Here is a 72,089-nt window from a genome sequence, read left to right on the forward strand (position 1 = left end):
TTATTTCATATTTTAAAATGTTATCTATTGTGAAAAATATAAACAAAAAAAAAATTTATCTTCAATAATTTTAGAATTCATTAAAAAAATTGATGGAAATTATTTTAAAAAAAGTTTTTTGCATATAGGTTATATTAAATTATTAAGTAAAAAGATTTTATTACATTTTTAAAACTATTTTTTTATAAAGATGAATAATATAAAGTTCTTTAAAAATAATGTGATACAATATATGTTTATTACCTATTTAAAAAAATTTTGCACTTAGAAATTATTTTCAAATTTAATCTCTTAAAGAAATTTTAATTTTTTTTTATAATATTAAATTTAAAAAGATTTTAAGATTTATAATAAATATATAAACACTTTTTGTTTTAACTTTTTTTTTAAGCAGAAATAAAATTTTCTTGACATTTTTAAATCCCTTAACTAAAAAAAATTATACTATCAAAACAATTGATGTTTTACATATATCTGAATTTTTTTTAACATCTCCTTTAATTTTTAATAGAGTAAAAACATTTTTTATTATATATTTTTATACACTGTCAATTTATATATCAAATATATTCTTCAATTTTTTAAAAAATGCTTTACAATGTATTGTAAAATAATTTTAACAAACATAAAGAAATAATATTCAAAAAATTTTTTATGCAAATTACGTTTTAAATAATAAATAAAACAAGAAAAATTAATAAATTTACTTAAAAATGTTGTTACCTATATATATTTTTTTAAATTTAATAATTTTTTTATAAATGTAAAATATTTATAAAAAAAAATACTTAATTAATAATAATATATTTTTACATTTATTTGTGATATATTGTATTTCTTAAGTAAAAAAATTTTTAGAATGACAGCTTTTTAAGAATTTTTGCTGAGAAAGTAATAGTGATAATGTTTTATAAATAATTATTATAATTATATAATATTAAAATTATATATGATGAATATATATTTAATAAAAAAAAAATTTTTTTAATTAATTATAATAATTAATTTTAAATATATTTTATAAAAACTATTTAACATATGATATTAAATATTCAACTATTTTTGAATATGGAATTGTCTTAAATGATTAAATTTAAACTTTTAACACTTGTAAATATATGTAAAATAATAAAATTAAATAGTACGATTAAATAAATAAAATGATAAATAATACTTTTATTCTTGTTCCCTTTTTAATATAATAAAAAAAAGAAGATAAATACACTCATCATACAGTGCTATTTGGTTATTAATAAAATACAAATCATATACAAATTAATTATAAGTCATCTCTCTCTTTTTATAAGCATCATCAAAATTGATCACACACCTTCTTCAATATGTAAACACCAATATTTCTCAATATTTTCTTGATAATTAAAAACATATTTAAACAGTTTCATAAAAAAAAATGTTAAATTTGTGTCATTTAAAAGCAAACATACTACCATATCCAATTAAATTGCACCATGTAGCATTTTTAAAATATTCAAAGAGTGGATATGTTTGGGAACAAAACACACACATGCTTACACGTACATCAATGTTACGTCATATATCTCAATCTTTTTTTTTTTCATTTTCAGGAGACAAAAAGCTGTTAAAACAAATATTATTAAGCAATATCATCGATTAAAATGTTTTTTTTCGTCTTTTTTTTTAAAATATTAATAGTTGGAATTGTTATCCATAAGATTATTTTCTATCATTTCTCTTGCTAAACTTGGGTTAGAATCACTTTCAATAGGAATCTCATCATTTTGAAGTAGTTCAACTGGTACCATATCTCCCATATATTGAGATAAAAAATTTTCTTCAGACAATGGTACCATTTCAAAATCAACAACCATTGCAGAATCTTTAACATCATTTGTTACATTAACTTGAATATTTTTTGTTTCATATCCTTCAGCAATACAAATAATTTCATATGTTCCTGGTGTTAATAAACGATAATAATCTCCTGTATTCCATGATGTTACTGGATGTTTAATTAAACCATTATTATCGGATGAAATAGTACTAAGATTTCTAACTAAAATTGTTGCTTCAGGTATTGGTAGTTGAGTTTCTTTATCCATAACAATTCCTTTAATTCCTGTATGAACAGCCCACAAAAACTCAATTAAAGCTTTTTTGTTATCATCCCAATATTTTGGAAGATCTTTAGAATCAGGAAATTTGTCACAACTCATTTCAATTGTTATTTCCATATCATTTGTTGCAAGATAGTTAAAATCTTGCATTCCACCACTAACAGAATACCATTTTGCTCCATTTGTAATACCACCTTGTTCAGAAAATTTATTTTCAGTTGTTCCATCACATGATGGTCTTCCAGGTTGAGCCATTGTTTTATGGTTTGATGCATAAACACGAGCCAAATATTTAAATGTTTCATCATCAGGTGTCTTACTTGTATGTGAAATACCATCTACAGTACTTTCATCAAATGGATAATTTGCAACAAGGTCACCTTCATGAAAATTGGCTGATAAAACAAAAGGAATGCCTAATGTCCAATCTCCAACTGCTTTTACTTCTGGTTCAACATCATTACTACCAGAAAATAATTCTAAAAGATGATCAAATTTTGGATAAGCAACTTCTGATTCTATTTTTTTCATATTAAAGAAAATTTTATCTAAATCAGGGAAATTTCTATTTAAATCTTTTCCATTTGCATTTCCTCTTCCTGTTAACCAAGCGCGTTCTTTAGGTGATGTATGTAAAGCCATTTCAAATCCATCTGGATTCATTGATGGTAATATATGAAGATTAGCTGATTCAACAAATTTTCTAATGTCATCTTTATTATTAATAATGGCATCACAAAGATAATCAGCAAGACGAATTAACAATTCACGACCAATAACTTCATTACCATGCATATTTCCAATTAATTTCACCTCAGGCTTATCTAAAAATAAAAATGACGTCATTTAAATGTTTTTATATATGTAGACATATAATAAAATATCAACATTTTAAATATATAAAAGAATATAAGTAGGAATAAAAAAACTTACAAGCAACATGTTTTCCTGGTGTTGTTGAAAATTCAATAACACTTAAATCACGTCCTTGGACAGATTTACCAATAACATAGACAACTGTATGATTGGGACATTTGTCATGAATTTCAATAAGTTTTTCCTCTAATTCTTTTGTTGAATGGTATTTTGTCCATTGTTTTTCTTTTGGATTCGGATTACAATCTCCTACTCCAATAAGAAGAAAAAAGATAATGGTAGCTAAAAGATACATTGGATATCTTTGTAGCATATCTTTTTGCTATTTTTTTTTTATTAGAAAAAGTTTATGCAACTACAACAACCAAAAATTTCTTACTTTATAAATAAGAGATATATGGAATGTTGTTCGTTGTTGTTGTAAAATTTTTAATACTGAAATAAAATATATAAAGAAGAAATTAGTTATACTGTTTTAAAAATAGATAAAAAATTGATAAAGGGGTGGTTTAAAGAATATACTTTTAGAGATATTTATTTTAACTATCCAATATAATCTATGTCTATATATATATATATATATATATTTGAAATAAGATATACATACTTTTTTTTTTACAATCTTTGTCTCATGTTTTTTTTCTTTTATATATATATATATTTTAAGAGAAAAAGAGAAAAAGAGAAAATATATATATTCTATAACTTTATAAAATAATATTGCCATTCTTGGAAGACGTAGGAGGTAAAAAGGGCATAAAATATAGTGATGAAAAAAGAGACAACAACAACTATGTTATAAAGAGAAACATATAAAATATGTATGTAAAAATTTATTTTTCTTTAAAAGATTAGGAATTTTTACAAAAATTATTCTTTGATAACATTTATTTTCTAATTTATATATTTAATTATAATAAAAATTTTAAAAAAGATATTTTTATATATCCATTTATACATATATATAATAATAATTGAAAGCAAAATATAGCAACAAAAAAAAAAATGGAGATTTATTTGTTAGAATATAAAATGTTATAGAAACATACATCTTTTATATCTTTAAATAAATAATGACATTTTAACATTCTAAAATGACATCATTACACTTTTTAATTTTAATAAAATATATAAGCTGCAAACTATCAAAAATGACGTATAAATATTGTTAACAAAATTTGGAAAGAAAAACAATCAAAAATTAAATTATTTTTTATATTTTGGTTAGATAAAAATATACTTATAAATAAGTAAATCAGACATTATATTTTTAAAGATATTTATTAACATATAGTTTTTTTTTATTGTGAAAATTAAATATTCTCAAGCTGATGATTTATCAAAAAAGAAGAGGAAAAATTTATTACTACAGTATTGATAATTTTTTGATTAGATAAAAATAATAAAACTATAATTTTTAAAAGTGTTTATTATTTAAAATAATTTTTATTTCTCTACATATATATGTTGACACTTTAATATTTCATTAATGGTCTTATCAAAATATTTTCAATATAAGATTTTGGGCATGAAAATTACTATATTATAATTTTAGTTTTATCATTGCAATATGAATACTTTTTCTTTTCAAAAGATTTTAAATAGTCTCATTATTAAAATTTCATTTTATTTATAAGATGCTTTAATGATAATGAGAATTTTTTTTTAATGAAAAATTCTTTTTTGAAAATGATTAAATATAATTAATGAATACTGTAAGAATATTTATATAATAAAAAAAAAATTTTTTTTTTACTGTTTTTAATCATTTAATAAATAAAAAGAATAAATAATTTTAAACAAAAATTTTATTAATTATTTAATTTAATTTTTAAATAATATTTTTAAAACAAAAAAAAAGTTTATTTTTTTTATAAAACAAATAAATAAATATTATAAATAATAAAAAATGTACTATTTTGATGTTTATTTTAATAAAATACAACAGTTTAAATTTCTTTTTATTTTTAAATGATAAGTAAATCAACTCTGTTTTTAATAAATAATATAAATTGACTAAACAATATATATATATATATTCCTCCAAGTAACTTACGAGAATAAACATATTAAAAAGTAATAGACTTTTATTCTGTTCAGGTTATTTATTATAATATATTAACATAAAGCAATACAATGGCAGATCAACTCTTTTCCCTCTAGTAATTTTACTGTGTATAAGACACCCCCTTTCCTCTTTTTCATTGAGAATAGTATAACACTAATTTTACTTTTAAAAATTTTCAATCATTAAAGTTAGTTGATTTGTTTTAATTAATTGATTCCATTTATGAAAACAATATTTTCCTATTAATATTTCTTTTTTTAATCTAAATATTTAAATTATTTATCTTTTTTTGTCTATATTTTTAATCTTAAATATATTATGAATATAAGTAACGTTTGGGATTTAGTTGGTGAAGATAAAAAACCAGGTGGATCATTAACACCATCATCAACAAGATGTGCTTCAGTTGTTCCAGAAGGTACTCCATCTAATAATGATCAAGTTGTTGAAATAAATGGTAATCAAATAGATGAAAATGAATTAAACAATTTAATTGTTGAAGCTAATACTATTAAACCAAAAGAATGGAAAAAATTAAAAATTTTAAGAAAATATTCAACTGATTTATTAAATAAATTTGGTGTTATTAAAAAAAAATTTAATCCAAGTGCTTTTTTGATACGATCTCGTGATTTAGATTTTGAAGAATTATCTTTATATTGTATTCGACCATCACCTAGTGTATATATGAATTACGATGATAGTAGAGGTACATCAATCCCTAAAGTTGTTAGTTCAACATTACTTAAAGATGTTCTAAAAATAGAAGAATCATCACCAATTGTTACTGAACGTTTTGGTAAAAGACAATTTTCTTTAGCTGATGATGAAAATTTTTATGCATTTTTATCATATACTGATCATCATATTTTTGAACGTCGAAAAGAATATGATCCATTTTGTCCATTACATGGATCTAAAAGAAATTTAAGAAGACATAAAAATACCGTAGATATGAGAACATTTGTTGATAGTGTTGATTCAACAGATAATGAAGCTTTAAATCCTATTTTACATAGTCAAGCATTTTTAGCTAAAATAATAAGAAAAAAAAAACGAGAAAATTTACCAAGAGAATTAAGAATTCTTGTTGATAAAGCTAGAGCAAAAATAAAAATAAATTTATGGATTATATCTGTTGCTTTGTTATTTCTTTATATTGCTGTTCATGGTTTACAAAATCTTCAATCATCAATTAATGGTAATCTTGGTACTGATTCATTAGCAATACATTATTTATGTATGGCATTATCATCATTATATTTTCCACCTGTTATTATTCATCAAATAGGTTGTAAGCAAACATTAATTTTAGGTATTCTTCTTTATATTTGTTATATGGGCGCAAATTTTTATCCTAGGTAAGTTGTAATAAATATATTTTAAATTTATAATATATATATATATATATTATAATTTCTTTTTTTTTTTTAAAATAAAATAAAACAAAAATATTAAAAATATTTTATTATATATATTTAAGTTATTATTCATTGATACCTGCATCAATTTTAGCAGGTTTTGGTGGTGGATGTTTACGTGCTGCACAATGTTCATATATAATTGAATGTGGAATAAAATATGCAAAAATTAATGTTGAAGCGGGAATGACAGTAATTGTTAGATTTTTTGGTTTTTTCTTTATGATTGTTCATCTTGGACAAGTTATTGGTAATATAATGTCATCATTAATAATAACAGCTGCTGTACCATATACTGTACCTCTTCATATGATTGATAGAACTTGTGGTAATGGATTTATTGATAATGTTACATATTTAAGTGAACGTGCCAATGAAAATTTACAATCACCACCAAGAAAAGCAATATCATCTGTTTTTGGTGTTTATATTTGTTGTTCAATTATTTCAGTTATGATAATTGCTTTATTTTTAAATGCTCTTAAAAAAGATGCTATAATAAAAAAGACACCTATTAGTTTTAAACCAGAAGTACTTAAATCAGCTATTCTTAATTTAAAATGTATAAAAGTTATCCTTCTAATTCCTTTAACAATATTTAATGGATTTGAGCAAGCTTTTATTGTTGGTTTATATACAAAAGCATATGTTGGTTGTGGTTTAGGAATTAGTCAAATAGGTTTTGTTATGACGTCATTTGGTGTTGCTGATGCAATATGTAGTTTGGTGTTTGGTCCTTTAATAAAACTTTTTGGTCGAATGCCACTATTTGTTTTTGGTGCTGTTATTAATATGCTTATGATATTAACATTATTAGTATGGCCAATAAATCCTGGTGATATACAAATATTTTATGTTATTGCTGGAGTTTGGGGTATGGCTGATGGTGTTTGGAATACACAAATAAATGGTTTTTGGATAGCATTAGTTGGAAATGAAGGATTAGATCATGCTTTTGCACAATATCGTTTTTGGGAAAGTAGTGGTTTAGCAATAGCTTTATATTTAATGAAATATACAAATATTCAAATTTTTTTAATCATATCGTTTTTAATACTCGTTTTTGGAATGATTTGTTATTTTATTATTGAACTTTTTGAACCAACAAAAGTATGTTTATTTATAAATTATATTATAAAAAAAAAATTATTTTTAGGGATATGTACAACAACTTCTTAGTGTATTTAAAACAAAAGAAAAAACACCAATTGATGAAAAAGTATAGTATCTTTTCAACTATAATATTATATGATTATATAATCATATAAATTTTTTGGTCACAAAATTATACTTATCTTTATATGTATAAAAAATATCATAAAAGAAGTAAGGAATAATTTTTTTTTTTAAATATCCTAACTTTTTTTTGACATATCTTTAATATTTATTATAGCTTTACAATTATTGATCAGATTTTTTTTTTACAAAATATTGTTTTTAAAAAAAAACGCATACATATATAACTAATAAGTTTAAAATTGAATTATTATTTCATTTTAAGATAGTAATAAAATATTGAATCTTTTTTTTTTGATTCTTTATAATCATGTAAATTTTTTGATTTAAAAAAATATACATAAATATTGTACATTTTGCAAAAGATAGATTATTTAATATCATTCAAAATTAGATGTTATCTTTCATGTTGATAAGATTCAAATCCACGACAGAAAAAAATACATATATTTAATTTTGAAATATATATAACTACTATGAGAAAAAAGAGAGAGTTTAATTTTTCTTTAATTGTTTGTAATAAATTGTTTAATTTGACTTATTTTTTTGTTGAAACATCTTGTTAATAGGCGTATATGATAAATTATATATATGTGTAGGTGCCTTCTCTATTTATATCATCTTATTTGTTTGGTGATTTATTGGAGTGTTGAATAAGCCACTGAAGTGTAATGTCTGTAAAAAGAATAATAAAAAAATATTTATTAAATAAATTGGCTAAATATTTGATATGATTACCTATATTTGTTTTATCCTTGCAAGAAATTGAGTAACAACAAATTTCTCTATTTTGAATTGTTGATAAATTCATTTTATCAATAAGTTGTTGTTCATCTAAAGCACCGGGAAGATCACGCTTATTTCCCAATACAAGAACGGGAATACCATCTAATTGTGGGCGTTCCAATAACTGCATTAATTCATTTTTTGCAGCTTCCATTTTTTCTTCGTCAGCAGCATCAACAAGGAAAACGATAGCATTAACACCCCTACAATAACGTTCCCACATTGATCGAAATCTTGGTTGTCCACCGATATCCCACAACTATAATAAAAATTAAATAAAAAAAATAATATTAAATTATATACCTTTATTGTGACATTTCCTTTAGTAATTTTGCGCATATTGAAACCAACAGTTGGTATCATATCTTCAGAAAATTGATCTCTCTAAAAAATTTTAAAAAAATATATTAAAATTATTTTATATAAAAAGAAATAAAAAACTTACAGCAATAACATTGACAAATGTTGTTTTTCCTGAATATTGTAATCCAACTAATGTCAATTCCATTTCCTCTTTCCAAAATAAAGAACGGATCCAATCCAAAATTCTATTTACCATTGCCAACATGATTAAAAATTTTTAGAATACTTTAAAAAAAAATTTAGCAAAGTGAAGGTAAAAGTGCAGGTAAACCTTAAAATAAAGAGAATAATTATAAAAAAAAATAAATGTTAGATAGAGCTAAAATTGGTATGTATATGTTAAAAGAGAAACAACATCCTAGTTATCGATAACAAAATATAGTTTCGCTTTAAGAGTTTCTTTGGACAAAAGCTTCACTATTTATAATATTTTAAATTTCTTAGCATAAGATTAATGTTATATAAAAAAAAAATTAATTTTTTTTAGTTACTTTAAAAAAAGATATGTAAGTAAAATATTTTTGTCATTATAACAAAGAGATTAACTATTTTCACGTAAATATAATAACTATTTGATTAATATATGAAAAATATGACCTTTATATAATATTATTAGTTGTTAAATGTTATTTATTATCTAATAATATATATATAAATATGATAATAATAGAAAGTAAGAAAGGATTTTAAATTCAATAACTTTTTTTTTTAAATATCTATTTCATTTCTTTTATTTTATACTCTTCTAATTGTAAACAGTTACATTTTTCACATGACCATCATGCGTATTGTGAAATATAACGATTTAATAATAAATCATCACAAATTCATTGAAAACAAAATATACAGTTATTTCTAATGCTTTTTCATATTAATTTTCTTTTTTGATAATAATATATATACATATATAAAGATAAATTTAAAATTAGGCTTACTAAACAAAATATTTATAAAAATAAAATAAGCAAAATAAGAATAAAAGTATGCTTTTATTCAATATAATTAAAAATGTTTAATAAAATAAAAAGTAATATGTTAATATAAATAAATAAATAAAAAAAAAATTTGTGTAAAAGAATTTGTTTTAATTAATAAAACATCTTTAAGCTATATGTTTTCAATTAAATTATATAAAATGTTTTATAAGAATGAATATTGACCTAGTTATAATAACTCAATTTGTTAAAATATAGCCTGATTTTATAAATGACATATTTTAATATCAAATATTGTATATGTATGACAAATCATACTTAAATAAATACTCCTTAAGTGTTTTTTTTTTAACTTAACAATAAATTAAAGAGGCTAACATTAAAATATATTTTAAAGATATACTATTAAAAAATAAAAATTTTATTTTAAACTTTTTTTGTATATATTTTGTCATATATCATTGTCATATTGTAAAATGATCACAAAAATTTTATAATATTCAAAATAAATTAAAATTGTTATCACCATAGCAACAAAAAATTTAGTAATAAAAATTTAATCTATATGTAAAGATAGACCAAATATTTTAAAGATCTATTCTTCTTTTTTTTTTATTAAAAAATATATATTAAAATTTTATTTACTATATAATTTAAACGTTATAATTTTTGTTATCTATTTTTAATAATGTTAAAGGAATGGTATTCATTTGATTATTTATTTATGAACTATGCATCTATACCAAAAGACAAAAGACTTGGATATGGAAGAATATTAGCAGCTTACTACATTAATTTAGAATTGGCTTTGCCATTAGAAAATTTACCATCATTATTATCTTGGAATGATAAAATATTGGAGGGAACAAAAAATGGGATATTAAAAATAATAGATAGAAAAATGTTTGTTAATGTTTTATCATTAGGGTATGAACCAGGAATCGTCGTAATTATACTATTAAAAGAAGGCAGTCATTTAGAAGCAATGTATTTTTTATCACATTTTATGGATATAAGAAGTGATTTAATAGTTAGATTATTATTAGATAGTTATAATATTAGTAAAAAAACGTTACCAGGAAATTTTTTTTCAACACGTTTATATAATTTAGTAGATATATGTATAGAAAATTATAAAATTATTCAAAATAATTATAATAATAATGATATAGAAATTAAAATAAAGCATGATGCAATTAAATTTTCAAAAGCAATATTAGAAATTGAAAAAGTATTTAATAATGGTATTCTTTTATCAACACTTAAATGTTGTTGTAAAAGTTTTGAAAAGTTTATAAAATCATACAATTCAACAAATAGTTTATGGAATTTTTGTGAAACATTACAATCAGAAGATGTGGAACAATTAAATTCAAAATTGTACTTTATTTTTAATATAATTATAAATCTTTCTTTTGAATGTCACAAATTGCATGAATTTTTAGATATTTTAGAAGTTTATTTTAAAATAAATTCTTCTATAATTGAGGAACCATTAGTAGAAGACATTAAGGAAGAAAATAATTTAAAAATTGACTATGATGTGTTGGAAAAAGCATTCTTTTCCAATAAAATAATATCAATGTTTTTGGATATATTTCTATTACTCGTAAAAATAGAGTATACTCAAAATTTTAAAAAAGAGTATGAAAATGGTAATGAAAATGAGAGTAAAGCGTTATTGAAAGAGATATATAAGTTGTTTGGAGAAAAAGATAGTAATATTAACTGCCTTAAATTTGCTATCCAAAATAGTAAAAAATTTGGTGAAAAAGCATTTATTGTACTAAAAGCATGTAAAAAGATTGGTAAAGAAAAAGTTTTAAATAATGTTAATAATTATGGATATAAATGTTATGAAGAAAATTTATCAATAAATGAAGAAACAAAAATTATATTTAGTAATGAAAATATATTGAATAATGTTAATGAAAAAATAAAAAATAAACATAATTTAGAAAATGATAATTGTAGTGTCAAATTATTACAATTTTCTAAAAGTTTAGGTATTTACAAATTTTATGAAAATATTGTAAATGATGATAAAATTGGCAATCGTATGTTTTTTATATCAAAAATATGGACAGGTTTTCCACTTATTTCTAGTGGATTAATACCTTTGAAAATTAATTTAGAACCTAAATTATTTATAAATTTATCATTACCAGAAAATGTTTTAAATAAAACAGATATTATAAATGCATTAAATATTTCAACAGATTTTAACCATCATGATATATTAATTAATAAAATTATGAAAACATTAAATTTGGTTAAAAAGACAGTTGAAGAAGTTGAAAGTAGAAGTGAAATGAAGAAGAATATACAAATGGTACGTTATAATAACAATCACATAGATAAAAAAATAGTATCGAAAATTAATAATTATGTCATAGAAGATGTTGAGATGATGATAAAAAAGGCCAAGAGTATGGCTAAAAAGAGTGTAGAAAAAGAAAGGATTGCTAGAAGGAATATTAAGAAAGAAGCAGATTTAAAAAAGTCATTTAAAAGTGAAATTTTAGAGATAAGAGTTTCAAAAGATGATATCTTTCCAGAAAATAGTGATGAAATAACAAAGAATAAAGATAAAGAAGAAGTAATTTTAAAAGAAAATCCAAATTTTGTCAAAAATGATATATCAAATTCTCAAAAAAATAAAATTAATAATGATGAAATTATAAAAGAAAAAACATTGAATGATAATATAAATTCAATATACTTAAATAAAGAAATATGCACATTATCATCAAGTAATAGTTCAAATGTATCAATTAATGAAAATAAATTATCTACTTGTAGAATAAAAAGACGTGTAAAAAAAATACAAAAAAACAATTCAAACAAAAAAAGCAATATTTTACATATATCATCAAACAAAATTCATCAACAAAAGAGCCAAGAAAAATCTTCTTCTATTATATCATCATTATCATCATCATTTTCTTCATCATCATCATCATCATTAATAGAAAGAAAAAATGAGGATGAATTAATATATCCAGATAATCAATCTTTAAATATAGGACCAAAAGATGTAATTAATGAAAAATTTAATAAACCGATTACTGTAACACGTCTTGACTTAAGAAGTTTAATTTCACCTGTACCAGATAAAATTATTACAGAAAAAGAGATTTTGAATAAAAATACAAAAGATTCATATTGTCAAACTATGAATATTTCATCATTAGTTTCATTAGAAAATGATAAAACACATGATTGTCTTAATACATATAAAGAAATTACTTCAATGTCTACTAGAAGTGTAAATGATAAAAAAAATTTGCCTTCATCAATTATTACAACAAATATTCCAGACTGGTTATGTATGCTACCTCTAGATTCATCTAGGAATATTTATAGTTCAAGAGTATTAACAATTAAAGATCGTAACTTATTGAAAGGTAAGAAAAAATTATATATAAATTTTTTTTTATGTTTATAATAAAAGTATAAATTTATATAGTAAATAATACTATCAAAATATCTTAACTTTATATAAAAAAAAAATTATTTATATATAAGTAGTCTGTAATTTAATTAATTTAACTTTTCAGAGATTAAAAGTAAAAGTTTAAAACATGGTTTAAAAAAAAGAAAAGATTTTGATTCTGGTTTCAATGATGATATTCATGACAATTTTTTAAATTAATTTTAAAAATGAAAATAAACAAATATGGTTTATTTTTAAACAATTATTATAAAATATGTAATATTATTTTAATTTTTATGTTTTTAATTTGTTTAGTAATTATTTTATTTTATGTAATTAAAACATTATATCCCTCAAATTTTAATCTTTTTGATATTATTTCTTTCTATATATATTTCTTTCAAAATTTTTTAAATAAAGGATAAGTTGTTGATAAAAGCGGTTAACGTCAAGGTAGCATCTAGTTAATTGTTAGTAAATTACGGAAAAAAAAGTAACATAAGTAACTTTTATGTTGATTTATAGTGATACAAAAAAATATGTACATATCAACTTTGATTAAAATTATATTTACGTTATTTCCTACTTCGGTTTCCATGATAAAGATATTTATGAAGTATCAAATATCCATCATTTTGAACTTTTTTTTTAAAGTATAATAGGCAAAAATTTTGAAACAAAAATATGAACTAATATATTTTTATGTTACTTAAAACCCAAAGACTAGTTAGGTACTATATTACTAACAAAATTTATACGAAATTAAGAACAAATATTACATTTTTACGAGAAAAATTTTTATCAATATTACAAATACAACTATCAAAGATTAAATAGTTTTTAAAATATACATTATTTGCAGTTGTCTATTAAAAATAAAAAAAAATAAACTTAAAATAAATTTCCCTATTTAATATTTGTTTAACTGTAGAAATAAAATATCCTTTTACAAAAATCATCTTTCTTTTTTTTATTGTTGTTTTTTTTATCTATTTTATTTCTTACATATGAATGTTTATTTTAAATTAAAATATTATTTATATTATGTTTACCTTATACCTTTTTATATTTTAATATTATTTATAAATGTTTAAAAAAAATAGTTAAAAAAAAATTTCAAAGACAATAATAAAAACGTTTTAAGAAAAATGAAAAATGTGTATTTTTTTTAAGCATTTTATTAATATTATCTTCTATAAATATTAAATCACCATGATATTTTATTTGTTTACAATTTATAAACATAAAATCTCACTTTAATTTTATGTCAATATTTAAAAAAAAATATATATTTAAAAAGATTTTTATATTAATAAAACAAATGAATTTAAATATTTGATTAGTTAAATGATTTTATTTTATGCAAAAAAAAAATGAAAATATACAATTCATTTTTACTTTAAAAAAAGACGGATAATACAGATAGATACAAAATTATTTGTAAATAACATTTCCGAAGCAGTTTTGTTTTAATAAAAAAATACTAATTGATATACAGGTATTGATGTAAACGTTTTAAAACTAAATTGATACCAGATGATTTACATAGTGTATGTTATTGGGATTAATTTTTCAGATGCGATATATAATCAATATTAACTAGAAAAATGAATGAAAATTTTTTTTAGACTATTTATCTGGTAAAAATGATTGAAAAAAAAATCTCAGAAAGAAAATAGAAATTTTTATTTATATTTCTTTTTGAGTTTAGTATTTATCAATATTATCGTTATATTGAATACATTTACAAAAAGTAGTATAAAAAAATACTATATTGCGCTATTTATATATATTGATAGCATCTAAAAAATTTGAACATATATATTACCTTAAAATGGTTTAATAATCAAATTAAAAAAAGCATATTAAGGAGGCATTTATATATTTTATCAAATAGATACTATTACTTATAAAAAAAAAATCAAATACAATGTATATATATTTCAAGACCTATAGACAAACAAGGATGAATACAATATTATATTAAAAGGGATATAATAATAATATAACTAAAATTTTCACTATCTTCTTTTAGATTCTTTCCATCTTTCAATATAATATATAATTTTTTTAAGCCTTAAAAAAATTTTTTTTTTAATTTATTATTTCTTCTTTTTTTTTTAAGGTACACGTAAACATCCAAAAAATTAACGAAATATATATATATATATTACATATTTATATATATATAGTTATATTGGAGAATAAAAAAAAAAATAGTAGATTTACGAAATATACATATAGTAAGGAGAAATGAAATTAGATGTTTTTAAAAGGATAAAATTCCTTCCAACTGCGGCAATAGTAAATAGAATAATAATATTTTTTTAGAGACAGTAATATATAGTATAAAATAAAAACAACAAAAAAAAATATATTGTAAATATAGCAAAAAAAAAACTAATATAAATTTTCAATTTCAAAAATTGAAAATATTGTATTAATAAATTTTTTTGTTATAATGCGTTATATATTTTTTTTAATTACTCTCTAATTTTAATGTTCGAAAATCTAATGAAGCAGAAAATATATATATTATACTTTGATTTGGAGGACAAAAAAAAGATGGAGTTAATCAAATTCCTCTATACAATATTATTGTAAAGATGGAAATCATGATAAATATGATTGTTCTTTTCATTTTTTTCTATCATATTTTCCTTTTTATTTTTTAATGTGATACATGAGTTGGTCTTCCACTTCCAATTGGAGCTATTTTTCCTTGTGGTACAAATTTAGATGGTTTTACTAATCCTAATGAAACAGCTTTTTCTACTGGCAACTAAGAAAAAAAATATAAATTAGAATTTAATTAATAAGTATTTTTTTTCTAATTACCTGTTTATGTGGAAAAACAGATATATGACATTTAATGCATGACTGAGCTTCATTAGCAACAGAATTTTGTGAAGTCCATTTTCTTTTACATTGTTGGCATTGAAATTCTCCATAACATTTTTTGCGACCTTGATATGGAGTTAATTCTTCAAATGGGCTACTGAAGCGCTAAAATAAAATAACAATAATTAAATATTTTTTTTAACAATAATTATTATTTAATAAAACTTACAGATGGACAGTCAGAAATGTAATGACCGGTCTTAAAACATATGTGACATTGATATTTAGATGGTGGAGCTTTTTTTGGTGATGATAAAAGTCGTGAAAATTCAGCTATCTCTTCTGGATCAAAACCATCATCAGTAGCAGCAACTTTTGATTCCTCTTTCTTTGAATTATTATTTTTTTTTGGGAGACAAATCTCTTCCATAACACCATCAGGATATGGTTTTATGGTTTTTGAGATAATTGATGGTGGTAATATTGGTTCATTAGGTATAACATTGAATGCTTTGTTAAACAAAAAATTATTTGGATTTACCTCAGCTTGAGGTAAAAATTTCATAAAATTATCATTATCTTCAAATTTATTTCCTCCTTCATTTAATATATTTTTAAATGGTGCAATTGCTGGAACTTGTTGAATTCCTAAACCAAAATAAAGACCATCAGGATTATTTATAGGTGTTGAAGTAGGACCAGGTGATCCATAACCAGATGACGAACCACAATCATATATATCAATAGCATTACCTCCAACTAATTCAGGAAATTGATCCTCAAATATTTTAGTTTGAGGAAACATTAAGTTTTCAAAAGCGTCAGATTGACCTCCAAATGATGAATTATTATCATGATTAACAGGAAAACCAAAAGGATCTGTATTCAAGTTTAATGAGTCAAATTCGAACATATTGTAATAGCTTTTATTATCATAAAATAGATTATAATCAACTAAAAATTAAAATAAATTAAAAAAAATTTTTTTTATAAAATTAAATGAATATAAAATATAATAAAATATAAAATTTAAATGTTAAAAAATTTACACAAAAAAAAAATGAAATAAAAAAAAATCATTATTATTAAGGTATATTATATATATATTTTATTTTATATAAAAAAAATAATAATAATGATAATAATAAAATTTGATATTATTTTCTTAACCCTTGCCATATAGTAATTTTAATGGATAATGAATAAAAAAATTTTTTCAAGGTTACTATATATAGTATTTATAAATGAACATGGTATAAAGGTTATCGGAAACTCAACAGGTTGTCTATATATACTTTTATATATATTTATACTGAGTAAAATATAAATATAATTATTGCAAAAATATATTTTATTGATGTAGTTAAAAAATTGAAGCTGTTATTCAATTGTTTCAAAAGAGTGTATCAATATTTGATAGTGATTGATAAAATAATTTTAATAAAGATATATATATATATATAAATTTTAAAAGTATATTCTTGAAATACTTATTTATACAATTATTTTTTTTTTATTTTAACCTATTACAATTCTCTTTTTGTAAATAGTAAAAATAAAAGAAATAGAAAAACTAATTAGTGGGACTTTTTTTAACTCTAATGAGAACATAATTTTTAATATAATATAAAAATAATAAATTATATTTTATCTCTTTCACTAATATATATATATATATATATTTTAGACAAAAAGTAAAATGGAAAAAAAAAAGAAATTAAAAGAAATTATTTTAATTTAAGGAAATAAAATATTGGTAGTGGTACATAAAAAGTAACCTAATGATATTTTTTAAAGAAATAAAATTTTACACTTCTTAAAGCTGTATTTAAATTGACAAACAACGGAAATAGAGTTAATAATTATAAAAAAAAAGTACAAAAGATAAAATGAGTTGATTATAAATATATATTTATTAAGTTAAGTAAACTTTAAAAACAAGTTATTAAAAGATTTTGTCCATGAATCTTAAGGTTAAATAATGTCGTCAGGAGGTCTCAACTGTTAAAAAAATTTTTGTTAGAAGGTAATTTTATATCTTTTCTAGTCCTCATTCCTACCGAATGTGATAAAAATGTTAGAATGTATATAAATATAAATATATATTTTATTTTAATATGTTTATCTATGAAACAAAAACTTTGCATTTAAAAATGATAAATGTAAATAAGTTGTCAAGTTACAGCGTAAGACACAATCATTATCATATTTATCAGTTGTATGAGTACAAAATTAAACTTAAAAATTTAAATTCAAAGAAAAAAAAAATTATATACACATATATAAATATATATCGATGTATGTTAACGCCTATATTGATAAATATTAATAATTCTCTTCTACTATTAATCTTTTTTTTTTTTGTTAAATCTTTTATTTCTTACTTTTCAATATCATTATCTTTTTTATTCATTTATTTTATGTAATTACCTAAATCAAATATGTACTCTTTAATAAAATCTTTTTTTAATACATTTTTTTAAAAATGAAATAATTAAAAGTAACTCAGGGAGGAATAACACGTTTTTAATAAACATTAATTTATATAATGTTGATCTTTATTGATATATAAAATCTTTCTTCATCAACCAATATTTAGTTATAATTTAAAAGAGGATAATAAATAAATTTTCTTACTTAATTATTTATCAAATATAAACATTTTTTTTTTGTGGTTCCTCAATTATTTTGTATTAAAATATCTCTGATAACTTAAAGTAATGGTAAAAGGAGACTTTTGTATACACATACTTTGTGATCTCGTAACTATATTTTACAAGCTCTTTACTTCCTATATTTATCAAACAAAAAAAAAATTTTTTTCCATTTTCATATATCAATTTTCTTTTTCTCTTTATTTATTTCCCTGTAAATATTTATAAAGTAAAAATAACAAAATTTTTTTAATTATAATATTAATAATATAACTTTTATTTTTAAAATTAAGATAAGAAAAAAATTAGTATAAAATAATATTTTTCTCTTATTATATAAAACTATATGATTAAGAAAATGTTAATAGTTAATAGTAAAAATTTGTAAAACAATGTTACACTATCAGAAAATTAACATAAACACATATGTAATGAGTTTTATCTTTAATAATTTATATTGTATAAAAACACATAATTTAAAGAAAAAATAAAACAATATGTTATATTGACAATTATATCTATTTTGATTACAATAAAAGATGATCATTTATATTATAAAATATATATATATATATACGTATATATAGATTGATAAATATTAAAAATATAAAAAGTTATACATTTAATGAAAATTGATAATATATATATATATATATATATATATATATAAAATAGCAAAGTTTCATTTCTAAAAGATGTATTATAAAGAAAAAAATATATATATGAAAAATTATAATGAATTAATTTGTTTTTAATAATATTTAGAGTAGTATATAAATAAAATAAAGTGAAAAGGAAATGAAAAATATATTTATTTTTAAAAAAGTATATTAAATAAATGTCAAAATAATTATGATATATATTGGTATATATTAATTTTGTAAAAATAAAGATTAAGAAAGTGATAAGGTTCTTAAGTAATGGCAAAATATTTCACAATATAAATATACTTATTATTTCTCCCTCCAATTAACCACCTGATTGTTCTTGGAAGAAGTTCTAAGTTATATGATAGTGAAGAAAAAAGAAGGGTTATATTATAAAATTACTCTATAGCCATCATTATATCTATATAACACAGCTTTCGGCGTTTTATATAAATATATACAAATGATATGATAGGACAAGTCTTTATGTGAATAATATGATTAGAATTAAATTGACTTTTCTAATAATATAAAATAAAAATATAATTTTGTCATTTGCCATTATAATTTTAAAAAAATAAATATATATTTTATACTAGGTATTTTTAGATATTTTTTTTTAATAAAATCATTATACTTGAAAATGTCATGATTAAAGTTTAGTTAGTAAGAGTAAATACAAATATATATATATATTTATGTGTGGAAAATCAAAAAATGTTTGTATAAGACATATATATGCATATTTACATCATAAATATATAAGCTTTTTTTGTTTAAAAATAATATAAAAAAAAGCTTTTGTATTTTTGATAATATATAAATGAGAATTTTATTAAGATTATAACCTTTATTATTATACAAATACTATATATAATAAATATATCATTTATGTATATGATACACATAACACTACAAAACGTTTTTTCTTATTCTTTTTTATAAAAATAATTATATTTATAATTCTTAAAAAGTCTTATGACAGATTGTAAAAGTACATACATAATTATTTGAAAATATAAAGTTTTTTAAATAAGTTGTTTTCACTAAAATAATTATCGTTAAAAAACATTTAAATATAATAAATAATAAAAAAAAAGGTAATTATAATTAATTATATATATATATTTTTGTTGAAAGATAAAATTTATAAAAAAAATAAATCATTAAATATGGTAAATATTATCAAATATTAATAATTCAATGAATTGTTTTAAGCAAATGCATTATTTAGAATTATTAATAAAATTTTAAAAAAGTTTTAAAATGTATTCAAAAAATCTTCTTTTACTGATAAAAATAAATAATTTATCACAACCTATTAAAGATATTAAAAAATTTTATAAATAAATATACAAATTGTATATACTACTTTTTTTTCTTAATTGTGATTTTTTTTTTGTCTCAATTGAATAATAATATAATTGAAGAAATAAATTATTTATGTTAACAAAATAAATTATTACTAACAAAAAAAAATACATCTTTGTTTTTTAATTTATAATTTTTAAATTTTCTATAATTATCTAATAAAAGTGAGAAAAAGTGTAAATGTTATAGAAATATATATATATTTGAAGAGGATGAAGAAAATATGTATTATTTTTATACTTTAACTAATAATAATATCAATATGAAATGTGATTGTTTGAAAAATTTAAATAAAAATATACTTTCTTTCATTTTTACTAGTGATGTTCATATTATTAAAAATGAAAAACAAATAATATTAAATAATTTTTAACGTTTGTAATATGTATGTGAATGTATATATAATGTATGTATGTATCCATTTAAAAGAATGTTCTTGAAGAAGAATTTGAAAATTAAGAAAAATTATGAGTACATATGTATATATATGCATTTTGGAGAGTAGGAAGAGATGGAGAATTAAAAGAAGAACAGGAATATGCTTAAAATGAGAAAATGTTAAATGAAAAATTGAAAAAGATAGAAATATGAGGAAACATTGTTATTGAATATTATTTATTAAGATTTCAAAAAAAAAAAAAAGAAAATTAGAAGAAAGAAAATTATTTTAAAAATATAATTAAGTTTATTTATATAATAATTAGACTACATTAAACATAAATAATATTTATGTTTTTAAAAAGTGAATGTGTTCCTTTCTATTAAATCCAAAATAGATAATTTAACATATAAAATAGGTTTTATTAAAGTAAATGTTTAAATGTATAATGCTTGTATAATTAATAATATATTAGGAAAGCAATTTTATCGCGTCAATAGTACAAAAGAACTGTGCTTGCATTTATCTATTTGAACAATAAAAGTTATTACTAATAATGTGACAATTTATTTTCTACATCCTCAAAATATTTATTAATGTATATAATATTATCATCTTGATAAGGAAATATTAATTAGAAAAAAAAAAACATTAATATCTTAACTTTTTTTTTTATTTTTTAAAGATGGCAGTCATAAGACTTTTCTATTGTTACAAAATCAAGAGAAAAAAGATAACAACTGATGAAGAAAATGTTATAGAAGAAAGATGTCAAAGAATTATAGTAAGGAAAAGAAACTGAATTTATTATTATTTTTTTCATAAATTTAGGAAGTAAAAACCAAAATACAATTGAAATTGGGGGGAAAACAAATATTAAATAATAAAAATTTAAAACAAAATTTTTACAATAAATATCTATCTCTTTTATTTCATCTGGTTCAAATTTTGTTTTATAACAAAATAAGAAATATATATTATATATAAAAAAATTAGTAAACTTCTTTTCCAAATAAAAACTTCAATTATAGAAGTACATTAAAAATAAGAAAGTTGTAATTCAAATTGATGGATTAGAATAAAAGTGGACTAAAGCCAATTAAAATAAAAGATATATAACAGTTAAAATTTGTTTAACTGAAACGTGAGAATATGAAAGGCTATTTTATTTTAAAAATGTATACATATATATAACTATATATTAAAAATCAAAAAAATAAAAGAAAAAAATTTTGGAATTGCATATATTATTAACTTTTTAAAGAAATAATAATAATTTTACGAAAGTATAAGTTAAACTAGAAAGAAATAATTTCTGTTTTTTCCATATAAATAATAAATAAAATGTCAATTTCAAAAGATTAGGTATAAACTAAAGAAAAAAGATGAAAAAAAAGATATTAAAATAGTGAATAATAATTTGAGGTTTTTTTTGTTATCAAATTTATATTATAAAAGAAATTACTATTTCTATTATCTAAGTTTTTTTTTAATACCTTTAAAAATAAAAATAATTTAATGAATTTATATTTGATTGTGATGAATAATAAAAAAAACATTTTATATGAAAAAATATTTATATAAAAGTTAAATAATGATAAAATAAGAGAAAAGGGTCATCATCATTTTATAAAGGGTAAAACGACAAAAAATTTTTAATATTTTAATGTTTAAAGAAGTGATAAAATAAAATATTCTTTACTGTTAGTGTAATTTTAAATGGAAAAAAAAGAGACTTTGCTTAAAAATATTTCAATCATCTAGATATATATATAATAGCTTTAGATTGCTTTCCTTTAAATTTGTTTTAAAAATATCGAACAAAAATATTGTATATATATATATATTATGTTTTCTAAATTTTTATTGCCATAATTGATTAAAATTTTATTTTATATATAATATATAAGAATATGGAAAGAAAGAATGACAGAACATTCTTATTAACTTATTAATGATTTTATAATAAGGGATATATTAACAAAATATCTGATCAATATGAATGAACAATTTTTTTATAGTAATCATAAAGATATAAATTCTTATCAATTTATTTTTATGACAAATTATATTTAATATTCTTTTAAAACATAAAAAGTAATAATTCATCTTAATACTAATGACATGGAGTTATCTTTAATGTGTCTACTTGTAATAAAAATTATATTTACATGTAAAAAAAATAATTTTTTGCATTCTTAAGTATTACATTAAAAAAAAAAAAGATAAATAAATAAATAAAATGTCAAAATATTTATAATTAAAAAATTGATTTTTTATAATACAAAAATAATTTAATATTTTTTAAGTAAATAATAAAAAAAAATAAACCTTTTAAAAATACATTTGCTTTTTTTTAAGTTAAATTTATAATCAGATAAATATATGTATAATTTATGCATAAATATGACAGCTTTTTAGATATGATCTATAAAAAGAAATATAAATATATATGAAAGCATACTACTCATCTTCTGTTTTATTATTCTTTGTTATCTGTCAAATGTAGGTAATTATGAATTGTTATATAATGGTCAGGAAAAAAGACAATTGAATAAGATATATAAAATGTAAACCATTTAATTTAATTGTATATTAAAAACTAAAATAGCTTATATATTAAAAAAAATTATTATTCTAAATAATAATGTTCTTTTAATAAGTAATATATATAAAAAAAAAACTTTAATAAAGTCATAGAGAATAAATCAAAAGAAAAAAAAAATATAGTAAATTTAGTTTTCCATTTTTATTGAAAAATTACTTATTTCACAAAATGTTACTTTAGTATATATAAGCTAAAAATTGTCTGATATAAAAATATATGTATATAAAATGAACATTATTTAAATAAATAGAACAAAAGATAGAGATGGCATTATTTAAATATTAAATTCAAAACATTCTTATCTTTTTAAATATAAATGTTAGAAATTGAGTTAGTTAATTATTTATGATTATAAACTATATATAAATAGAATTCACAAAATTAGATAAAATAATATTTTAAGAAATAAAAAGAAAATAAGTTATACTATATAATTTTGATGTATAGTAAAATAAAATTTAAAATAATGATAAAAATTAACAAGAGAATGGTAATTTACAATGATAAAGTATTATCAATAATTGAATCATTAAATGATATCATAATAGTTTTATAGGGTTGTTTAAAAAATAAAATACATATAAAACGTGTAAAATTGAATTTTTCTTAAAAGTTGTTAAACTTTCTTAATTTCATGTAATTTATATATATTTTTTTTCTTATCAAAAATATTTATTACAATGAAATTTATATTTAATTAATTGAACAATAAATTTATAATTAAAAAAGAAAAAAAAAAAATATTTATAAAATAACTTTTGATAAATTAAAATTAACAATTTTACTTAAACTTTTACAAGTATAAGTTTTTATAATAACTTATAATTAATCAAAAATATATATATATATATTTTTTTATAAAAAAAAATATTCTTTATTTATTTTTTGATAAGAAAGAATATTTTCTTACCAAATAATAAATGTTAAAAAGCTAATAAAATAAATTTTTTAATTCCAAATGTCCAACAAAAATTTAACCTCAGGGATTAAGAAAAATAAATTAAAAAAAAAGCGTGCAAATATGATAGCTAAATTGTAATTAAAAAAATTATAAATTCTATATATATATGTATATATATATATATATATATCAATATTAAAAAAAGAAAACATATATATTATTTTAACAAACTTTTAAGAAATAAATATTAAAAAAAAATTTTTTTTTGTTTAAATGAGGAAGAAGATAGATATAAATAAAATAAATGATATTATAGTTAACTTTTATGAGCTTAAAGATGCATTCATCTATGGAATGACAAGAAGATATATCAAAGCTATGTTAGAATTTAAACAAATATGATTTTATATAATATAAGAAAAAACATGATGAAAATAGGATGAAATGGCAAACGTTGAAAATAAAAATAGTGCTTTAAATGTATTGACAATAGTTAATTTTATATTGTTAATACCAATATTCTTAAAACGCTTCAAAATAGAAAAATTTTAGGCGACTTTTATTATATTAAAATTAAATGGGTTACTGAAAGTATTACAAATTCTATACATATATTTTTTTTTTATTGTTTGTTATATAAAGCAATAATAACTATAAAATAAGAAAAAGATATATATTAATGAATTTATAATAAAATATTTTAGCTACTCTTATAATTATAGCAATTTTTAACTTTTTACAAGCTTCTATTTTAATATATTTAACATTAAAAAAAAAGAAAGCAATTAGTGATAATAAAAACAAATAGGCATATAATATAAATTTACATGTACATTTATTCCCCATTGATATAATTATTTTAAAGTTCTCTTCAATAAAAATTATTTTAATCTTCTTGAATTTGTGTATAAAACAACAACAAATATATTCATATATTTTTTTTTTTTTCATTTTTAAAATGATTATCATATTAATCAAGAGAATTTGAAAAGCCCTAACAATATAAATATTATACACAACAACTAAATGTTTAAAAATACGATGATAATATTAATAATAATTGAGTGGAAAAAAGTATGGTGGTTAAGTAAAATAAAATTAATATTAACATACCACTTGACACGAAACTTTTTAATAATATTTACTCATTTTAAATATTTGTGTAATCGTTTTATATACTTTTTAAATGTATTCAAGCATATAAGAAATGTATAATGTATTACAAAAATTATATTTTAATGGGCAAAAAAAATGCATATATATTATATTTGAGACATTTTATATCATTAGATAAAAGATAGGATAAAAAAAAAAATATTTTTTTAAATTATGTTTTCAATAATTAAATATTATATAAAAATAATTTATTTATATATAAAATAAAAATTTATTTATATTATAATATTTTTTTTTAATTTATTACATATATATCAAATAAAATTTTATAAAACAAATTACATTTTGTAGGTATATAAATTAATGATTATGTAACGCTTATTTTAAAAAAAAATCTAAAAATATAAAGGTTAAACAAAATGTAATAATTACAAAGATTATTATATTTATTTATAATAATTAATATCATTGGATGTTCTAAGTAAACAAAAAAAAATGTAATTATTAGAATAAAAAAAAATTAAATACATAAGTAAGATTAAAAAGCTTTTTTATATATATATATCTATTTTCATATAAAGAAAAAACTTTTAATCAGTCTAAAGATCTTTTTAACAAGCTTTATTAATCACAATTAATAGTTTAATGATGTTTGAAAAACACATATACACACGTCCATATGGTGATGAAGGTTGAAGTTGAACAGTATGATAAACTAAAAATATCATTTATATATTATGTATGTTTGATAAACTTGTTTATAGCAACCCATTTTGTCACTTTCAAAATTTTAATATTTTGACGCGGAAAAAGTGATTGGAGGTAAAAAAAAAATTAATGTAACATATTAAATAAAATTAATGTTATAAAATGCTACTATAAGTATATAAAAATGGCAATATAGAAAAAGTGGTTTAAATATCATGATTGAAATAGTTTTATCAACAGAAATTTCTAACGTACTTAGATACATCTATTTTAAGTATATATACAATTTTATAATAACCTTACTTATATATTATGTCTTTGATAAAAGATCATGACCTTGTGGTTAATTTTCGTTACTTTTTCTAGTCTGCAAATATATACATGTCTATTTTAGCTTAAAAATTGAAACAAATATTTTTATTATAATTAAATTTTTTTACTAATAATATATACATATATATTTATAAATATATAATTTTTTTTTTAATTTTTTAATAATATCTTATATTTAAAAAAGATAAAATTTTTGTAAATATAATTATTAGAAAAAAAAAAAAATAATTTTACTAAAAAAATTGCTTTTAAAAATTTTAAATACACAATATCGTTTTATGAAAAGATAACTATTATATTTATATTGTCAATGACACATGTGGTGAAGTACTAGTAGAACGATGAATAGGCAACCTGGAATATTTATTGTTTATAATTTTGTATATATAATTGATTTAATAATATTAACAAATATGAATTACAATAAAACAATCAAGTATTATAAAAAATCAAAAATTTGTAATATTAGTAGTAAAATTTCAAATATTTTTTTTAAAAAAAAAATATAAAAACAATTTAGTTATATTTGCTAATTTTTATCTTATAAATCTTCTTCATTACATTTAACTAAAGGTGCTCCTTTTTTTAATACTCTTAGAATATCTAATGGATCCTTATCTGAGTCAGTATCAGTTACATTATCATTATCTTTTGATGAAGTAAATTTTATCCCATTTTCACATAAATTTTGTTTTCTAAATTTTCTATTTTTTCCTACATTTCTCATAGATGGTATACAATCATTTACTATTTTTTTATCATTATCGTCATCAGAAGTGCTTTCGTAACATTCATCATTCACATCTTTAATAGAAATTTTAGAAATCTTATTTAACCGTTTTTTTGAGACAATTCTATTCATTTTAAAATGAAAGTCATCCTTTTCTGTTCCACCTAATTCATTCTCAGAACTAGATGAGCAATATTTATGCTCATTTAATGAATGAATTTGATTTTCAAAATCTGACAATGGATTACTATGACTATAATATAACATTTAAATTATAATAATATGGAAATAAAAAAAAATTATAATATTAATTATAATAAAAATTAAAAATTTTTTTACTTTTTCTTACATTTTAGAAGTATTTTTTTCATCTAAACGTGATTTTGAAACAATCTTTTTTACCTTGAACTCGTTATTAAAACATTTCGTTTTTTTTTTGTACGATGAAAGGTTATCACTATTAGGTGAGTCTAATGAAATGTCACTGGCTCCACTAATAACTCCACTACTTGGTAATGACGATTCAGTAATATTTAACTGAATATTAGTATTTAATTCTCCAAATTCTGTCATTTTTATTCAAAATTATATAATATATCTAATATATTATACTAAAATAATTTTTCTAAAATTTAAATAATACAATGAAGATATTAATATTTAAAATATATATATATATATAGAAATATGTCAAAAAAAAAACGCGGCAATTTAAGATATACTTTATAAAAATGTTTTAATAAATGGATTTTTATATTACTTTTATTTGAAAAAGACAAGTTTTTTTTTGTTTGTATGTAATATATTTTCCTGTATATTATGGTAACATTAAGAATATATATAAGATATTATTAAAATATATAGCCAAAAAAAATGATAATTCTCAACAATTTTATTTTTTATTTATTTTAATACATGTACCTTAAAACAATATGAAATAATATATATTTATTTATATAACTTTTAAATTTATCTAAATATTTTTACAATTCTAAATGTATATATGAGAAAATATATCTATTAAAGTTTTTTTTTTCCCGATAATATCAGACTATAAAAGTCAATTTTAATAAGATTTTTTCTTTTATAGAAAAAAATTTTCAATAGAAATGTAAAGAAGTATTTCCTGGAAAAAATATTAACTTATACAAATAATATTATTCCTTAAAAGTACATATTTAAATAGGTATAATATGAAAAGAAAATTTTTTAAGTAAAATAAAAAATGAGAAAATCTTTTATTATATTCATATTTGCGTTAAATGTTTTTTGTGTCCTAATAATTTGCAAACATTTGTTTATAATTTAATAAAAAAAAAAAGTAGATCACTTTTATAAATTAAAGAGGAAGAATGAAATTAAACGCTTTGGTTAAAAAGTATCAACTATACTTGAGAATTATCTACTATTAGTATTAGAGTAACTAAAATGTACAGTAATAATTTATTTAAGTATAATAAACATTGAACTAAAAAGTATATTATTTTATATATACATCATTGTATATTGAAGTCGATCTTTGGCAAAAGGCTTGTTTCAAAGTAGATTAGATGTACTATATATGTATACATAAGTATATTATAAGAAATATCGAACATTATATATAAAATTAATCTATATTATATATATATATATAAATTTATATATGATAATTATTAATATATATATATATATATATATATATACATATACATAAATTTTTAATATAAATATAAAAAAATTATAATTTAATTTTAATAAAAATTAATAATTAATAAATTTTTTTGTTCTTCTTTATTATTATAAAAAGAGCATTGAATAGTATTATATATAAATAAATTTTTATAATGATATATCTTTTTATATTCTTTTTATATTTATTTTAATATTATATAAAATTTTTGAAAAAATAAAACAAAATTTTAAATATTTAAGTTTTAAAAGACAAAGGAAATTATACCGCCAAAAAGGAAGATGATTCAAAGGAAGTAATAATAAATATATATATATGATTAATACAGATGGTTATTAATCATTATATGTTTATACATTTATACATATATAATAATAATATTAATAAGCTAAAATAAACTTTTAATCATTTATATTAAAAAATTATTTTTACAAGCTTGGAAACTAAAGTCAACAATTAAATTTAAATGTATATTGATAAACTTTTCACTATTAAGTATAAAATGAACAATGAATATATAATAAAATACAATAATAATTTTTGATGTTTTTTTTTACAATTTTTTTGCTTGTTTTTTAAAAATAATTACCTTTTAATATGATGATATATTTATTATTTATCTTTTGACGATGAAATAGTTATGTTTATGCATATAATTTGCCAATAAATTAAACACAAAAATATAAATATTATTATATTTTATCATACATTATTTATAAACAAAAAAAGCTAATTATAGGAAAAAAGAATTTTTAAAAATCTCTTATTTCTCTCTATTGTTTATATAAATCCAATTTTTTTTTATGTTTAATTATTTAAAAAAAAACAAGTAAATTTTCTCATTAAGTGAAACTAAAAGTTTTATTTCAAAATTAATTGCTAGTAAATTATATTTTATAACCGTACTAATTTTTATTATATTTGATTCGTTGATAAAATAAAATAAATATTGATATGATTATTTATTATCATAAATTTATGCATTATTTATGTTTTATCATTATAATAACAGAAAATGATAAAAAAAAAAATAATACTATATCATTAAAAAAGTAATACCAAATTCATCTTTTTATAAAAATGCACAATATAACTAATGAATATATTTATAAATATAATGCTAAATATCAAAAAAAAGAAAGAAATATCTTGTTGTTTTATTTATGAAAAGAAAATACCATTAGATAAAAAGGACATTCTTGTCATTGAATGTTTTCATCACATATATCATATAATGTACGGTGGAACAAGGAAGTTATTTTTTTTAGTGAAATTAAATTTCACTTAATAATAAAGTTTTTAAAAATAAATATGTCATTTTAAAAGGTATATAAAGAAAATATATATTTTTTTTACCGTATAAATATATAAAAAAATTTTAAATAACCTGTTTATAAAAATATTGTTTTCATTTTTTTTGTTATAAAATATAAACTAATTTTAACAATTCAGTTTAATAGAGCTTTAAATATATTTTAATGGTACTACTAAAAAAAACACATTAATATTGTTTAATAATAAAAAAAAAACATTAATAATTTGTAAGAAAAAGAATATGAATAAATTTATATATATTTTTTTTTATCAAAAATTAGTTAGAATATTTGTATAAGTGTAATAAGATTAAAGTATGTATAAGTGTTATATTGTTTTATAATAAAAATTTTATAATTTTAACTTTTGATAATATAAATATAAAACTATGATATAAAATCAACACAATTAATTATTTAATTCAAAAAGTTATTATTTTGATTAAAATAGATATATTTATAAATATGTGAATAAAATTAATTAATCATTTAAACTTTCACTTTTAGATAATGCTTAAATATATTTATATATTGCTATTTTATAATTGGAATTAAAGAATAATCTTATTTTAAATATCAATTAATTGAATAATAAGATGTGAAATAAGAAAAGATACAATATTATTAGGTGTGTAACATGTTTTAAAATAAGTATTTCAACAACTATAAAAAAGTAATTAGAGAATTTAAACATATATTTATATATAAAAAATAATTATAAGATATAAAAATATATCTTTTGGTATATGAAATTAATGAATCAACTACATTTTTTCTTAGTAAATTTTTATTTTAATTATTAATAGGTGATTATAGGAGCCCACTCATAATTATATTAACATTTAATATTATCTTTTTTCAAAAAGATATTTTAGAATAATTATTAATCATTATTTATTTTTCATCTTTGATTGATTGTATTTTACAATTGATTTTTTTTTTAAAACAATTTTTTTAATGTTAATTTGATTATTTTTGTTGTTGTTGTTATTGTTAATAAAATATTTTAATAATGATAATATGTATTGTTATTATGTAAAGTATAAAGTTTATTATGATGTTCTAGTACTTAAAATAAATAAAAATATTTTTAATAATTATTAAAAAAATGTTTATATGTTAATAAATCTTAATAAAAATTTATATTTTAATTCTTATTACATAAAATAATTATGTTTTCAACGACAAAACAAATGAATTTATTTTATTTTATGATAAGTTATACTAATTAAGTTAATTAAAAACAAAGCTAAAAAGATTAAAATAAATATTTTTGCTATTGAAACTTAAATTATAGTGACAAGAAGTTGTTGGAAAAGATATCTGACATATTTTTTCCACCCCCTTCTCCCCTTTTTATATATATAAGTAATATCAGTTTTAAAACTTTTAATTTAATCTTTATCTTTATAAAATGTTAAGTAAGTATCATTCTATTTTTAAACTTTGTTCTTTAATTTTAAAAATAATAGAATTTGGTAAAATTTTTGTTGACTTTTTCTTCAAAATAATGAAATAAAAAAGATAATTATATAAAAATGATGAGGGCAGATTAAGAATTAAATGTCCTTAAATGGATATATATATATATATATGTATATAATTTTTTTTTTATTCTTTATTACCATAAAATTTATTTTTTAACTATATATCTGTAGATATTTAATGCATATGTATAAACATTAAATTTAAATTGGAAATATCTTATTAGAGTATTGTAGTATTAGACATTTTCCCCTTTATTTTTAAATTTCTTCTTATGAATAGTAAGCATTTTTAATATTTTCTTTTCTTTTCTTTATATATTTTTTTACAATCCATGATTTGTTAAAAGATGTTGTAATATGTATCATGAAAAAAAGACTAACAAACCATGTAATTAGTAATATATTAATATTGTTACTAATATTTATTTTCAAGTATATTTGAGGGGAAAAAAATGAAATTTAATATTTTCCTAGTTTAATTAACTATTTTTTTTAATATAAAATTTTTTATTTATTATTTCTAATTCTTTTTTATATTTCAAATGTCTTTTTAATAAAAAAAAATATAATATATATATATAAATATATATATTATGCATATATTGATATCAACAAACGATATATCTGTAATTAGTTTGTAAATATTAATTACTAAAAAATAAAAAGATACTAATTAATAATTATTAAAAAAAATTTTTTTTAAATATAAGCTAAAAAAAATTGGTTCTACTAAAATATTAAAATTCTAAGTATATGAATTTTATGAAAAGTTTAATATAACAAAAAACAAAAAAATAATCATTGAAGTGAGATATATATTAAAAAATTATAAATAGAAAATTTTTAATTATAAATTTTTGTCATGATCCTTTTTTTATTTACGTTATCATTTTTCTTATTCTAACCTTAATATATTTAAGATTAAAAAAAAAATAAAAATAGCTAAATTTGTTTGTCATTTAATGTTCTATTAAAAAACGCTTAATTTACCTCTTTTTTTTTTATTGCCATTTTATTCTAACTGTTATATTTTTTTTTATATCTTCTTATTTTTAACAACACTTATTCAATCTTTTTTAATTGAAAATAGAATAACTTTTTAATTATACTTTTATAATAATGTTATTGAAAAAATATTTTTTTTTTATTAGACCAATTATCCATTTAGTATCATATTATTATATAATGTACTACAATTACTAGTTAATATATTAATAATTAAAAAATATTAATTTTTAAATTAATTCTTAATATATTATAATAATTTAAAATTCTTTTTATTTTTATTAATTATTTGAAAAGAAAGTTAACTTTTGTGTTTTATCATCTCAATATTCTTTTTATATTGTATCAAAATACTTTAATAGTTTCTTTTAAATGCATAATAAGAATTTAAAGATCGTATTTATGGAATATTAAAGTTATATATATTATATATTGTAGACATATGTATATATAAATTTTCAATTTAGTATAGTTTAAGAATTTGCCATTTATATTATTATTTATAATATAAAGAAAATTATTCTTTTCTTTTTAAAAATAAATTTAATATTATATTTTACTGTATTAAAATTTTTTTTATTAAAATATTGTATCAAATAAATTTGTTTTTCTGCAAATTATATCTTTTGATTTTTGAATTATACTAATTGTTTTTTTATTTATTTTTTTTACATAATTATTAATTATAATTTATAAAGAGATATACATTATTAGATTTACTTTAGTTAAAAAAAATATCACTTTTTTTTAATTATTTTATTTAGAAAAATTTTGAAGAAAATATATAAAATTTTAGTTGTAGTAAATGTTATATAAATAAATTATATATTTTTTTAAATATTGTCATTTTTTTTAACTTTTAAATCTACGTTAAATATTGTAAAAAATATTTATCATACAATAATATGTAGTGATTAATAAGATTTATTATTTTTTTAGATTTTAATTTTATTTAAAATAAAAAAAAAATTTTTTAATACGAGCGATTATATGCAAAAACATCTATAAATATATAGCTTTTTATTTGACATAATTTTGACTCCATATCTATAATTATATTAAAAATATATATATATATTATGATATAAAAAAAAATTACTTATAGAATAATGTCATTTTACTTTAATTATGATGAGAAAATGAAAATGAAGTTATATCCTGAAAAGTGCATTTAAATTATGTATATATCACATATGATATTAAAAAAAGTTAGTTAATTTGTTATTTATATTTAACAAATTTAAAAGAATTTAAATATAACAATTATTTAAAATTTAATAATTTATATTATTATTATTCATGCTGGAACTAAAAGTTTGTTTATAAGAAAAACAAAATATAAACTTATTTTTTTTTTGTAAAAACAGTATTTAAATATAATATATTTAATGTCATCATTTTTTAACAACTATTACAAAGTATTATGATAAAAAAAAATTTACTTGTAAAAAAAATCTTCTTATTTTTATATATTTTTAATAAAACAATTATTTTTATGTATAATTACTGTTATGTTGTTTTCCTTTTACTTATACATTAATTGTTAATACTTATGACATAAAAAAAAATCGTTGTAAAATGAAATTTATTTTATATAAAGAATATATAAATAAATAGGAATGACTATAAATTTACAAAATTGTTAGGTATTGTTACATATGATTAGTAAATTTTATATATATATACATATATAGGAAGAAATAAAGTTATCTTTATAAAATATATGATAAAATCAAAGATATTCCGTTGATGTTGTCTACGTCATCATCAGAAAATTTCGTTAAATATTCTTTTTATTGTTTAAAATACTTTCATTTCCCTTATCCTATTTTTCCTCATTGACTAATCTACATATTGTTTGGTTTATAACTGTACAATATTTATTAATACAATAGTTAGTAGTTAACTACGTCACAAAAATTTTATTATTATCTTTACCTATATATTATATCATGTTTGTTGATTTAACAATATATAATAAGTTTAACTCTATTTAATTTTATTCACTCATAAATCACTAAATATATTTATTATTATTAATAATATATTGTGATATATTATATTTACAAAAAAAAAAATTTTTGTTTTCTTTTATATGAAAAAATATTACATTTAATTTTATTTTTTAATTAGAGTATCTTTAAAAAATTTTTTTTTTCTTTTTATTGAATCTTTTTAATTTAGCATAGAAAGAGTAACCTTTTCAATTATAAAAAGATAAATCTTATCACAAAACTTAAAAATAAGAGTTTTTTTTTTATCAACTCTTTCTATATTTCAAGTATCAATTGCATGGAGGAGATTGATGAAGAAAGATTGAGTATATATATATATATATATATATATGTATATATATTTGGAAAAGGTCTGTCATCAACATTTGTCTATCTACTAAAACACTATCTTTCTCCCCTTATTATAGATAGTATATTCTTAAAATATTTATTTTTATCCCTTTTCTAAAAGTCCTTTAAAAGAGACCTGGTCTGGTATCTGAGAATATTTTGTTGTTTTATATACCAAAACTAATAAAATACAAATTTTTAAATTGACAATAAAATGTCAAATGTAAAATGACTCGAAGATATTACATATTAATATTAATATACTAACATTATTAAATTTTTAGAAATAATTTTTAATTCTATTACTTTTAAATGAAATATTTTTACATTTATTTATATTTATGTACTTTTTTTTTTTCTGTTTATATTAATATTTTATTGTAACTTAACTAATTTATTAAACATTTATTAGTATTGCATAAAAAATATATATATAATGATCATAAAATTATTTTTAAATGTATATATAAATTTATTTTTTTTTATTAAAAATACCTTATCATTAAAAAATCTTTTTTATAAACTTTACCCTAAGTTGTTAGATAGGAAATAACATAAAAAGATAAACATACCTACAATAGATATAAAAATGAAAATCATTAATGATTATTATCTTTTAATCAATTTTGTATCTTTTTTTTAATCAATGTTCATAAGTCCCAAAAATTTTATGCACAACTTTTATAATGACATTTTAAAAAAGAATATATTCATTGATAGTTTTTATATTCTAATTAATATGTATATATAGACTACATTTTATGTATGTTTTATTCATCTACTATTTTGCAACTTAATTTTTTATTTATTTATTTTTTTTATTATATACATGTTAACAGACGGCATTTATTTATATATAAAAGTATTTATATTATTTTTGCAAAAGATTTCTTCATATAATTTTTTTGACCATCATTTTAGTTTATATATATATATATATATATATATATATATTTGAATGTGTAAATAAGAGTATCCCTCACTTTGATAACAACAAAATTATATTATTAAAATAAAATGAGTGGATATATATGTATGCTTTCAATACAATTACTAATTAATAATGATATATTCATACGCCTTCTTGTAATTTGTTGTTAATATTTTAAGAAACACAAATTTATATCAAGTGCTTAACAGAATATAATCTATAAATTATTGTTTTTATTAAAAAAATTTTTATAAAAAAGTATAAGAATACCTTTTTGATAAAAAAATTTATAAAATTTGTTTTTTTTTGTGTTTAATATTAATAATTACACTTTAAGAATTATTATATTTATTTAATTTTATCATATAAAAATGAATATATCTTAAAATAATATATTTATCTATCTTTTTTTTTTTAAAACTTTGTTTAATATATTTTTTTATTTTAATAGTATAAGAAGGTGTTTTAACAATTTCATAAAATATAATATAATTATATATAAAAATCTATATGAAAGAAAGAAATTAATAGAATTATACTACTTGGTAAAATTTTTTAAATATTTTAATAATAAGAAATAATGTTTAAAAATTTCTAATTTATGAAATTTTTAACTTTAAAATATTATATTCATAAGTGTTAACGCCTTTTTTTGATATTTCATAATTATTATAATAATTTAAGATAAAGTTGTTATTAAATATTTATTATTTTTAATTAAAAATAAACATTAAATATTTTATAAATAAAAGTAGTAGAAAAGAAAAACCTATTAATTTATAAATTCATTTTGATATTATTAATTTTTATAAATTATTTTATTAAAAGTTATAATAATTAAAAATTTAAATTATTTAATTTAAATTTTTTTTTTTGCTATTTAACAATCAAAATATTTTTCGAAACCACTTGGCATTTCTATTACAATGATTAAGGCAATATAAAATCATAGTTTCAGGCTATTAAATGATTATTAGCTTCTATTAACTATTTGCAACTTTCACATAGGGTGATTATTAATTTATAATATTTCCTTTATTAAGAAATACAAGAAAGTTTTAGAATGATTTAAATTTTTTATATATACATTTAGATAATATATATTTCTTTTTCTTCTTTTATTAAAATTAAATAAAAAATTTTTTATGTATTATATTACATTATTAGAAAAACTTATTATATTTTTTATATTATTACTAATTATTATTAATAATTTGTTATAACTAAATAATTAGAAGAAAAAAAAATAAAATTTCTTAAATTATTCTTAATAAAAGTTTAAAATTATTTGTTGTTATTAAATGCTAAATGTTTTTTTCATAGGTAAGTAAGTAAAATTAAATTTCTTTTTTTATTTTAAATAATAAATTAGACATATATTTTTATTTTTTTTTTATATCAATAATATATAATATTGAATTATCATTAGAAATATCTTTTAAATTTCTATCTTTCGTTTATACATATATATATATATAGTGAAAAAAACTTTTTAAAATTTAAGTTTTTATATAAGTAAGCAACTATTTTGTATATTTATAAGTATCAATTTTATAATCATACTTTAAAAATTTCCCATGACAATTAATTTAACTTTTTATTCTATTTAAAATGTTTCCTGTAAGATATGAAGAAGGAGATAATATAAAGAAAGTATTAAAAGTATTAAATATTTTTATCATATAAAGTAATATTTATTAAAATAATTGTATTGTCTTTATAGTTAATAGTGAGGAAATGGAAAAGAGTGATTTAAAACAAAAAAGATGATTAGTTATAGTGAGACTGAACCTCTAAAATATCAAAAAATAAAATTATTCTCGAAATTTGACTGTCCTATTTTTATACATACTTTTTATTTAAAATTTATATATATATATATATATGTATATATATTAGACTTTTAGCTATCTTCCAAGTGTAAGATAAAAAGAGTAAAATTAAAGGAAAGGGTACATATTTTTATGTTTAAACAAATTTTACATAATGACAAGCCTCTATACTACAATCTTTGGGGTGTTGTATCTTTAACATTTTAAATATATATGTATTTGTTGGTACATATAGGAAATCGAGAAGGAAAAATGGAAGCTTCAAAGTATTATTGTGTCAAATTGTGAATATATATGTTTTTTTTTATATTAAAGTTAAAAAAAATAATAAGTTAAAATGGTTAAAAACTTTAACCGATTTTTGTTATTTCATTTAATCTTTCTACTACCACATATTTATCATTTATTTTTTTATATCAAAAAAAGTCTTTTTTTACATTTAAATTTTTTTTTTTCCAATAGAAAAATAATATTAAAAAATTATTTTATTATAATACTATATATATATGTATATATATACATTCATTTAATTATAATGAAAACATTTGATACAAGCAAAATAATTTAATGTATAATTTTAAAATAATATTAAGTTTACTTATTATTTTCTTATAAAAAAAATTTATTATTTTATATTTCTAAATAAGAATATATACTCTTATTTGTTATTAAATTATGAAATAAATAATTAATTTTTATCAATTAAAGTAATTATAATTAATCAAAGCTTTATATATAAATTTTTTTTTTTCTTTAAAAATTTCTTTAAAATAATTGTAATTTAAAAAAAGTAATTTTAATTAATGTAACTTTAAAATAAAGTACAAACTATACAGTAAATTTAATTAATATATAGTAAAAATTTAATATATTAAATTTTAAACTAAATTTTTATTCTTAAAATAAATTTATACATATATAAAATGATTGTTATATGTTGTATAAATTTTTGATTTATATATATATATGTGCATAATATAACTATGTTTTTTAAGATTCATATTTAATTTGTTTTTGTTTTTTTTTCTTTTAACAAATTAATGCTTTTCGTAAATATTGATAAACCTTGTTAAATATCATCTTTATGATTTTATTAAATTTTTTTAAAATGTTTTTCAGCTGTTTTTACTTGCAACGTTAATTTTTGCAGAAAAGAATTCATTTTTGTTACGTATTTAAAGGAGAAAATAAAAGAAATAAATTTATATTTTTTTTAAGATATATGAAAATAAACAATCTTCAAGAGTATGATCCTAAAGTTGCAATTAAAAAAAAATATATTTTAGTTTAAAAGATAATTTTATATTATTCAATATACTTTATTTTTCCACCTTTTAAATTAAAAAAAAAAGTTATATATAATACTTTTCTTTTGCCATTAAATTTACCATTACTTTGATAAAGTTAGGTTAAGGAAATATCTTCTTTTTTTTAAAACTGAAAAGAATGGAGATTGAAAATATTGTAGCAAATACTGTTTATATTAAGGCAAGAGAAAGTAAGTTTTTTTTTTCATTTAATATAAATATATAATTTGAAAAATATCTTGTTATTATTTTAATATTTTCTCATTATTATTATTATTATTATTATTATTATTATTATTATAATTCATAATATTTACTATTTCTTGATATTAAAATAATTTGTTTTCAGGTGGTGGGCAGAAGAAAGGAAAAAGCAAAAAGTGGAAAAATTATTTACAATTTCCACACTATTTAGAATGTCGTTATTTACGTAATACTTTAGATATAAGGTACGTTAATTAATTTTTTTTTTTTAAATGATTGTTAAATTAAAATTATTCAACTACTTTTGTGATAATGATATATAATAATTATTATTATTTCTAGTTATTCATATATTGTTGATAAACAACCAATTGGAAAATTATTATTTGAAGATTTTTGCAATACTAATCAACAATATGAATATTGTTGGCATTTTTTACAAAAAGTTGAAGAGTACGAAACAAATGATGATGATGAAGAAGTAAGAAGAGAATTAGCTAAAGTTATTTATACATTTTTAACGACTAATAGTAATGAAAATATAACTGATTTTAATGGACAAAATAATGGTTATGTACCAGATTGGTGTGATTTTTTAGGACACCATGTAGTAGAACAATGTTTAAAAGCTGCAAAAGAAGCTAGTACAGCTACCGAACCAACTGGGGATATATTTTCTGAAGCTAGCAAGTATGTATAAATTAAATATTTTTAAATTAATTTATCTATTTTTTTTTTAGACTTGTACGCTCTTTTTTAGCAGAAATTCCATTTAAAGAATTTACTGATTCTATTTATTTTAAAAGATATCTTCAATGGAAATGGCTTGAAAGAAGACCTGTCGATAAAAGAACTTTTAGATTATATAGAGTTTTAGGTAAAGGTGGATTTGGTGAGGTATGTGCTTGTCAAGTACGAGCTTCAGGAAAAATGTATGCATTAAAAAAACTTGAAAAGAAAAGAGTTAAAAAACGTCATGCTGAAACATTAAGTCTTAATGAAAAACAAATTTTGCAAAAAATCAATTCACCATTCGTTGTCAGTTTAGCTTATGCTTATGAAACAAAAGATGCATTATGTTTAGTTTTAACACTTATGAATGGAGGTATGTTTAATAGAAATAAAATATAGATAGATATATAAATAATGTATATCTAATTTCATAAATACAAAATCCATTAATAAATTAAAAATTTTAGGTGATCTCAAATTTCATCTTTATAACTTATCACCTGGTGGTTTTGAGGAAAAAAGAGTGCAATTTTATGCAGCAGAAATTACATTAGGTCTTCAACATTTACATAAAGAAAAAATATTATATAGGGATTTAAAACCAGAAAATATTTTATTAGATGATTATGGTCATGTTAGAATTTCTGATTTAGGTTTAGCTGTTGAATTAAAAGATAACGAACCAATTAAAGGACGTGTTGGTACTGTTGGATATATGGCACCTGAAATTGTTAAAAATGAAAGATATTCATATGGTGTAGATTGGTGGGGACTTGGATGTCTTATTTATGAAATGATTGAAGGTAAAGCACCATTTAGACAACGTAAAGAAAAAGTTAAAAGAGAAGAAGTTGAAAGAAGAGTAAAAGAAGATCAAGAAAAATATTCTGATAAATTTAGTGAAGCTGCTCGTACATTATGTAGAGGATTACTTCATAAAGAACCTAGTTTTAGACTTGGTTGTAGAAGAGTTGGTAAACCTGAAGAAGGTGCTGAAGAAATTCGTGCACATTCATTTTTTATAACAGGTGATTCAAAAACACAAAGAGAACCTGTACCTTGGAAAAAAATGGAAGCTGGAAAACTTGTACCACCATTTTGTCCTGATCCAAGAGCAGTATATGCAAAAGATGTTCTTGATATAGAACAATTTAGTACTGTTAAAGGTGTTCGTTTAGATTCAACTGATGCTCAGTTTTATGAAAAATTTAATACTGCTTCAGTATCTATTCCATGGCAAAATGAAATGATAGAAACAGAATGTTTTAAAGAACTTAATATATTTTATGTCAATGGTCAATTAGTTCCTGATCTAAGACCTGATGCAGCTCCAAATGGGCGTAGTGTATCAACTCAAAGGCCAAGTCTCTTTTCCCGTCTTTTTAAACGTAGGGTTTGTCTATATCTTAATATTTCTTCATTTATATTAATTTTTTAATAATTTTTTAGCAGTCATGAATTGTTATAAAGGTAGTGAACAATAAATTCATCCAGGAAAAAAGTGTTATTAGATGTTGCAATAGAGAAGATATACTGATAGAAATTTTCATCAATTGGTAGTATATACTGTCGTCAAGCCGGGTTTTATAAAAAATAAAAACAAAGAACAACTTCAAAATAGAAAGAATAATCATATAATATATTTGAAGTTGCCAATACTATTATAATGGTCTCAAATAACTATCCAAATTGGTGTAAATATATTAAATGAAAAAAAATATATTTAGTATATTTTTTTTACATAACATTTTTGATAAAATTTTTATATCAATTGTTTGTAATTTTCATGACCACTAATTGCAAAGTTTGAAATTCTTAATATCGTTCTTATAAAATAAATATTTATACCATTGTATACTGTTTAAAAAAAAAGTTTTTTTATATTACTTTTTTATGTCGATTAAATTTGCTAATTTTTTTTAAACAAAAACGTTTAAAAAATAGATTAGAATAAAAAAATATATGTAAATAAAAATTATCTTTTCTCATTTTATCTTTTTAATAAAATAATGATAGCCTAATTGTCTTAATATTTTATATACATATAGTATTTTTATAAATTAACATAAAAAAATTTGATAATTATTTTGACTTTTCTTTTCATTCAAAAAATATGAAAAAGTTATGTTTTTCTAAATTTAAATATTTTTTTCATAAATCTACTGACAAATTCTATATAAATAAATACATCGTATTACATCAAACTAATGTTTATATTTAAACTAATACTTTATTTTATGTTATAACATTATAAAAAAAAATAATAGTAAATAATTTTTATTAAATATAAATTTATGCCAGAATAAATAATTTTAGAATTTTAAAATTGTAATTTAGCTTGTAGTCATTGCATTTAAATAAAATTATAGTAATTTTATTCATCATATGAAGATAATTTTAAACAAAATATTAAATTAAAAATTGTTAAATTTCAACCTAAATATTATCATTTCATTAGTTGAATATAAGTTTTTTGTTAATTAAATAAAAATGAAACTTTTAAAAAAGAAAAATAATATTTGTTTTTATTTAGCTCATAAGATCAAATAAATTTTATTTTATTTCATTATTTAATAATGATTATTTAAAATATCGTAATATTTAAGAGTTAACTGATAAGTATATATTCTTGATAATTGAAACAACATAAACAGGAAAAACTAGCTTTAATTGCTTCTGTAAATATTTTTTTAATAAGATTTAAATTACATTAAAAGTTTTTTTGTTGATAAAAAATTAATATATAAAGTAGTAAAATTATAAAATATTTATCAGCATTACAAAATATCTTTGAAGATAATGGCTAGCAAAACTTTTACTTTTTTGGCTCTTTTATTTTTTATCTTGTTTTTAATGGGAGAGGTAATATATATATTGTTTGAAAATTGTAAAATATTATTTTTTTTTAGATGTCGGTAATACGTGAAAAAAGACAATGTTCCTGTCAACAGCCAATGCAATCTCCATGTTCCTGTTCACAGACAGCTCAGCCATCAGTTTCATGTTCATGCCAACTATCAATTACAAGTGGGACAAATTCATGTAATTGTAATAATCAACAATATAGTTCACCACAAATTTCATCTCAATGTTTGAATACTTGTCAAGATAGTTGTCAAAATTCATGTTCTACAAGCTCATCAGTTCAAAATACAAATGGATGTTCTTCTGCATGCACAACTTCATGTAGAAATGCTTGTGGTCAAAATACACCACTTTCTAATCAACAAACAGTTCAATACATCTCTAATGTTGATAACTCAAATTGTGTCTCCAACTGTCAAAATCAATGTTCACAACAAGCTAATCCAACATCATGTATTAATTCATGCCAAGATCAATGCAGCACTTCTTCACAAATCGGAATAATTCCACAATATTCTGATAATAACTGCCAGACCAACTGTCAAAATCAATGTTCACAACAAGCTAATCCAACATCATGTACCAATTCATGCCAAAATCAATGTAGCACTTCTTCACAAATCGGAACAATTCCACAATATTCTGATAATAACTGTCAGATCAACTGTCAAAATCAATGTTCACAACAGGCTAATCCAACATCATGCATAAATTCATGTCAAAATCAATGCAGTACTTCTTCACAAATTGGAATAGTTCCGCAATATTCTGATAATAACTGTCAGACCATCTGTCAAAATCAATGTTTACAACAAGCTAATCCAACATCATGTACTAATTCATGCCAAGATCAATGCAGCACTTCTTCACAAATCGGAACAATTCCACAATATTCTGATAATAACTGTCAGACCAACTGTCAAAATCAATGTTCACAACAAGCTAATCCAACATCATGTACTAATACATGCCAAAATCAATGTAGTACATCTTCACAAATTGGAATTGTCCCACAATATTCTGATAATAACTGTCAGACCAACTGTCAAAATCAATGTTCACAACAGGCTAATCCAACATCATGTACTAATTCATGCCAATCACAATGTAATTCTGGTACCACAATAATATCTATTTCACAAGGAACAACAAATAATTGTCAATCTAATTGTCAAAATCAATGTCAACAACAGCCAAATCCAACATTATGTACAAATCAATGCCAATCACAATGTTCTTCTAATTATAGTGATGTTGTAGCACCATGCCAATATACAACAACAGGAAACAATTGTTCTTGTCCTACAAATTATACTCCCTGTAATAGTGGAAGTACATGCTGCAAGAAATAAAAAAATGAGGAAGATTTTGTACAAATAGAAAATTTTAAATATATGTTAAAAAAGTTAACAATTTTTGTATATTGAAATATTGAACATTTTTAATGTTAGACAAATAAAATTTTAGTTTAATATATAATTGTATTTTAAAAATTGTTATTTTTCTTTCAAGTAATAAACTGTATGCATAAAAATATTTTAAACATTGAATATAAATTTTTTTTAAATTTCTATACTTTTTATTCTTTTGTGACTTTAATACCAATATTTATAAATTTCTACTACGGATAAAAAAATATTATGAATTCTGAAAAAAAAAACAAAAAATGTCGTACTTTTATAAACAAATGTTTAAAAATTTATAAAAAAAATCTTTAATAGAAAAATTTTTTTAACTTATATAAATTTGTTAAAATGGTTTTAAAGATTCAATATAAATTGTTTAATTTTTTTTTGTAAACATTTCAAATTTTTTTTTATTTCGAATAACCACTTGTTTACTATCTTGAAATAGTTTAAATGAAAAAATTCGGTACTATTTAACATTATGCCTACCACTTTTTGATTTCATATAATTTATTTAAAAATTAACGAAATTAAAAAGTTTTTAAAAAATAAATACCCTTAAATGTTTCCAATAAAATAAAAAAAAAATTAAAAAAAATTTATTATTCATTTAAAAAGTCATTAAAAGTAATAATGTCCCTTAAAATGGACTCAAATTCATTATCTTTATTTTTCTTCCTCCATGTAAATTCGTGCATGTACCTCTCCAACATGCTTCTGTGTGTCCCATTCTGCCTCTTGAATCTCTTCTTCACTAACCTCCAGACTCTTTCAATGTTTTGGGTATGAGCATTTGTCAGTGGATCCACAAAATTGTACTTGTGGTTCACCTTCAGGTGCTCATACCCAGAAGCACCTACTTAAGAGTATCCCTTCCACATATCCGAGATAATAAGGGTTTCTGAGTAAACCCTTCTCTTCAGCACTTCCATCAACGTTTCTGAAGTCTTATCTGCAACAGGCTCTACAAAACATTCTTTGGTCTCCCTGCAGATCCCTCCAAAGCACCACTGCTGCCCCAGCATTCTTCCGCTGCGCGAAAAGGGTTTCATCAACCTCCACAGTTAACCCTTTTCCTCCAATCTTATTTTCGTTCTTCTTCTCCATAAAAAGGCACACTTCTTTCAGAAGACTGTTCCAGTCCACAGTTTTAACTGGAGACACGTCCAATTCCCTTTTTATTCTTTCCCCAGACGAATCTTTATTTGCCCAATAATAAATGAACATAATTACCGTTTTTAGTGGCATTTTGGTTCCCTGAAACCATGTTCCGACCCGCACATTAACTTGTTTTCTGCAGCTTCTAAGACTACATCACCATCTAATCACTGCGCCAAAAGAAAGCTTTATTTCATGACCATTTTCGCATTCCTTTGCTTCAGGAATTAAACCACGTTTTTGAAGAGATTTTACAGCTGCAGTTTCATCTGGGATTTCTTTATTAAGTTGAAAAGAATTCATTTTTTATTAATTTACTAAAACAATTAGTAAATTTTATCCAAAAAAATGAATCTAATATCAAATACCTCTTGTTTCCCTTTGCTTTTTTGGTTATTTATGCAAAAAATTAGTTAATTTACGTTTTTATCAGTAAAAAAAAAATTTTTTTTAACTTCTTTATATCATTACCAATTACCTATATGTTAATTTATGTGCAAAAAAAGTTTTTATTATCATTAAATTACATGAAATTAAAAAGTGGTGGCCATCTAATGAAATAGTAGCCCAAAAACTTTCAAAAAGATTTTTTTTTATTATAAAGAAATATATTGTAAAACATAAATTTTGTACATTAATCATTATGTAAAGCATAATATTGTACTTTTATAATTGTAGAATTTTGAGACACATTAGTGTGCGCCTATTCATTATCTCTTTGAATATATATATCTTATTTTAAAATTAGGTTTCATTTTTTATAATAGTTAACTGTTAAGAAACTCATACCTAGTAAGTTAATATTCTAATGAGTAAATTATTAATAAAATTATAAGTGGCCACTAGTAGTATTTTGTTTTGTATTAATTTTGTGTTGAGATTGATAATAAAAGTTAAATTAATATTTAATTTGGTTTCTGATAGGATACTCCATACAATTGTTATTTAATCTCCTACACACAAGTGTCTTAAATAAAAATTCCTATAATCCATTAAAAAATATTTAAATTTAAAATGCATAGTAAAAATATTTTTTTTTATGGAATACTTTCAAAATTATTACAATTAAATAATAAATTATCTTAATCTGGATAAAAGCAAAAATGAACTCTAAATAATTATATATATAAGATAATAACAATTTAATAGCAATTTATTTTGTTATTATACAAAAACAAGAGTAATGAGAATTTTGATGTTACAGAATAAAAAAATAGTATATTTAGATAATAATAAAATAAAAAGGTTATAGATATTAATTAGTAAAATGTTTTAATTTAAAAAAATGATACAATAATTTAAAATATTGCAATATAACTTTAATATTTTACTTTGGTAACATTGTTTAAAAATTTATTAATTATTTTTTTTAATTTTGATGTTAATTTTTTTCAATGATAAAAAATTTAGCAATGGTTTTTTTTTAAATTAACTTACCATTTTGTGTGCAAATTATAAATTGATTTATTTTTTTATGTTAAATAAAATTTGATTTTCCAATTATTACTTATAATACTTAAAAATGAAGTTTTTGATTAATAATTTAATCTAAGACTTTTTATATCATTTACTTAATAAATAAAAATAAAATGTTAAAGTTTTTTATTTATATATTAAAAACGATTCCAATGTTAATGGTATTTGGAAAAGTAGCTGTAGTATCATTAAACACTATGCTCACAATATAATTTATTTAATTATTTTTGTAAATTTGTTGTTCTATAAAATTATTTTATTTAAGAGTATTTTATTTAATCTCTTAGTAGAAAAAGTTTTATTATTTATAATGTTTAGTATACTAACACCAGCAATATTGTTTTATGATAAATATGTTGAAGAAATTTGATAAATAACGTGTTTTACAACATTTTATTGTCAGAGAGCAATAAATATATCATTAACAAAACCATTTATATTAATTATTTCTTGAAAAAATAAATAATTTAACAAAGTTTTTAGAAACATCAATATATTTTTATTGGTTTTTTTTCTATATTCTTAATATTAACGATTATATTAATTGCAAGATTATCAAAATTAAATTAAATTATGAAATTTTTAATATTATTTGTTAATCAAAGACAAAATTTTATGTTTTGACAATATTCTAAACTCATAATATTGATAACATCAAAACAAAAAAAAATAGTAAAATAAGCTTTGAAAAGTATTTTTTAGAATTTTTGTTATCCATAAAAAAACCATAAAAAATACCAATTTGTTGGTAAAAAAAAGTTTTGCCATTTTTTTTAAAAAGCATGACATCGACAAATATAAATGAATAAAAATTTTTTTAGTATTTTCATGAAAAAATATTGTTGAGATACAAATTATATTTATCGTTTTTACAATAAAATATATATATTGTGTATAGTATAACTAAACAATTAAATTATAAACTTTGGTATACAAGTTATGCTTTCTTATTGTATTGTATTTTACATTTTTATTATCAAATAAAATATAATTGTTTTTAAATAATTAAAAAAATGAAAAACGTTTTAGTAAAATCCAATAAACTTTTTTCCATTGCCAAAGACATTTTGAAACACTTCAGTTACAATGAAACCCAACTCAAGAGTTTGAAGTAATTAAATATAATATCATTAATATTTTTTATGTTGTAATTTTATTACTTCAATAAAGTATATTTATATTAAATTACTTGATTATTATAATGATAGCGATTTCATAAATTCTGGCAACAGGAAAATTTTTTTATAGATACTAAAGTCATTTTAAAAATTTTTGACTTCACTATGATAAAATAAATATTTTAGCTTGATACTTTTTTTACAATTCGATGTACTTCCTATCAAGTTTAATGCATTTTTAAACATTGGAATTATAATGCTTTTATATCTTCTTGAAAATGACCTTTTTTTAGACTTTCAAAACAATTGTTTATCATCTCTTATAGCTTTCATTTGAAAATATCGTCTTCTACATAATATTTTTTGCATTAGGAGTAAGAAAATAATTTGAAAGAGTAAAATATTAATAATATATGACAAAGGCAATGATTCATATTTTAATTTTTAACTTTTATCAATTAATTATGACATATATAAAACGCACACATTATTCTGATGAAAAATAATTTTTTTTCTTGTCTAAATCAGATTTTTTTATGGATATTTTGATCAAACTGTTCTAAAAGTCAAAAATATTATTTACTAGTTACAGTTTCCTTATTTGGAAGATAATACCTAAGCAAATATTTTATAATTTTTAAAAATTAGTGCTAAAACTTTTCGAATAAGAAATCCTGATTTTATCTTTTAAGACAGAAAAGAATTGATTATTTTTAAGTATTAATAACTGATAAACAAAGTAATACATTAGTTTTAAATTTTTTTTTATGATAAAAATTTGCACTCTAAGAAAAGCTATTTTTCGGTTGTATATTTATTTATTAATAATACTTTATTCCGGAAACTTTTCAAATTCTCCTAGTAATTTATAAAAGTTATTAATGATAACATAATTTTTAATATATCCTGTTATAATGAATGTCCTAATAATGATTATGTTAACTGTAATTACAATATTCCTTTTTTTAAATATACTTGATGAATCAGATAGCAAATTAAATATAATTTTTGAAATATAGAATTATTAGGTAATTAAAAATTTTTTTATAGTAACAGATTTAATATTCTTATGTCTGAGACACTTTCTTATATTTAAAAGGTATTCTAGAATGATTCTCATTTTTAAATAATTGTGTAATATTAATAAATAATAAAACAGTATAAGAATGATTTTGAGAACATTCTTAATAGTTAATTTCTTAAATATTTTTATACCCGTTTTTCCTAATAAATGTTTTTGTAACTTATATATTTGTATATTTCATTACCAATTCTTAAGATACCGAGTCCGTTAAATAATGAATAATAGTTCCACAAAATTAGATGCCGCAATATTTCTAAATGAAGTTTGAAAATCAAAATTATCATATTGTATAATATACTGCAGTTATATCAAAAAATTTGTAAAAAAAACTCAGAGATAAATATAAATAAAAATAAGTGTAAAATTTATGGATTGTCAATGATTACTTTTAAGCTAATAAAAGTATAAATAAACTTATGAAACAATAAGGTTGAGGAAAGGTTAAAAATAAAACACTAAATTAATAATAAGTCAAACTAAATAACTTCTTTTTATTAATATAAATTAAATTTACGCACATTTTGTACATAAATTAGTACTTTATTAACAATAAACTAATGTCATGATTTTTGATCCTGTATGAAAAAAATATTTATAAAAAAATTATAATTTTAAATTTCTTAATTTAGCAATTAAAAAACTGTTTTCATTTTTTTAACAATAAAAAAGAAAACAATCTAACAAAAAAAACCACAATAAGTTAATTATAAATAAAAATAAATAACTTTATAATTAATAAATAAAGTTATTATATTACAAAAATAACATGAATAAATATTTATTTTGAATTTAAGTAATTTATAACCTTTTTTATTATCTCTCTACAAAGCTTATTAATATAATATTTTTCGTTTTGTGAAAAAGAAAATGAAACAAGTTTTTTAAAATGTCTTTATATTTAAATTTATCATTTTTTAAATTATATTTTGTACTTTTTCTTTTTTATTAAGAGTTTAACCATATAATATTTTTTTTAATTCTAGACAATGATCTAACACAATTAAATACTATATTTTAAGTTTTTCCATATTAAATATAGTTTTTTTTTATAACTTAAGCTATCGGCTAACTTTTTAAACGATTTAGTAACAGTTTTGAAGACTTAAGTATTTTCTTGATTCCTGAGAATCTGTTTTACAAATTTACATAAAAAAAAATGATAAAAATGGCAAAAAAAAAATCTTTTTTATCAATTTATTAAAATGCCTTTTATTAATGAAATTCGCATTATTTTTCTATATAAAATCAAAAGCAGAACAAATACATTAAGAACAGCGCGAAATTTAAATGAAGCTTTTGGAGAAAATCTTATTAGCCGTGCGACTGCAAAAAGATAATTTAACAAATTTAAAGAAAGAGATGAAAACTTTGAGAATGAGGAGCATGAGAGACCGGAATCAGAAGTGGATAACGAAGAGCTGAAGCGCGTAGTAGAATCCAATCCACGTCAAACGGTCAGAGAAATTGCGGGGACATTAGAAGTTTTAAAATCTAGCATTTCACGCCATTTGCAGCAAATTGAAAAAGTGAAAAAGCTAGATCAATGGATACCCCATGAACTGACCGAAAGTCAAAAAATGTTGCGTCTTGAAACTTGTTCTTCTTTTCTTTTGAGGAACAAGATAGAATCATTTTTGGATAGAATCGTGACCTGTAATGAAAAATAGATTCTTAACGACAACAGGAAACGAACTGGTCAGTGATTGGATAAAAATGAAGACCCAAAACAGTTTCCAAAACCACAGTTAACGGCAAAGAAAATTATTGGTAACTGTTTGGTGGTCTTCTAAGGGACTTCTTCATTACGAATTTATGAAACCTGGTGAATCAATCAATTCTGAAGTCTACTGCCAATTATTGGATAAAATTCACCAAAAACTGTTTTAAAAATAGCCATCTTTAGTCAATAGAAAAGGGCCAATTTTTCTTCATGATAACGCGCGCTCACATGTTTCAAGAATCACGCTTCAGAAGCTGAATGAATTAAAATTTGAAACTCTCTTTCATCCTCCTTATTCTCCAGATCTTTCTCCAACAGACTTCTATTTTTTCAAGCAGTTGGACTAATTTCTGAAAAATAAAGTCTTCAAAAACGAAGAAGCAATAAAATCTGCCTTTGAAGACTTTATCGGCTCCAGGGACGACAGTTTCTACTCAAATGGAATAAGTAAATTACCATTGCGTTGGCAACAATGTGTAGATTCTAATGGTTGTTATTTTAAATAAAAATCTTTATTTATCTTCGATTTATGCGTATTTAAACTTTTTTAGCATAAGTGGCTCATTTCATATGGTACAACTTAATATTATTATTCTGAAGTATGATAGTACAAAAATTAAATTATGCTTTATCGTATAATAACGTTTTTATTATTAAAATTTTATGTCATTATTTTAAAGAATATATAAATTTTTACAATCAGAACATTATAACATTAATTTTATTATGTTTATATGAAATAATTATCGTTTATATATTATGTAATTCTAAGATTTTACAAAAATTATAAAATGTTTATGACGGATGATAATATTTTTTTTTACTATTTTAACTATCTTTTTTTTTGCAAAAAAAATTGTTTCTCATTTTAAATTTTATCACTTTTCTATTCAATTTTGATGACTAGTAATAGATATTAAAATTTAAAAAACGAAAAAAATCATAATCTTTTATTTTTCCATTTCATAATTCAAAGTGATCTACAAAATTTTTTTTTTTATTTGAAGCTTCAATAATAAAAAAAGTAATTTCAATATTTTTTCATATTTTTTTTTATTTATTGCTATAGTACAACTTAATAATAATAATTATTAGTTAATTAACTAGCACAAGACATTAGTAAATCTAAAAGTTAAAATATTTAGTGTAACCAAAAACGAGATGAAAAAACTGATTACTCTAAGAAAACACTAACTTTTAAATACACGAGAATAATATGACAATTTTTCAGTGATGATTATCAGTCATCAAATTATAATTCTTTTCTTATTAATGATATCAAAAGTAATGAATGAAAAAGTTTTGAATATATAAAAAATTGGTTTTATTATATATAAAGTACTTATTTTATTGAGAAATAATTCAAAAAAAGAAATTTTTTATAAATTAAGATGAACAAACTTAAAAAAATTTTACATATTTCTATGGAAAAAAAATAATATAATGAGTTTTAAATTAAAAAAATGTTACTTTATTTATGTCATTATTAAAATAGCAAATTTGCTTTTTTTATTCAATTTTTAAAAAATTTTTATTGTTGTGCATAATCTTTTAAAATGATTAAAAAAGTAATTAAATTAAAATTATTTTTTTTTTTTAATTTTATTAACATGTACAAAAAAAATTTAAACTTTTAAGAATATTAGCTGTATACATAAATAATGTTTTGATAAAAAAACGCATCAGATGACGTAATTTATTTTTTAACAATATAGTTATTATTAATGTACTTAAATTTAAAATATAAAACAAAACGTATTTAAATTTTTAATTATCCTATTTTTATATACTTAAATTTAATTAGTTGTATTGATATATCATAATATTTTATTTTAAATAAGACAATGTAAATTATAATAAATGTATGTAATTTTTTTCCATGCATATAGAGTAATAAAAAGTTTCAAATTTTCAGGTTGTCAACGTTAATTTTACAACACCGATAGTTTATATAAAATTTGACATTTTAATATAACCAGAAATTTTATTTTAAGTACTATGCTACTTTTAATAGATGATAAAGAATCTACCATTTCAATTTTTGATAATAAAAATTCATTAAAATGTATTAGTAATATAGTAACGCTAAAATTGAAAAAAAAAATTTTGTAATCAGTTAATTTGATAAATTATAAAAATTTATTTATACCTACATATTCATTATAACTAATTTAAAGAAGACTTTTTTTTAAATTTATTTTTAAAACAAAATTTTTTGAGATGAATTGAAAATCATTATTGTGAAAAAGATAAGTAACCCCTAATAAATTATTTTTAAAAATTTTACTTAATAATAATTTTGAAAATTTGACCCCAAAAAAATTACAATTATTTGATAAGTAAAGTCGTGAATTTTAAATTACAAATGATATGAATTTCAATAAAAAGTTAAGAATTTAATAAAGTTATAGTAAACTTTTTTAAGAATACTAATTTAAATATTATAAAACTTGTAGCGTGAATTTTAAATGAATTAAAATAAAAATAAATTATTATAGCTTAAAAATAAAAAAATGTGATTATTATTTATTTTTTATTAATGTCTTTTTTTTTCATAAAATGTCAAAATGATTATTTTGTGTATTATTATAGTTATAAATTTTTCTTTATCTTTCATTTTATTATAATAATATTTTAGTATTAAAATGTCAATTAATATTCAGCTTTGATAGTTTGTTTACATTGTCTCTAAAAATTGGAAATTTTCCAGTATACTTACTCTTGATAAAATTTCAATTTTAAATATCATAAAAAAATTTTTTTTACTTGTTTAAAAAAATATTAAAAAATTTAAATTAACCAAAGTTTGTTAACTTATTATCAAATATTATTTTTAAATAACAAAAAAACAGTTAAGAAAAATATCAAGTTAAGCATATGAAAATATATATCAAAAAAATAAAAAAAATCTAAAATTTTTCATTTGATTTAGATACTTTTATGGATTGTGTTTTTAATATTTCTTGATATTTCGTGTAAAGATCAAATTAACCAGTATATATTAGGCAAAAATTTTGTTTTTTTCTAAAGTTTAATCTATTCATGAAATTATTTGTAAGAAAAAAAAAAGAATTTACAAAATGACAAAAGTTAAATTAAATTATCATTGTATTACTATCATTTATTATCTTTCATTTACATTTAAATTTTATTACTGTACAAAAAGTTACTAAAAATATTATATACTATAACTTCTCATTATTTGAATAGTTTTGCACCTTTTTTTGTTAACTTAATATGTCAAATAAAAAATTAATTACCATTTATGACCATTAAATAGATGTTTTCACATAATAATAAACACAAAAAAAAATTATGACAAACTGTAAATAATTATCCAAAGTAATTTTAATTTTTTTAATAATAAATTGTTTCTAAATAAAGTTATTTATAAAAAATATATTTCTCATTATATGATCCTAAAATATTATAATAATGTCATTATTTTTTCATCATAAATTCATTTACATTTTTTAACTTAAAAAAAATGTTTAATTAATTTTTAAAGATATTAAAAATTTTGCATTATTTAATATTTCTGCAATATTTGACTTCCTCATGTAATTATTTTATTTTTATATTAAAAAAAATAAATGAAAATTATGCAATATTCTGTATTAATTCTTCAAAGAACAAATTATATTTCTTTATATGTAAATGGAACAAATCATAATAAGTTATTTATATTATCATTAAGGAAGCTGTTAAAAGTGTATATACCTAATTAATATAAAAGTTATGTATTATTGATGTAAACAAGAGATATAAAAATATCCTTAACGGTTTTATTAAAATTTGATAAAGGTTGATAAAATATGTAATAAAATAAAAAAATATTATTTAACTAATATTTTAAATGTCATATATTTCTGAATTTTAAAAGAAATAAAATTTTTTTTTTCCAAATAAATGAATAATAATAGATAATATAAACAATAAATAAATTGAATAAAGCTAAATTTATATACAAATTTATTACCTTCAGAATATTAATTTTTTTATTTTAGTTATTTTAATTAAATTTAAATTAAATATTACGTCTATTTTTTTTACAAGTAAAAATTATTTTAATTAAATTTGATTTATATAATGTCTGTTTAATATTATTTGCAATTTTATAAACAATTGCAATTTGATCTAAAAAAAAGTAATTTTTTTACAAACTATTTAAAATATTACTTATTTACAAAAAAATTGGTTGATATAATTATATTAAAAGTTATTTTTTTTCTATCACTAATATCGAATAATCTATTTTATAATAAAGCAAAATAAATTTATCATTTATATAGGTAAATCATTGAATATTAACTTTATACAACAAACATTAATCTTTTATAGTAAAACACAAAAATTAATAATATGAAAATTAAGTATATTTGATTTTATGATAAATATATAAATAGTCATAATTTTTTTATTAAAAAATAAAGAAGAAGAATATTTTTTTTGTCAATTCAGAAAAAATCTAATATAACAATTCTTACCATAAAAAGGGTATATATTGTATCTAAAAAAAGCTATAAAAATTTATTTATTGTGTTTTTTATAAAAAAAAAATAGTTTTACAATTGAAGCAACTTGTATTTTAAGTTAGTATAATGTAAAACTTACTGTAATTAATAAATATAACTTTATAAAAATTCTACTTTATTTTAAGAATTTTATAAATTAAAAAAGACAACAAGATTTATAAGTGACAATTATTAATTAATATGTCAAATTAAGATTTATTTTTTTTATTTTTTACATATTCTACACTTTTAACTGGAAGTGATGTAACTCGAAAATATTATTTATTTTTTCTAAAGGATATGAAAGTTGAAAACTTTTTAAGAGATCATACAAACAATTTTAATTATTAAATTAATAGTTTTTTTTTTAATATTTGCTTATTTATCATTCTTTTTAGTACAATAATACTGGAAATCTAATTTTTTTTTTTGTTTTTTTTTTAGCTTTAAATTTTGTTATAAAACATAATTTTTAAGAGATATCTAATTAAAGTATAATGAATAAATTTATTTTATAAGTATAATTCAAAATATTTAAAAAAAGATATTTAATTTTTAATGTTTATGTGGTTTGTGGTTATAAATTTAGTATAAAAATTAATTTTTATAACTAATTAACAAGTAGATATAAATTATATCGTGGTTAAAATTTTTATTTTATGCCTTAAAAATAATGCAATAATATGTCAGAAATGTGGTGAAGAGGTTGTTAAAATAGTTAACTCTTATTTTTATCCTTAATTGGTAGGCGTAACAACATTTTATAATTAGAAAATTAAAGCAAGAATTCTTTTTATATATCCATTACGTTTCGAAAAAAAATATTATTATTTTCAAAAATTTTTCTTTTAAAAAAGAAAATTGTTTTAGAAATACATCATTATTATTTTTAACATTATACTATTAAAATTTTAATTAAAACTTTCCCATATTCATTTATAACTTTTTTTTTATTTTAGTTATTTTTACAATATGACTAAGTTAAATGGTAGCGCAACTATTCATCTATTTTTATTATTATCAATATTTTTGTTTACATTATCAAATGGTTTTGTATTACAAGAGTTACCATTGTATCGTGAGGAACGAAACATGAAACAACTTGAAGCATTTTTTGATGCAGCTAAAAGAGGTTTTAATTCAAGACGTATCCACCCATTTGCTCCATCTTACTATATTCCTAGTAATTATCGAAGAAAATTTGATTCTGAAAAATATTCTGGTGAAATAGCTTAAATCATTAATTAATTTTTTTTTCATGGGAGACAAATTTAAAAAATTGCAGATAAATGAAATTATGTTATATGTATTGAATTAAGTAATATTTTTATGTGAAAAAATTAATCGTCGTGATTCTTCATTATACAGTTCCATTCGAATAACCATAGCAACATTTTTTAAAATTAATTGATTTACTTAAAAAAATGGTAAACTTTTTATATTTCAAAATGTAATTTTTATAAATCATTAACATTAAATAAAAGTTCACTTTCTATTATTTATATACTATATTTATATAAATATTATTGTAATAATAAATGAATAAGATATGAATATAAAATATTTTAATATAAAACTTTTTTTTTATTGTTTATAATTTTGAAATATGAGTTGATCTTATGATTCTTATCATTAGTGTTACTATCTCAAAATGATAAGATAAATTAATAATATATAATAATTTGTCAAAATAAAAAATTCAATTATTTCATTTGTGTTGATATTAATTGTTTCAAGAATATTTTTGTTAAAAAAATTTTTGTAATATATCTATGATTATATATTATGGTAAAACCATTTATTTTCATTAGATTTATTTTTATATTTCTATCTGTTAAATTATTAAAACAATCATTAGCAAATAATTCTTTTTCCAATAAAAATTCGGTAGTTGAAGAAAAAAATTATTTAAATTGTAATACTCTAGGTGTTACAGCATATGTTATTTTATTTTTTAATGATAATATAACATTTAACAACTTTTGGAAACTATTTTTAAGATATAGTGAGGTATGTTAATTTTTAAAATAATTACTTTTTTTAATTATCTTTTTTATATATGACTATGAAATTTAAGTAAATGTCAACGATATTTTAAACTTTTTTTACACTTTCTTTCTACATTTTTTAGATAACAGATAGTTGTACTGATAAACAAAATCAAAATATTACATCATATAATATTTATTTTGGCACAAAATGGCAAAAATCAATTATAACTGATAGTTTAACAACTCTTGTTAGTTATTGGAGTCAAGATCCAACTGTTAATAGAGATATGTTTAATTCAAGTATTATTAATACTAGTAATAGTAATTATTTGGACATTTTTCAACAGATAGAACATAATTTACTTGATCAAGATATGCCAGTAAAATTATTAATTCAAAAAAAAGATATTACAGTATTGGCAAATTTTAACGATATAAAACTTAATTCAAAATTAGAAAAATTAAATAATTTTCCAAATACAGAATCATATTATATGTATGAAACTGATAAAACAAATATAATTTTTACTAAAAGAAATAAGGTATGTCAATTAAAAAATACAACAATTGATTGTATGGATGAATATTGTTCTGATGAAATATTAAATTTACCATCAAAATATGGTATAATAAAAAGTCCAATAAATCCATATAATATATTTATATCATTTAATGATATAAAAGAAAAATATTTACTTTTACAATTATTAGAAATTATTATTTCATCAAAAGAATGCAAATTAAATAATGATGAGATTGCTAAATCATATTTAGAAATAAATATTCATCCAACAATACAAAATAAAACAATTCTTAGAATTCCTTGGTTAGGTAATTATACAAAAAATTTTGTCAAAAAATGTGTTAGAAATTTACAATCTCCAGATACATTTATTTTACAATCAAAAGATAATTTTTATACAAATGTATATAATAATATGAAAAATGATAAAAAAATAATTTTAATTGATCAAGATATACCTTACAAATTATTATCATTATTAAAAAATACTAACAGATCATCATACAATAATTTCAATATTTTTATTAATGGAAAACAAACAGCTAAACATATTTATGATAATTTTACACATCCTTTAAATCAAATGAAACTTTTATCGCAAAATATAAATTCACATATATATGATATAACTAATATATCATTAATTAATAATTATTCAACTATTTGTACAGAAGAAACTACTTTTTATCTATTATCAGATACATCACCTTACAATTTTAAAGAATCATGGAATTTAGCATGGAGACAATTTATATTTATTGTTTTTTGTTGTACACTTAGTGTTATTATTTTATCAACAATATTTTATAAAAAAAATAAAAAATTAATAAATTCAGAAATTGCTGAACTTGATGAAGAAATGAAAGCTGTAACAAAACCTTTAAGGTAATTATTAATATTTATTAATATATTATTTTTTCTTTTATAGAAAAGCTAAAAATCTTCCAGAAACTGAAAGATTACCATGGGAAGTTAAAAGTGATAGAATTCATATTGATTATGAATTTCCATTAGGAAATGGAAAATATAGTAATGTATATTTAGGTAAATTAAAGGGTCCAGCTCCTGTAATGGGATGGATAAAAAGAGTTGAAATAAAACAATATCAAGATTGTGCTGTTGCAATAAAAGTTCCAAAACGTTTTGATTCAGAAGAGGAAGGACAATTATTAAGAGAAATAGCTGTAATGAAAGCAATTAATAATCATGTTAATATATGTATGTTACTTGGATGTACAGTTAGAAATAATCTTGTATGTACTGTTATGGAATTAACACATACTAATCTTAATAAATATCTTAAACAAATAAAACATTCTTTCTCTGAGCAAAATACAAATAATACTTCAATTGCAATGATTCCTTATGGTAGATTTATAAATATGATAATTGAAATATGTAATGCTATGAGTTTATTAGCCTCAAAAGGTTTTGTACATAGAGATCTAGCTGCAAGAAATATTCTTTTAACAACAGGTTTAAGAGCAAAAATTTCAGGTCTTGGTTTTTGTTCTAATGCAAATGATAAAACATTTGAAATGAATAAAAAAACATATAAATTACTACATTATAAAACAATGAGTATTGAAGTTTTAACTGAAGGTATTTTTTCAGAAAAAAGTGATACATGGTCATTTGGTTTATTATTATATGAAATTTATTCTATGGGTGAATCACCATATAAAGATGTTAAAAGAGAAGATTTAGTTAGAAAATTAAAAAATGGTGAAAGACTTCGTTTACCAATTTATGCAACAGATGAAATTTATGGTATAATGTTAAAATGTTGGCATAAGTATGCTGAAAGACGTCCTGGATTTTACGATCTTCAAAATATGTTTTTAAGTATTTATGAAAGACAATTTTCAAATCCAGCATTTGTTTTTGATGCTTTTTAAATTTGATACAGATAAATAAAATAACAATTTTTTTTATAAAATAATAATATATAAACAATATTCATGAGTATATAATATATTTTAGATATTTTATACCATATAAAATATGTAGCTAATCCTATAATAGCGTGATATTAAGATTAAAAAAGTTATAAAAATAAATAATGTATATATAAAATTGGTATAATTTTTAATGAAATTCACCTACCATGTGTTGATTTATAATAAATCAACAAACTATTATAATTCATTTTTCTTATAAAAAAAAAAAATTTAACACCTGTTTTATGAATTATTTTATCAAACCTCAATGTTTTATTATTTAATAATATTAAATTTTTCTTCTACCTATATAAATATTTTTTTTAGTTATTAAATTTGAATTTTATATACTTTTATTTATATTAATCATTACATAATAAAATTATGACCCATATTGACAATAATGCGCTTTTTTATGGTGACATTGATTTGTATGATTTTTTTATAAATTTTTATCATTATAAATATTTTTTTTTAGAAAGTATTTTATTTTACGTTATTTTACTTATTTATTTTAAAATTTCAAATTTTTTTTATTTGATTGAAAAAAAATTCATAGTAGATAGATAATTTAATAAACTTTTATTTGTTCTATTTTGACAGGTATATATATATATATATTCATATAAAATTGTATATAATTTTTTTATAGAATATATAATAATTATTTTAAAATTTGAAGATGATATTATTTTATTCAAATATAATTACTTTAATTTTTTTGAAAAAAAAGAAAAAATATTTTTATTACTAAATATAATAATATAGTAAAATAAAATAAAAATTATATAAAAGATATGGTATAAATTATCAAAAGTCTTATTAAACAAAATTATTATTTGTGACATCACTTTTGTTAAAAGTACAAGTAGACATCTATTTTATAATATTAATGTTGTGTATAAAAATAAATATGCATTTCTTTTGACCATTTTGAATAAAAAGATATACTTTAAAATGTTACGTTAAAAGAATAAACTTTGTCTTATATTTCTTTTTTTAATTATAAATGATAACTATAATGTTAATTTTTTGATAAAGATAATATTTTATAATTTTAAAATTTTATGTTATTTTAAACATTTTACTTTATAAGTTTTATTTTGTATAATAATATTTTAATTTTTTTATTCATAAATTTTTAAATAAATACTTGTATACTCATTATCAGGTGATTTTTTAAAAAGTTAGAAATAATAATAATATTGTTTGTAAAAAAAATGAATTAATATAATAGTATATTTAAAATAAAATAAAAAATTCATATATTATTTATATTTAATTAAAATTAGAATTAATATCATAGAAAATAAAACTTATTTTTGTATATGATTTTATTATAAACTATTATCAAAACTTATAATACTTTTGTCATATTTATACGTATATTACCTTTGTTCGGAAAATGTTTAGTATATATATATATATATACATAATTGATATTATCATGTTTTGAGAAAGAATAGATTCAATCAGTTTTATTTATAATTTACTTAGCATTATAATATATATATATAATACAAAGTGAACATTTATAACTTATTTATAAATTAGGTTTTGTTAAAAACACAAACTTTTGTCTTATGTCAAAAAACTTATTATAAATAGGAGGAATTAAAAAGTAACATTACTCGTGTTTTATTTACTGAACTAAATTAATTTAAACTATAATTAAAATATATAGTATGTTTTGAATAATTTTGATATTTAAAAAATTTTTCCAGTATAGGCAGATAAATATTATTAAAATTATAAATAGTAGGATAATAAAAATATTTGAAAAGATTTATATTATATATATATAGCTAAAAATATAATAAAAACAATGTTCCAATTTATGTAATGTGGTTAAAAATAACATTATAGAATTTTTTTTTTTTGTTAAATGTTAACAAAAATTTATTTTTGATCAATATTATAATATACATGTTTTCTAAATTCTATCTATTATTTTATCACTTTTATTACTTTTTTCTTTTAAAAAAAATTGTATATAATATAAATAAATTTTTTAACCTAAAACTTAGTATAATTTATTATTTAAATAATTTTATAGATTATAATTCTTCTATTATATAGTATTTCTAGCTTACTTCATTTTATTATTTAGTATGAAAATTTTAAAATATGTTAATTTTAAAAGTTTGTTTAATATGTAAATTTTAGTTTTTAATGGTTACCTAATAATATAGTACTAGTAATAGCTAATAATATATATATATATTTATATACATATATATTTTATATTATATTAAATATTCATAAATCATTTTATTTATCATTTATTATTTATATCAAATATAAATATATACAAATATTTTTTTTTTGTAAAAAAAGAAAATAAAAATATGCCGTAGATATGATATAAAAAATAATTCTGTCCCTCTCATAATATAAAGATATTTTTTGTTAGAATAAATTGACCGGCACTACTTAACACATGCCTATATCTCTATAATAATAATACATAAATTTTTGTCATAACAATGTCAAAATTATAAAAAAAAATAAATAATCTTACAACAATTTTACTATACTTTTTTTAGTTACTTAATATTTTCTCTAATAAACTATTTTCCAATAAGATAATCTTATTGGTATACTCTTATATAAAAATTATATTATGAGTTAACAACAAAAAAAAACAACTTATTTTTAAGAATAGAAAAATGTTAAAAAAAAACTTTATATATTCTTTACATTTTATCTAAATATTATAATTTAATATCAATAAGATAAAATGATTCATTATAAAAGTTTTAAAATAAGAAGAATTACTACTTACATTGATCATCAATATAATGATAAAGATATTTTAATATATTTTAATCAAATTAAAAAATATTATTTTAATTTTAATTTTAAAAGTACATATTTTTATATAAATTAATTTATAAAAATAACAAATTTTTTAGAATTACTAATATTAATTATATTTTTATAAAAATGGAAACCTATTTTATACCTTAATCAGGGTTTTATATAAATTTTTATCTTATTAATGTAATAACTATTGTTTATAAAAATTATATATTACAATATTACTATAGTCATGATTATATATACATCTTAAGAAGTATGTTACATATTTAGATTATTTTTATAATTAATAAACATTTGATATAATTTTTAAATATAACTTAAAGATGATGGTCAGTTAATTTCAATTAAAAGTATCTTTACATTTATTTTTCTTAATTTAATTTTATAATATATATATATATATATTTTTTTTCTTATTTTAAAAATAAAATATTTTACTTTTCAGAATTTATTTCTTATAAAATATATTTAAAGAAAGGCAAAATTACAATGAAAGTAAAAAATTATCCCATTGATAATGAATATATAATTGACTGGCAGGTTTGTTAATTAAATTTTTTCTACTTAAGTTATCTAAAGATAATATGTCAAATGAAAAGAGTTTAATTTTACCTCTTTTTACTATTTAATAAAAAAAAATATGTATATATAAATATACATATTTATAAAATTAAAAATTTAATATAAAGTACATTTTTTACTTTATTTAATATTATATTTCATTTTTTTTAAATTTGATATATGTATATATTATTTTTTTAATTTATAGTCAGAACTTGGTGTTGGTATTAATGGTAAAGTAAAATCATGTGTAAATAAAAAAACAAAAGAAAATTATGCTTTAAAAATTTTAAAAGATGGTCATAAAGCTAGACAAGAAATTGAACTTCATTTATTAGTATCACAACATCCTAATATTGTAAAAATATATGATGTTTTTGGTAATAATATTGGTGGTATAAATTATTTACTTGTTATCATGGAATTAATGATGGGAGGAGAATTATTTGAAAGAATTCAAAAAAAAATTTGCAATGGTTTTACAGAAAAAGAAGCTTCTGAAGTTGTTTGTAAGATATGTCATATAGTATCATATTTACATGATATGGATATAGCTCATAGAGATATTAAACCTGAAAATTTATTATTTACAAATGAAAATGAAACATCTATTCTTAAATTGACAGATTTTGGATTTGCTAAACGGTGTTCAACTGAAGATGAAGTTTCTCTTGAAACACCATGCTACACACCATTTTATGTCGCACCAGAAGTTTTATCTTCATCAAAATATTGCAAAAGTTGTGATGTATGGTCAATTGGAATAATAACATATATACTTTTATGTGGTTATCCACCATTTTATTCAACTAATGGTCAACCAATTTCTCCTGGAATGAAAGCACGTATTAGAGAAGGTCAATTTGATTTCCCAGCTCCAGAATGGGATATGGTGTCTGCTGTTGCAAAAGATTTTATTAAAAAATTGTTAGAAATTGATCCAAATACCCGATTAACTGTTAAAGAAGCTCTTGAACATAAATGGATAAAACATTTTAATAAAATTCCATTTATTTTTGAAGTTGATAAAAATTTTGATAATAAAATTGAATGGCATAAAATAATTGATCAAAATAGTGATGATGATGATGAAACATCGCAAAAAAAATCGGTAAAAAGAGAGGTCCAACTTAAAAGTCTCCCTGAATCAAATAACCCATTATTTTTAAAACGTCGTGAGAAAAAAGAATAAATTAAATAGCATTTTGAAGCTAAAGTTTTATACATTCACTATATATTATTTATTGAGAAAAAAAAATAGTACTTTTATCTCAAATTTTGTCAATTAATCAGAAAGATGATATTGGATATGTATAAGTGAATGCGTGGGATTTGGCTTTAACAAAACTATAACTTATTTCTTTATTATTTTTGAAATAGTTGAATATTGGTATTCTTGTATTTTAAGATTTTATGAAATTATTATATCTTTCAATCTCATATTATTAGTTTAATATTTTAATAATTTTTTTTTCATTTAAACAATTAATTTTTTTTTGTTAATTTTTTAAATATATATAAATAAAAAATATTTTTATATATGATATTGTAATAAAAACTTTACTTACCAATTCATAAATATTTTTCTTTTTATTACAAAATATAACAAAATTAGATTATATTTATGAAAATATATTTAAGAAAATTTTTTTTATATATACTTTTAAATTTGTATTGTAAAACTTTTTCAAAAAGTAAAAATTTTAAAAATATAATTTTTCAAAATTTATTAATTTTACTAAATATAAATTCCGTTGATAAATTAAATCACATTTTAAAATTTTTTTAATGATCTTAACTTGTTTTGATAACAATAAATTATTATCGCTTGAATTGTTAAAACTAATAATTTTTTTTTTAAATTATTAATTTCAGTTTTTATGTATATTAAAAATAATGTTATTTATAATAAATAAATTATATATACATTTTCAATTTATATTAACACAAATTTCATAATATATATTCTTTTATATCAATTATATTATAAGTGATAACCTTTCTTTAACATTGAATTATGATTTATTAATTTTCTATTGTAGTTATAAAAATATTATGAAGAAAACATTATGACCAGTTTCGGTTAATTAAAAATTTTCACAAAATTTTATGTTGTCAGGAAACAAACAAAATTATTTATTTGAATTGTAATAAAAAAAAAATCTTAGGTCGAAAATATTTTTGTTTTAAATAAAAAAATTATTCCACTCCCACTCTTTTAATCGGCATTTAAAAAAAAAAACTAAATATATATAAAATGCAGACCTAAAAAAGGATTTTCATTAAATGTACTTTCTATATACTGTTTTTAAGAAAATATAAATATGCATGTTAAAATTTAATCATTTTTATGTAGTTTTATTATGAAAGCATCTTTAAAATTAATTTTTAAACACATATAACATATACATATATTTCATTTATTCTCTGAAGGAATTGATAATTAAACAAAAAAGATTGTGCTTTTAAAAACGTTAATTACAATATTTTTTTTAAATACTGATATATCAATGAATATCCAAACATTTTTTTTTATTATTTTAACTATCAGTATTTTTATTTAAAAATTTACTAAATATAACATATATTTATAATTTTCTTTACAACAACAATTAATATTCATTTAATTTTATAAGTATACAAATTTTTTGTCAAATGTAATAAAATGGTGTGATAAGATGCTTTTTATTGACATAACAATATTATATTTTATTTCATCCTTCAATTTTCAGTTACCGTCATCTATATATTTATATTTTTTTATATATTAAAAAAATAATAACATACTTAAAAATATTTATTTTGTGCAAATATAATAATTTTTTGGAAAATCAAAGTAAAATTTCAATTACATTTGTACTTGTAAAACTTAAAGTTAAACAAAAGTTTGTACACCAAGATATTTTTTTAAGGTAAGTATATTAAAGAAATACACTTATATATTTACCATTCAAATAAGAAATATTTTTTAAATATATATATATATATATATATATATATATATATATATATATATTTAATATTGTTGATCATTAAACATTTATGTTATAAGTATATTAATACTTATTTAAAAAAAAAATTAAAATATATTTTTTTTTGCTTTGTTGCACTTTAGGTATTATATAATATTTAGGTAAATGTATAATACAATATAAATGGAAAAATTATATATTTTTATTTTCTCTTTAATATTACAGTATATTAAAGTTGAAATATAATAAAATTAATTTTTTTTTTAAGTTTTTAATTAATTTATGGTTATATAAACGATTATTCTAAATATTTTCGTTTTAAAACATTAACATATATATGTGTGGTAGATGAAGCATATTTTATTGTCACGTTATCTCTTATCTTTTTTAAAACAATAATTTATGTTATTTTATTAAAACAAAAAAAAAAATAGTTTTAAAATCTGATAAGTATGGTTGTCAATTAACTATATTTTAATAACTGTCTAAAAATTTAATTGTCATTTTTTTTATAAAATAAAATGAAGAAAATAAAATTATCTAAAATATATTTACCTTGATAAGAAATGTCTTACCTATTTAGTTAATTAGTTTTTAGAGATAAAATATAAAATCAAATAAATTTTTTTTAAAAAAAGTATAATTTAAAACCTATCTTTTTACAACTATAAAAACATTTTATTTATATTATATTAAAAAAATTTAATATAAACTTTTTTATGGCTATTAAAAAATTTAAAAGTACAATTTTATTTTCAAATTATAAATCTTACCGGATATTTGTAAATATGTATTATATTTTTTTTTTCTTTACTCAAGGTTGATTTTAAATTATCGGATGGATGATCATCTGAAGTAACTTTCGTAATTGATGAAATAAAGATTTTACGAAAGAATTATAATTTTTAAGAAAATGACATTGAAGTTCATATAATATTATTTTTGTTGGATATATTTGTTGATGTATTTATTAAAAAAAAATTTATTTCTCTATTATTTAAATAACTATTTTATTTTATTTTATTTTTTTTGGTAATTTTAATATATTATGATAGTAAATAAAGTTAGAGAATGTGTGAAAAAAAAAGATGTTACTGATTAATTAGAGTAATTATTAATTTTATCAAAATTTATTTGAAAATGATCTTGCAAAAAACTTATATTAGAGAGAAATAAATAATTACTTGTATTTGTGAATAACAATTAAAAATGCATTAAAATAAGAAGATTATATATTTCTTTATTACTTTTTTTTTTAATAAATTTAAAAAGAAAAAAATGTTTTGCTTTACATTTTTTTAAAAAATTTTGTTAAATTAGGTTCATTAAAATATAAAAATATAATTAATTATTTTTATATATATATATATATACTAAAAATTCTTATGTAAATTTATAGTTATGACTAAAAATTAATATAAAAATAGTTTTCATTGAAAATATATTTCTAAATGCGCAATAAACTATCTTTCATCAAAGTTTACATATTGAATACATAATTATTTTTGATAAAACAAATGAGTTCATTAACTTCTATAAATGTATTACAGTTAAAGATAATTTAAAGCTTTTTTAAAAATAATATTATTTTAATATTACATAATATACGTTTGGTCTTCTTTTTTTTAAATAACTTTTAAATAAATGTTTATTTTTAGGCTGCTTAATTTTAAAATTTTTTAATAATATCCATAAATTAAATTTTTAATGTAATATTTCATTTAAACAAAGTACATATATACTTTGTTGTTAAAAAAAATTTATAAATATGAACCCGTTAGGAAGATAATTTATGCACTTATTAATAGTTATATGATGTAAATATTTTACATTTTAAAATTCTCTTCCTCTTTTGTTAAAAATATTAAATCATATATCAAAGATTATTGGATATAAATAGACAATTTTATTGTAACTATGCCATATATTTATAATATTTATTTTAGTATTTTATCTTTAAGAGACAAAAACATATAATAGATTAAGAGTATTCAAAAATATATAACAATTTCTTTATTTTTATCTTTATTATTATTAATAAAAATTATAATAAATTAATATATATATATATTTTTCTGTTATATGTTATTTTTTTTTTTGCTTTGAAAATTTGTGTTATTTTATTTTAATGTTTATTTTTATATTTTAACGTTTAAAATTATTATACTTAATTTGATTATTTTGTAAAAAAAAATTTTTACATTAAAATATTTCTTCCTTTTTTTAATAATAAAATTTAATATACTATTACTAAATAGTGATTTTAAAATAAATTAATTAAAAATGATAATAAGTTTTCAGATGGTTTCTATAAAGGTTAATTACATTTTTATATTAAATTCTGTTGTTTAGAAAATTATTATAAAACATGCAAAAATGTTTCTTTAGTATTAAAATTCTAACAATTGCTCGAGGGTATTTTTAGAATTTAAAAATAATATAATTTATTCTTTTAGTACTAAAATAAGGAATATATATATATTTAACTTAGAAAACTAATAGTTTAAACAATTTTGATAATTTTTATATTTATAAATTTTGTTATAATAAAATGTATATATTATAATAAAAATTTACATATATTATATAAAAAGTGTTTTTCTTTAAATGGAATTATATATATATTGATTTTTTATTTTAAGCATTTTTAAATAAAAAGATATCACTCCTCATTCAAAATGATTTTTATACCAATTGATATAAAAATTTTAAATATTATGTTACTTTAAGTATTGTCTAAGGGTTCAATGATCAAAGAAGTGCAGAGAAAACAAAGTTTAAGGGCAATGAAAATAGATATGCATATTTTTATATATTAATATATTATCTCTTCAATTGTATATATGAAATTCTATAATCTATGAATTATTTATCTTGCTTTATTTATATATGATCACATCAATTAAAATACAGTTTTTTTATTGTATCATTTAAAATGCCATATTGTTATTTTATATAAAAATAAAATATTTAAAGATGTATTAAAGAAATTTTATAAATATTAAAAAAGACTTGTAAGATTTATTTTTATTTATGATATCTATAAATACTGCAAAAATTAAAACTTTATTTTTTTTTAATTCATATTTCATAATTTTTAAAGTAAATTTTATGAAAAAAAAATCTTTTTTTTTTAAAAGATTTTAAAAAATACTTTTTTTTAACAATTTTACATTAATAATATATTATATTATAATTATAAAAAAAAATTTATATACTTATTTTATTTTAAATTTTAGAATAACTTGATAATCTTTTTAATTTAAAAAAAAATATTAAATAAAAAATTTTACACTAAAAAATAAGTAATTTTAATTTTGTGTTAATAAATGTGCTTTTTAAATATATTAACCTTTTCAACGCCAATTGACGTCAAAATATACAAATGCGTATATGTATAAAAAATTAATAATCTTAAAATGACAGTATTAGAAAAATATTTATTTAAAAATAACTAATTTTTTTTTGTTTATTAATGTAATGCAAATGATTTAGATAATTAAATTAATAATTATTAATGTCAGTTTTATGTACTATAATTATTTAATATTCAAATTTAACAATCTATACATTTTAATTATTTTTAATTGCTTTTCATTTTTATATATTTGATCTATCTTTTTTTTTTAATTTTTTTTTATTTAAAATTGAGAAATGACTAGTTTTAAAAATTATTTGAACTAAAAGCATTCATTTTAAAATTGTGTTGGTGGTGAGAAGGTTAAAGATGTCACAAAATATATTTATTAAAAAAAATTTAAGAAAAAAACTATAGGATGGATTTATTGATAAAAAAAAAGTATTCTTTTTAATAAAGAAAAAAAAATTATTTGACAACCTCATTATAATGTGTTCATATATATATATATATATATATTTAAATATAAGAATTTGAATCAACAAGAAACTACCACTATAAAATACTTCATATTTAGCTTATGTACTTATTTACCATTCATTCATTTAAGACTTCTTTACCCATATTTTATATTTCAAAACATTAATATATCAAATTATTTGATATAAAAATAATATAAAAAAAATTTTTTTTTACATTAATAGGATCAAATTTTCAATTAAAAATATGTAATTTTAGCTTATATTCATAATGATTGATTTTTATTCAAGGACAAATTTTTATATTTTAATATTACAATTATAAATAACGTCCTTTTAAAATTTCCCACATATATAAAAATTGTATTTTTATAAAGTTTAAATAGTCCAATTCAAATGTACAAGATAATTTGATACAAACAATATGTCTAAAAAATTATATGATTTAGAATATTTTGTAATTTAATAATATTTTTATTTTATTCTCATAGTTTTTCATTAAAAATATTTTTTGTTAAGTTTATTTAATACATTTTACGTTATTTAAGAAATAAAATTTTGGCTCGCATTTAAGTTTATAAAAAAGACATTTAGTTTTTTTTTTTATTATAATCAATTAATTCTTTTTTTTTTATAATAAATTATAATGTCTTTATATATATAGTATATTTTTAATAAAGTAAAAAGTAGAAAAAAAGGATACACGAGATATTATTATGGTATATATAACATTCTTTAATGCACATGCTTATTAATTTTCCAATTAAATAAAATTATATATATATATATATTAATTAAAGAAACACAATTTATCAAAAAGTACTTCTTATTTATTGGTGCTTCTACCTCTATTAAAAATTCGTTTTTATTAATAAATTCTAATATAACTGTTTTAAAGGAATTAGATAAAATATGTTACTCTTGTAAAAGAAAATTTAATGAATACAATTCCAAATATGGCAACCGAAGTCAGTGACGCATAACTTAAAAAGAGAGTACAAGTTATATAATATATATATCTACATATTTCTTTCCTTAAAAATGATTCCAATTTGAAACATCAATTATATAACTATATTTAGACATTTTCTTACAGATATATATATACTTTTATAAAAATTATATTTTATGACAAAGCAGAAAAGAAAATAGGATGATGGATAAAAAATTTTTTATAATAAATGTAACAATTTTAATGTATATATATATATATCTTTTGACTGATTTTAACTATTATTAAAAGATATTTACTGTAATTTTTTTATTTTAAAAAAATTAACATATAAAAGTGTATCATTATCATTTTTTTTAATATTAAAAAAAATGTTACATAAAATATATTTTCTAAACTATTTATATTTAAATATATTAAAATTTAACACATATATTTATTCCTGTATGATAAGTTTTCTTTTAATCCATGCTTTTAAATCCTCTCATATAATTTTGTAATTAATTTTTTTTTCTTTTTAATATTAATAAGCATTTTTTTTATTTACTAACGTTATATTTTAACTTTTATCATTACATAATTAATTTTAAAATATTATTTAAAAATATTAATACTTAATTTTACTACTTTTCTTTTATTTAATGTTATTAAAAATTAGATAAAAAAATAATTATATTCTAGTTTAAGTATCATTATGTTAATGTAATTATTCATTTTTTGTTTTCTCTTAAATAACTGCAAATGTAATTTTAATTAAATACTATTTTATAAAATAAAAAAATTACTTCCTCTTTTTTTTATATACAAAATAAAAAA

At 18.5% G+C, this 72,089-nt stretch overlaps 13 protein-coding genes across 13 annotated transcripts; 8 read left to right on the plus strand and 5 right to left on the minus strand.

Annotated features, from left to right (window-relative positions):
• Positions 1-1,667: 1,667 nt before the first annotated feature.
• Positions 1,668-3,285, minus strand: SRAE_X000131500 (Peptidase M14, carboxypeptidase A domain and Carboxypeptidase-like, regulatory domain and Carboxypeptidase, regulatory domain-containing protein; the record flags this gene model as incomplete). Its single annotated transcript, XM_024647563.1, has 2 exons — positions 1,668-2,920; positions 3,030-3,285. 2 exons carry the CDS (start codon positions 3,283-3,285, stop codon positions 1,668-1,670), a joined length of 1,509 nt encoding a protein of 502 aa, XP_024498779.1.
• Positions 3,286-5,358: 2,073 nt separating this feature from the next.
• On the plus strand, positions 5,359-7,686 carry SRAE_X000131600 (Protein unc-93 homolog A; the record flags this gene model as incomplete). The annotated part of the gene is made up of 3 exons (XM_024647574.1): positions 5,359-6,401; positions 6,524-7,571; positions 7,618-7,686. 3 exons carry the CDS (start codon positions 5,359-5,361, stop codon positions 7,684-7,686), a joined length of 2,160 nt encoding a protein of 719 aa, XP_024498780.1.
• Positions 7,687-8,319: 633 nt separating this feature from the next.
• Positions 8,320-9,051, minus strand: SRAE_X000131700 (ADP-ribosylation factor-like protein 8; the record flags this gene model as incomplete). Its single annotated transcript, XM_024647586.1, has 4 exons — positions 8,320-8,372; positions 8,436-8,742; positions 8,787-8,867; positions 8,929-9,051. 4 exons carry the CDS (start codon positions 9,049-9,051, stop codon positions 8,320-8,322), a joined length of 564 nt encoding a protein of 187 aa, XP_024498781.1.
• A 1,418-nt stretch (positions 9,052-10,469) lies between these two features.
• Positions 10,470-13,436, plus strand: SRAE_X000131800 (Hypothetical protein; the record flags this gene model as incomplete). Its single annotated transcript, XM_024647597.1, has 2 exons — positions 10,470-13,188; positions 13,342-13,436. The coding sequence occupies 2 exons, from the start codon at positions 10,470-10,472 to the stop codon at positions 13,434-13,436; spliced, it is 2,814 nt and encodes a 937-aa protein (XP_024498782.1).
• Positions 13,437-15,888: 2,452 nt separating this feature from the next.
• On the minus strand, positions 15,889-25,464 carry SRAE_X000131900 (Zinc finger, CCHC-type domain and Zinc knuckle CX2CX3GHX4C domain and Zinc-binding domain-containing protein; the record flags this gene model as incomplete). Its single annotated transcript, XM_024647608.1, has 4 exons — positions 15,889-15,999; positions 16,056-16,223; positions 16,288-17,012; positions 25,446-25,464. The coding sequence occupies 4 exons, from the start codon at positions 25,462-25,464 to the stop codon at positions 15,889-15,891; spliced, it is 1,023 nt and encodes a 340-aa protein (XP_024498783.1).
• Positions 25,465-27,316: 1,852 nt separating this feature from the next.
• Positions 27,317-28,078, minus strand: SRAE_X000132000 (Hypothetical protein; the record flags this gene model as incomplete). The annotated part of the gene is made up of 2 exons (XM_024647619.1): positions 27,317-27,758; positions 27,855-28,078. 2 exons carry the CDS (start codon positions 28,076-28,078, stop codon positions 27,317-27,319), a joined length of 666 nt encoding a protein of 221 aa, XP_024498784.1.
• Positions 28,079-39,536: 11,458 nt separating this feature from the next.
• Positions 39,537-41,817, plus strand: SRAE_X000132100 (G protein-coupled receptor kinase 6; the record flags this gene model as incomplete). Its single annotated transcript, XM_024647630.1, has 6 exons — positions 39,537-39,588; positions 39,747-39,846; positions 39,944-40,291; positions 40,342-40,706; positions 40,801-41,721; positions 41,783-41,817. 6 exons carry the CDS (start codon positions 39,537-39,539, stop codon positions 41,815-41,817), a joined length of 1,821 nt encoding a protein of 606 aa, XP_024498785.1.
• A 1,369-nt stretch (positions 41,818-43,186) lies between these two features.
• On the plus strand, positions 43,187-44,550 carry SRAE_X000132200 (Hypothetical protein; the record flags this gene model as incomplete). The annotated part of the gene is made up of 2 exons (XM_024647641.1): positions 43,187-43,195; positions 43,243-44,550. The coding sequence occupies 2 exons, from the start codon at positions 43,187-43,189 to the stop codon at positions 44,548-44,550; spliced, it is 1,317 nt and encodes a 438-aa protein (XP_024498786.1).
• A 1,002-nt stretch (positions 44,551-45,552) lies between these two features.
• SRAE_X000132300 (Hypothetical protein) lies at positions 45,553-46,065 on the minus strand (the record flags this gene model as incomplete). Its single annotated transcript, XM_024647652.1, has 2 exons — positions 45,553-45,861; positions 45,934-46,065. 2 exons carry the CDS (start codon positions 46,063-46,065, stop codon positions 45,553-45,555), a joined length of 441 nt encoding a protein of 146 aa, XP_024498787.1.
• A 4,577-nt stretch (positions 46,066-50,642) lies between these two features.
• SRAE_X000132400 (Histone-lysine N-methyltransferase SETMAR) lies at positions 50,643-51,507 on the plus strand (the record flags this gene model as incomplete). The annotated part of the gene is made up of 3 exons (XM_024647663.1): positions 50,643-50,757; positions 50,794-51,036; positions 51,344-51,507. 3 exons carry the CDS (start codon positions 50,643-50,645, stop codon positions 51,505-51,507), a joined length of 522 nt encoding a protein of 173 aa, XP_024498788.1.
• A 5,139-nt stretch (positions 51,508-56,646) lies between these two features.
• SRAE_X000132500 (Hypothetical protein) lies at positions 56,647-56,910 on the plus strand (the record flags this gene model as incomplete). The annotated part of the gene is made up of 1 exon (XM_024647674.1): positions 56,647-56,910. One exon carries the CDS (start codon positions 56,647-56,649, stop codon positions 56,908-56,910), a length of 264 nt encoding a protein of 87 aa, XP_024498789.1.
• A 549-nt stretch (positions 56,911-57,459) lies between these two features.
• Positions 57,460-60,086, plus strand: SRAE_X000132600 (Putative tyrosine-protein kinase Wsck; the record flags this gene model as incomplete). The annotated part of the gene is made up of 3 exons (XM_024647685.1): positions 57,460-57,684; positions 57,806-59,073; positions 59,117-60,086. The coding sequence occupies 3 exons, from the start codon at positions 57,460-57,462 to the stop codon at positions 60,084-60,086; spliced, it is 2,463 nt and encodes an 820-aa protein (XP_024498790.1).
• Positions 60,087-60,512: 426 nt separating this feature from the next.
• SRAE_X000132700 (MAP kinase-activated protein kinase 2) lies at positions 60,513-64,704 on the plus strand (the record flags this gene model as incomplete). Its single annotated transcript, XM_024647697.1, has 4 exons — positions 60,513-60,559; positions 63,179-63,204; positions 63,397-63,491; positions 63,721-64,704. 4 exons carry the CDS (start codon positions 60,513-60,515, stop codon positions 64,702-64,704), a joined length of 1,152 nt encoding a protein of 383 aa, XP_024498791.1.
• Between the last annotated feature and the right edge of the window lie 7,385 nt (positions 64,705-72,089).

Source organism: Strongyloides ratti, scaffold srae_chrx_scaffold0000002 (assembly GCF_001040885.1).
Source record: "Strongyloides ratti genome assembly S_ratti_ED321, scaffold srae_chrx_scaffold0000002".
NCBI classification, from domain to species: domain Eukaryota; kingdom Metazoa; phylum Nematoda; class Chromadorea; order Rhabditida; family Strongyloididae; genus Strongyloides; species Strongyloides ratti.